This window comes from Ixodes scapularis, unplaced genomic scaffold (assembly GCF_016920785.2).
Source record: "Ixodes scapularis isolate PalLabHiFi unplaced genomic scaffold, ASM1692078v2 PGA_scaffold6__148_contigs__length_123643588, whole genome shotgun sequence".
NCBI classification, from domain to species: domain Eukaryota; kingdom Metazoa; phylum Arthropoda; class Arachnida; order Ixodida; family Ixodidae; genus Ixodes; species Ixodes scapularis.
This window is the reverse complement of record NW_024609881.1, coordinates 110745813-110817229: the sequence shown is the minus strand read 5'-3', so window position 1 is coordinate 110817229 and position 71417 is coordinate 110745813. Positions and strand designations below refer to the sequence as shown.

Here is a 71417-nt window from a genome sequence, read left to right as displayed (position 1 = left end):
GAACCCAGATCCTCCACGCGACAGCCAAGCGCGGTAAGCATTCGGCCATGTTCGCGCACGCTGAGTGACGCGCGTGGCAATATCAGTAATGGTGCCTGGATCGCGTCTCTGACAAGTGTTTTCAGCGTCCTATCCCGCCCATACATCAAAAGTGGTCCCTAGGTGGCAACAAATGCCGACACAGAAGCCGGAGTGTCATGCTGTTGCCTGTCGCGATCCAGGCGGTTGGGCGTAAGAATGCTGGCGAAAGCACGAGCGAACGCGAGTGTCGCTATCGTCACGGTGTCCCAGGCGTCCCAGCTTCCGGCTGCTGAACCTTCCGTGGACTGTCACAGTGGAGAGCGACCTACTGCAGAACAAGCGCCTGCCATATACACCACAACTGTTGGGACGCCGCCAGGATCGCGACCGGCGACAGCATGACACTTGTATGACGTTATCAGACGGACATCAAGGGACCACTTTTTTTTTGGGCGAGGTAAACACACCAGTCGGAGACGCATTCCTGGCACCATAGTATAAGTACATCTAGAAAATGGCCGCCGAAAAAACGCGGTGTTTTGTCGCTTTCTCCTGTTCGTACTGTGAAGCGAGACTAATGCATTATGGGAGCAACGGTCATTGTCTCGTCGGTTTCGGATTCGGATAAGCCGAGGTGGTGACGGTTGGGTCCGCTGGTTTTGGTTCGTCTGAAGGGAGTCGCTGTGGCGCGTCTCCTCTTTGTTATTTAATTCAGCAGGTTAGGTACCAAGTTTGAAAACGTCACTTTGCTTCGAAGAGACAAAATGGACGCCGTTTTCCCATATGAATGCGCAGGAGCACCGCAAAATAGACTGGTTGCTGTCTGCTTCAATTTGCCTCCCGGACGTCGCGCCATTTGAACCTCTCGCGTGCATTATAATAACTCTATATGATATGAACGACGCAAGCCCGTTTCCGGCTGAGCTGGACCCTCCTTATGACATGTTTGATGCTTTTTGTGTTTTTTTTTCTTACTAAAGGTTGTGTTGTATCGTTTCACACGCGTGGAAACTCGGCAAATTTTAAGTCGAACGCTTCCATGATCTTAGTGATGTGGTTTGTAGAACCTTTGGTCCTACATATTTTTGTCTCGCACAATCCATAGCTTTCATAAAACGTTGAATCTTGATAGGAGCTGGAGGCTCATTAAGAAACGACTGATCTCCAACCTTTAATAGACTAATCAATCGATAAATCTGTTAACTCATTCTTGTCCAGTCATATTACAAGGCGTTAAAACTACACATTGTTTTACTATTTTCACTATCTCATAAATGGCAACCGACCCTTCCCCGTGACTACAGTGCTTGGTGCTTGGGACAATCCACACAAAGAAGCCAAGGCCACAAAAGCACTAGTTAGATCCCTAAAAACAACACGCCTGGACTTCTGTTTATAGAAGATGACCTTCATTGTTAGTGAATAGCGCAGTGTTAGTGTTCAAACTTTGTAGTTCTTAATCTTTTTTTTTACTTTCTGTTCTTTCTTCTCTCTTTTAATCCTCACACCCCTCTCCCCCAAAACAAAATAGCAAACCGGGACAAAATACCCCAGGTTAACTTCTTTGTCTTCCTCTCTGCCCTTTCTTCCTTCCTTCCCTTTTCAAACTTCACGTTGTGGCCCGTACATAACACCGGCAGCTTTTTTAAAAGGTGAAGTCCTTTTCCGTTTATTATTTAAACAGTATACTCCCCCTGGTTGACAATCACAAGCATGCTGGAGTGATTTACCGTGGAAGCCTACGCCCTAAAAGATATAAAGATATCAAGAATGTTAAAGCAGACATTTTTTTACTTGTTTGCTTGTTTGTTTTGTTTTGTCTTTTTCCAACACAAGGCTCCCATTGCCGGATAAAAAAATTATTGCATTGAACGCATCACTTTAATAATCTGAAGGTTAATTGATTAATTCTCTAGTCCTGATATGCGCAAGGTTAGGGCGGAGGGTTATCAGAACGTCTGATGAGAGCCGCTAGCCCCCTATCAGTAAAACAGTGTCGCTGCAGCCGACGCTGCCAGTGTCGTGGCGCGGGTCATTTACTGGAGTCACAGAGCCTACGACGTTTGAATAGGAAAGGATGTAGTCAGAACTTTATAACATTAATCTGTTAAAACCGATGGCCCTCCCCGAGAAAATCAAAGCGGGTGAACCCACACCAGACTTCTGCCTATCTCAAATGCTCTATTCAAGATACTGCATTTCAAATACTTGAAGTATCTTGTTACCTTGCAAATACTTTTGATCGAGAGTATTTGATACTGTATTTTAATTACATTTCTGAGTATCGTTTACTCATTATTTCAAAAGCATTTTTGATATTCCGCCGTTTTCTGAGTTTTTCCGTATGAAGTGGCGTGGGCTGGCACGAGCAAAATTAAACATTTTTCCGAGCAACCAAATCCTGCTGCTAGCTCCGATAAGCTGCGATGGCTTAGAATGAGCTCGTAAAAAAAATCACTTCTGTGCCGGTTGTGACTCATATTTCACACCAAATTTCCTATAGACCTTTTCTGTGTACTCTCGTTCCCAGCCACCTAATAGGCGTATCCGGTATGGGCGACGAAAAATAATCCAACGTTTCAACCTGCAAATAGTAAAAAAAATAAAGGGGAGGCAAAACGAGAAAATGTGACGGTTACGCTTATATCCTAAACGCCTTCTATTGGCGTGGCAATGGTAAAACAATGTTTTCGCCCATACTGGAAGTGACGTCAATTCAAGATGGCGGCGCACTTGCAGAAAAGGTATATAGTGAAGGTTTTCCCCATTGCCTCCGCAAAGGCGCCTTTTGTTCAAACTAAAGGGGTGCTTTTGCGAAAGTAAAATTTGCCACATTGAGGGGCAACGCAGAACGGGAAACGACTCACGAAAGCAATGCAGTCTTCAGTGTCAAGAAAATACAAATAGAAAATGAGAAGTGGACACAGAAAGACGACACTATTTTTTTGCTTGTTACATATCTGACCCCGCTACGGCAAAACGTGGTGTTTTTTTCTTGTTTTTTTTTGTTAGTTTGGAACTTATTGTTCTCGCGAACACTCTCTGTAAGCGAACATTTATAAGCAGAGAACAGGACAGGAAACGAACTACGAGCGGGATGACCTCTCGAAATGCTAACAAAGTGTTCCCCAAAGTTGAGTGCCTTTCTGAAGGCAACCTACTTGAAAAATTGCGAGCAGTGTCGTGGCTTGTACGTGGGCCCTCTTTTTTATCCATTCCTTAATTTCCGTATTCCAGGTTCGTTTATAGTGAACTCCCCAAATAGGGAGTGGATTACAGTTCAACGATGAGTCTAAGACGCGCCACAGGACGTGATATTCAGCGATGTCATTCTAACTGAAGTGTCTTTTTTTTTTAGAAATGTTTTCTAACATGTATCAGTGATATCCTGCTCCTTATAGTTGGACTGCATAGAATAGTCCTACGATTTTTTTTTGTGCTGTTGCGTGCTAATTAACCATTCTGGCAAACCAGATTTGTGCAAGTGTATAATTGTGTTTGTCACAGACGTCGATGCAAATTACGTAATGCGGAAGTATCTTAAAGAGTAATTGATTTACATTTCTAGGTATTTGTACTCTACTCAAGATACTTTGCAGGTGAAAGCAACTTGGGTAGTATTTTAAATACTTTATTAAGCAGGTATATAGTAACTTCACTTAAGAACTTTTATCGAATATTTTTGTCTGACACTGACCCACACTACCGAGAAGAGAATATAATAACAGTAGCAAGCACGCCGCTGCATTGTTCGATTGCACTGGTTTATTCCACTCGCGGCAGATATATTGCAACAGTTTGTGTCGCTTGTCTCAGTTGTCATGCCACCGAACAGTTTGCGAATCGTAATGAGTAGAGACACTGGGAGTTTTAGCGGGTCGTGTCCACACAAACGGTTCGTCCTCGAACGCATGGGCGACGCCACTGCGCATGCGCGCGTGATTAGTTGCTGGCTTCGGGAGGCTCTTCTCGTTCGTTTCTCCCACTCCGGCCGCTGGAGTCGTCACCGGAACGCAGTCAGTACCTTTCACGACTCGCGTAAAAAAAAATGGCGGTCGGTTTGTCCGCCGCCCCAGCCGTGCGTTAGGCTTAGCACAGTGGGAGGCAATGGACCATCCATGTTAGTCTGCTTCATTCGAGATGTTAAACCAAATCCTCTCGAGGACGGCTCACAGTGGTAAGCAATCGGGAATGTTGTAAACTACGCATGCTAGTAATTTTTTTTGCGATCTCCGGGCTGACTATCTGTGGTGGCGACCGCAATCAGACAAAATGACTTGGTTCGACGGCACAGAACGTGAACGATCGTTCACCTTCAAGATGACGGAGACACACCATCTACCTTTCCGGTCGTTCAGACACTTTTTACTCTATCTAGCTTCGCAGGTCATGAAATTTCGGCCGGTAAATGTCACGTCGGCCGTCTTGTTTACATCAGTCGCTCGCCGAAAACACGAGCCGCCACGGTTTCGCATGATGCGGAATGTTTCATAAGTTTACTAGAAGATGGCGCTGCGGGTCGAACACAATCATCATCATCGTTTACACGGTTGCGTCAGTTTTACGATTCGATAAAATGCGTTAACTTTCACGTACGGTTTGACAGGACGGACCACCTGCACCGTTCATAATTTCGGAACCGTGTGCTCCAAAAACGACTCGCTAAAACGTTTTCCTCATCGCAACGCAGTAGAATTGTTCCGAGTGAAAAGTGACACATTAAAGGGAAACATAGGCTGCACCGGAACTTCCTTACGCTTAGAAGCTAGCAATATAGCACTGTAATCTCCAGTACAGCACTAACTTCTGTCAATGCGCAATATTTATATTACTGCAAAAGCTATACGTTACATGAAAAAAAAATGCACACGACCCGCGATTTTACAGCCCACATTACTAATATCATGTAAGTACCCTTCATGTAATTCCTCCTATCGTTGCATTTCCACACTAATGAATCAACACATCTATTTAGAAAGAAACAAGTATTTACCACAAATACTGTAGTTCTTCCGTAACCAGGCATCCACCGCGGTGATCCATGCTTCCCAACGCCTGCCTAGAGAACACGACGGATCCACATTCAGGTTCTCAGGACCTCAGAATCAGGTGTGCTCAGGTTCCTCTACAAACACCACTCGAGGCAGTAGCAGTTCGCGTTCTCCTTGACCGACTCATCACCCTCGTCTCTCTCTACTTGCCACCCAACGTTCCACTGCAGCTCCACGAGCTACAACGACTCATAGATCAGCTGCCTAAGCCTTTTTTAATTCTAGGTGACTTTAACGCCCTTTGTGGGTAGTTTTCGTCAGGATTCCCGTGGTGGAGTTACAGAACGACTTTTATTATCGTCCGGGCTCTGTCTTCTGAATAAAAAGGACCCAGCGTTTTTTAGTGCTGCTCATAACACCTTTACAACAATAGACCTTTCCATATCATCACCAGCTCCACTTCCGAGCTTTGCATGGAATGTTTTAAAAAATCCATTTGGCAGCGATCATTTCCACATAATTTTAGAAAGCTCAATACACCTTCCTTTGCTTTCGACCCTCATTCCAAAGTGGAACTTAGAGAAGGCTGACTGGGCTCTTTTTGGTTTAAATGCTGTAGTCGATCCATCGCTCTTTCGTAGTATGTCCCCAGAGGAGGCGACAGTGATTGCCACTGAATGTCTAATTAATGCTGCTGCGTCTTTTATTCCGCAAACTTCCGGCGTCCTACCCCGGAGATGCAAATCCTGGTGGAATGAGGACTGCACAGTCACTCGCAGGAATCAGAACCAGGCATGGGGTATATTTCGCCTTTATCCCACTACTTTTAGCCTGATCGAATTTAACAAATGTAGGGCCAAGGCACGTTGGACACGGAAACAGGCAAAGAGGACATCATGGAAAAAATATGTATATTCTCTGAATAGCTTTGTTCCAGCTAAAGAAGTGTGGGATCGCCTGCGGAAAGTTCGAGGAGATTACCAACCTTCCCAAACTCCTGTGTTTTTTTCCCTTTTCTGTATTGCTACAAGATCATGCAAATGTTCTCGGGGAGCATTTCCAACTAATTAGTAGCTCCTCTAATTTTAGCGAAAAATTCAAGAAGTTCTAGTCGATTTGAAAACCAGCCCATCTCGATGTCGGAGGGTGGTTGATATTTTTACAATAGACCATTCACAATGTGTGAACTCAAGGTCGCTCTTGGTGCAAAGAAGTAGTCTGCACCAGGGCAAGACAGACTCCACTACGAAATGTTGAGGAAACTGTCCCCTGAATCTGCGAACGGTCTGCTTACTTTTTTTTAAATTACCTATGACAAGCTGCTGCCTTTCCTCGTGGCTGGAAACATGCCCACATAATCCCTTTTTTGAAACCTAGGAAATACCCGTCCGTTTCTATGAGCTATCGTCCAATCGCACTCACAAGTTGCTTAGGGAAGACTTATGAGCAGCTTGTGAATCGTCGTCTTGTCCGTTTCTTAGAGACGGAGATTTTTTTTGGATGTAAACCAGTGCGGCTTTCGGGAGGAACAAGCGACCACAGATCATTTGGTTCGCCTGGAGACTGCTATACGTGAGGCATTTATACACCGGCAGCATTGTGTCTGAGTGTTTTTTTTATTCACAAAAAGCATATACGATACCACATGGAGCTACGGAATACTTCGTGATTTGTACAACTGTGGTGTGCGGGGCCGCATGCTTCAGGGCATACAGAGATTTCTGAGCGAAAGAACTTTTCAAGTCCGATTGGGCTCCACACTGTCAGATGTTTTCTCTCAAGAAAATGGTGTTCCACAAAGAGGAGTGCTGAGCGTTACCCTCTTTGCTGTTTTAGATTAACAGTCTAGCAAAGGTTATGCCACCATCACTATCTTACTCTCCATATGTGGATGATGTGCAAATATCTGTGTCTTCCTGTAACCTCTCCAGTTGTGAACGACAGTTGCAACTTATAATCAATAGAATATGTAGGTGGGCAGACGAAAATGGCTTCACATTTTCTCCTCAGAAAACAGTCTGCGTTCCCTTTTCGTTGCGCCGGGGATTGTCTCTTGATCCTTCCTTGAATCTTAATATCATTGAAATATCGGTCCAACAAGAACACAAATTTTTGGGTGTGGTCTTTGACAAGAAACTTACCTTTGTGCCCCATCTGAAAAATTTAATACGGAAGTGCTTGATGTCATCAAGCATCCTAAAGGTTCTGTCGCATATGTCGTGGGGTTCTGATGGCCGCTGTTTCCTACGACTGTATAACTCCTTAGTTCAATCCCGCCTAAACTATGGTGCAGTAGGATATGGGTCGGCGCGGTCATCTTCTCTTCAAATGCTTGACTCAATACACGACCTTGGACTATGGCTTGCTACAGGTGCATTTTGCACATTGCCTGTGAACAGTTTGTATGCTGATACGCATCAGATGTCCCTCGAGAAACGGAGGCAGTACCTCGGCGTCTCTTACGCTTACAAAGTATTTTCAAATCCAAAACATCCCTCCTATAATGCCATTCACACTTGCAGAAGTTCACATCTGTTGGAAAACAAGTCGACCATTGTTAAGACCATTAAGCCCCCGTTTGCAAAGTACTTGTCAATCTCTTAATATCCCCCTCCATAAGATTCCCTTGCTTAAAAACACTCATAGGGTTGCTCCTTGGGATGCTCTGCGCTTTTCTGTGACTGGTCACTCGCAAAATACAGTAAGAGGGTCATTTTACCACAAATCCTCCGACAGGAGTTCCTCTCTTTGCAACAAAAATATACAGACTACTTGGAATCTTATACAGATGGGTCCAAATCGTCGTCTTTTGTAGGGCGTGCTCTATATTCCGCCTCATACAGCAAAGCCACACAAGTTGTCTGTAGGGCAAGCATTTTCACCGCAGAGCTTTATGCTATTTTAGTAGCGGTCGAACATATACTCAACAATAGTCATCACCAACCCCCCCCCCCCCCCCCCCCCCCCTTAAAAAAATGGAGAGACGACAGAGAGACGGCGAGGAAAGTTGTTCTGTTTGCGTGGCTGATGTACAAACTGAAAACGGACGCTCGCGCCACAACTTTCACGTCTTTTGAGAGAAACGCAAGCTTTTTTTTTTTTTTTTGTTCCGCGAGTATTCGCTGTGTCTTGTTTTGGCATCACTTTAAAGGGGTTATTTCACAAAAATTAAACGGATAGATTATTGTTGAAATTGAATGCTCTTAGGCGACTTAGTATACATACCAGGTTACGCGATTTTTAGAGCTCTGGTGATTGCAATAATCAATTTACGAATTTTTGTCATTTTCATCTGGCGACCAGGCAATACTGCCCAAGTTAATCACACCATGATGTTCATAAACCACGTTATCATGGACGCTCTTTCATTCTATGCGCCGCCATGATCTCCCAAGCTCTCCTCGCCGCGGTACGATCAAAACCGTTCACGCAACTCGGCAACCCGAACGCTAATCTCGCTCTCGCCCCCGGCCTGTTGACCTTCCATGCACCTGCGAGGTATTCCCGGAGGACGGTCGGTGACCACGGCGAGTTCGTCCGTAACTCGCCATAGCTGGAGCTGGTTGCCAGCGGGTCGTATTCTTCGTTTGTTTTTTAATGCCAAAGCATTAACTTGGAGCGAGCCGACGTCATCAGCTTCAAATGGCCCGTTAAGTCCTTTCTCCAAGTGCAGCAGGCTCCCAGCTATGAAATCACACGAAAAGCCTGACAACGGCAACTAGTTTCCCCGATCCCAAAGGAGCGGAGCAAAGCTGATGGATTTGGGCTTTGGTCCCATTGGCTGGCGCGCGTCGACGAGGCTGCCATACACCGCTGCGCGTCAGTTGCAACGACCGCTCACACGATGGCGCTGCGTGTCTGTCAGCGCGCCGTTAACACGGAGCGTCCAAGGTCAGCGCGCCGAGGAGAGCGCGCACGCTGACCGGCGACGAAAAGTACGCAGCAGACGAAATAAGAGAGCGGACGAGCGGCTTGCATGCTTTCGCATTCACAACTCATAAGAAGTGCTTAGGTGTACTTCGAGCCTTTTTCTGCTCGGTTGTGGGAAAAGTTCCATCCTATCTCACACACCTGCGAGAAAGCCTGACTTGCGCGAGTGGCAGAAGCGCAAATTTGGTTTCGTAGCGGTTAGTCACATACATAGTCTCGCTTCTTCATTTCTTTTTCATTTTTTTTCAATTTGCGTTTATGGAAGAATATTTGTCTCTTAACTTACATACCAGTGTTAAGGGAGCGAAGTTTGAATATTGTATGGCATACACTATACCATGTTTTCCTCTCCACTCTATAGCATACCTCGGCAAATTCATTCATGAACTCGCTCATTCACCTTCATTCACATTCACGGCGTGAATCTGAATGGCTGTGAATGAATTCTTGAATTTGGAAAAAAATCATGATGTGATGGTGAATGACTTTGTGAATTTGAATGAATTCGTGATGTGATGGTGAATGACTTCGTGAATTTAAATGAATTCGTGATGTGATGGTGAATGAATTCCGGAATTTGAATGAATTCGTGATGTGATGGTGAATGAAGTCGTGATGTGATGGTAATCACCGTGAATTTGAATGAATTCGTGATGTGATGGTGAATGAAGTCGTGATGTGATGGTGAATGACTTTGTGAATTTGAATGAATTCGGGATGTGATGTTGAATGAAATCGTGATGTGATGGTGAATGACTTCGTGAATTTGAATGAACTCATGATGTGCTGTGATTGTGAAGGACTTTGTCAGCTGAATAGAATTCATTGTGATGTGAATGACTCAATGAATTTGTGATGTGATGGTGAATGGCTCGTGAACACGATGAATTTGTGATGTGCGTGGCTCGTGAACTTGATACGTTCGTGATGGAAAGTACTACCGTGAACTAAGTTCTCGACGTGATTTTGAATACTCTTATGAATTCAGAATAGGTGGAAAACATGTTACACAGGTGCTTGCTTGCTTGCTGGTTGCTTTCATCCTTCACCGCAAACCGCAGGAACCCATTTGACATTAGCGGTTTGGGCATCAGTCTCGCTGTGTAGCCGTGCGCGCCTCAGCGTGGTGGCCCTTTGTCGAGCACTTTCGTAGTAACAGCTGTTTATAAAGGAAGTGCGGTGGCAGTGGCAATAAAGGGGAGGAGGGGGGGGGGATAGTCGTTTTCTTTGGCACTGGACATTTAATTTTTCCGTTGTTCTGAGCGGTTCCTCGTGAATCAATTGAGCTCCTTGCCGACCTTGTCCTTACGTGTGTCGGGGCATATGGTCCGGAAGCCCTAAAGGCTCTCGCTGTGCCATTTCGCTCGTGGGTCGTGCGTGGCGCAGCTGCGCTGTCCGCAAGCACTAGAAGCAGCAGGCGTCGCTTCGTCTATGCGGCGCAGCCAAATATCGTTTCAAACGAGACGAAGCCGGTGTCACGAGCAGCCGCACCTAATCTGGCGCCGAGACCATATCACGTGACCTGCCGGTTCCGCGCAGCGGCGCGCGGAGCACATTCACGTGACACGATCGCAGCGCGGTATTGGCTGGGTTGGCGCTCTATCAATGTGGTCTGTGTTTCGCGCACTTGAAATACCCCACTTCGTTGGCGGAGTCAGGTCCTGGTTTCAAGTGGCTGACACAAAAATACGACACAGTCCTATTCCGCAAGAACTGCGAACTCGTGAAGGGCTACCAGCCGTGAAGTCGAATTTAGTAAGAATGAACCTGAATGACTTCGTGAATTATGCGGAACTCATTATGTGATGGTGGATTCCGGTGAATTCGTGTTGACGGTGATGGTGAATAACTTCGTGAAGTGATGGTGAATTCGGATGAATTCATGATGTGACGGTGAATTCGGATGAATTTGTGATGTGATGGTGAATTCGGATGAATTCATGATGTGATGGTGAATTCCGATGAATTTGTGGTGATGGAGAATGACTTCGGAATTGGTGATGTGATGGTGAATGACTCCATGAATTCGGAGGCGGCGGTGATGTGAAGGGAATGAATTCTCGGCAGAGTTTGAAAGCCGTAATGTGAAGGGGATGAAGTTTTGGCGCGGTTGAACGCCGGGATGTGAAGGGGCGTGACTTTGGGAGGTCGGAGTAGCTTGTGACGTGAATGTGAATGAATTTGGGGGCGTGATTTTGTTTGTGATGTGATGGTGAATGAAGGGGCTCTAAAATGCCGACCTATGCTCTATAGTGTCAAAATTATTTTAAATATTTTTTTCAACAGCTGTATATTTTGCAGACCTTTACATACCTAGTTTTTTTTTGGTGTTAAAACATCGTTTTTTTGTGTAACCTGCATTCACAACAGCGAGCATTTCTCAACTTCTGCATACTCAGCTAAAGCTTATAAACCAGGAAATGTCCGAACTGATTTTATCTGGTGAGCATGCATCATATAAAAATAAACACCAAGACCAGCAAAATAAATGGAGCCTCAGCTGTGGTCTTCATTGAACAGCAGTCCCACTTAAAGAAATGTGTTTGCTGTGACATGTGACACAAGTCACACATTCCTCTTTTGCATCACTCCCCTCTCCCCCCCCCCCCCCCCCCCCCCCCCCCTTCCTCCTTGAGTCAAACGATCCCATTCTGTGAACAGAGAAGCGCGGCTCGGAGTCAGGAACACAAAGTGTTTCTCTTTGCATGTGTTGTGACGCACGTAGCAAACCAGCATTCCCTTTGTTTCCGCCATATTTGTCAGCGTTATAGGTCTTGTGTCTCTTCAGCACAGCTAACAGCCACAAGATGTATCGCTTCACACATAACGTAAAATAAGCAGATATAGTCCCACCAACGCGCCCCATGCCGGTATCGTTAAACGCTATCTGACCGGCCTCCTGACTTCTCTGTGACTGATAGCGCCACCCCTTGTCCCTGCGGCAGAAGTGGAATACATGACCATCAGCTCCATGAAGAGGCCGATGCGGTCGGCACGCCTCCCAGTTCTATTTCACCTTAACACCTTAACGTGGTCGGCGTGGTGGAAGCTCATCATCCCGCGTAAAGCGCTGTCCATGACTGTAAATTCTCGTCATGTGTTGCGCTGGTAACTCAGCACGCCCTAGAAGGGAAGATCCCCCTACTAGTGTGGCGATGTTATGGCGGCGCCCTCAAGATAACGGAAACGCTGGTGCAGTCATCTTTACTTACTTCGACTACCCCCCAGTGGTGCTTTCTTAGCGTTTCTCTCCTCGAACATCGCCCTGAGTTTTTATTTTGGTGTGCTGAAGTTCAACATATTACTTGTGTGTACTGTATCTAGAGGCGCATACGTAGGATGCGAAATTTGACACGTTTTCATCACCCGTGAAAAGTAATTAGTGTTGGCATTTCTGTACGCTCGCGAGGTCTATGTGATCCCGAAATCATATTCCCACGTTCCTATATCGCTGCTAAGATTGCATCGTATTTGGTAATCTTAGAAAAGGCGTGTGGCCAGATTTGTACAATCGGTAAAGCCGTGTGTTGAAGTCGTGATTGTCTGAGAATGTATATTTTTCTTGTCTTTTTTTTTGTCATCCAGTCTGTACTGAGTGCCTATCCTGGAAAAGTAAAAATTGATAAAGCTTGAGGCTGTAGAGAACTGTCTGTCGATTTTTTGTTCCGGCAGTGTTACCCAGCGGCGCAGAGCGGTTGTTCCGATCGCTCAGGCCACAATGGAGGCAGTCGTAGCTAACGCGCTCGTTACAGATGTCTTAGCCAGCCGTGTGCTTCACTCAGTGTTGAAACGAAATGGCGTTCCAAGGAACGACGTTCTTGGAATATGTTTCTTGAGGGGGTACAGAGGAACGCCGATGTTCCATCTTGCACCGGGAGAATTTGAACGGGAACGAAGTCGGTACGTCTTAAAATAAACATAGAGCAGAAATTCGTTCCGTATTTCAACCTCCGACTTTAAAGGATAAGGAATGCCATAAGAAATAGCCGAAAAAAGAAAAAACATACTGGAACAAGCATGATGGTGGCGACTCGAGATTTCAATGTGGATGTTTTTACTTGCTTGCTTTATTTTTTCTACGGATTATCCACCACAACCATTTATTGAAATGCGCAAATGTAATACCAAAGTACGACACGTTTCAATCTCATAAACGTAATGGGAACATGTTCCTTTTGAACCACTCAGGGAACACAGAGGGAATAAAAAAGAACATGTCCAGAATGAAGCGCGCCAAGCCGTTTGTGGCGTGTGCCTCAGGCGCTAAGGAAAAGCTTTCCTTTGACGCGCGGCAGCACCTACGTTGGGCAAACGGGATGCTGCCTAAACCAGGCACGTAGTCAGAGAAAGGGGGAGGGGGGGCATAGGCCCCCCCCCCCCCCCCCCCCCCCCCTTGCCCCGAAACGAAATCCTGGCAATTCACTGGAAATTTCTTCACTGTTTCTGGCGAGGACAGGAGTTTTGAGGACGAGGACGCATTGGGCTAAATTTCAGGAGACAGACACATTATGTGCCGCATGCCTTAATGAGAGCGAGACACTAGAGTGCACTTGGTTTTGAAGTGCACAGGGCTTCGCCCTGCCCTCCCTGAATGGGTAAAGGATTTGGCCGGGGCCCTGGGTTTTGCTGGAGACGATGGAAGGAAGAACGAGAAAACGATTACAGTAACAAAGAGACGAGTAGAAGATTGGTCGAATTGATCTAAGGAAACTGAATAATGCATATCTAGCACAGATGGGGACAGGTGGGACAGGGGAAAATTGGGACTCCTTCCCGCGTGGTTTCGGCCCAAAGTCTCAACCCTGTCTCCGAGCGGGTCCGGTGCTTGGGATGAAACTTGTAACGCGAACTCGTTCCAAGATTAAGAAGGAACAAAGAACGAGCTTTCGCTCCTGTTTTGGAGGAATGTGTGCTAAACCGGGTTTCACTGCACCACCGTTTGAGCGATTTGTGAGATGATGAGAGGTGCGTTGTTTACACTCGACCCCGGTCAGCATTGTCCCTGAGACGTCGCGCAACAACTCAGAAATGTTCGTCGTCCCTTGTCCCGAGTTTTTTTATTGTTCTTTTTCTGTTGCCAGCCACACAAAATAAACGTCGCGAATTTTTCTTTTCTCGCCCAGGTACCACATTAAGACGCCGCCTTACAGCCCGAGGTATCTGCCTCTGTCGTACTGCTCCAGGCTAATTTTCTCCTCGCTCGCCCTCTTCGATAACGTTACAACGATGCCGAAGAGAAGCGGGCTGCACACAGAATACCTGAGGGAGCTAGACCGGATGAAGCATTTCCGCGATTCCCTGAAGCACCGCTCCAAGGAGGTGCCCATCTACGTCACCGTGGGCGGCGACCTCGCGGACTCTGCCAACATCTCGAAAGCACTCGGCAGCCAATATGGTCGCAACCTTTTCGCTCACCTCATCGAACATCCAACCGAGCGGCTTTTCAAAGTAAGTGAGACCAACGTCCTTAATGCCCGTTCACACACTTGCGTTTGCTTATAGGACCGAGTTCCTTTCATCTCTACCGACGAGAGAACGCACTCAGATTCGAACAGACTGACACGTTGGCGCCATTATAATAGTGACACTGGAACGCCATTTTAGCAGAGCGAATTGGTCTTGCGTTATTTGGCAGATCAAATCCACGTACCATCTCGATAAATTGGGTGGTTTGTACCGCTGTCAAAACCAGCTAAGAAACAAAGAAGGATGCAGAAACAAAATAGGTAATATACGGAGATGTAAAGAGTACCCCAGCTGAACGATAGAGGGCGCTAGGGCTTTTCCTCGTTGTGAGAGATTTTAAGGAGTTTGAAGGCACACGGTCGTTAATAGCCGCAAGTGCGTGAGCCAACGCAGAGCCGTGTATGTAGAGAGTTTGGCCATTCGTTCGGAAATATAGGAGACAAATGAGGAGGCGCCATTGGCCGAAAGCGGGCTGGGCGTGTTCCAGGGCGTCTTCACAAATTCGAATGTGGCCAACTAGAAGCCGGAAATAATACCCTGGCGGTAGTCGCGAGAAACAAACCTGATAAGCGCATCGGAGTAACTCTCGGTGACTGAAAATATGGTGCACGTGATGTTTCAATCACGGTCATCCAAAATCATGGTGGAAGAGTGAGACTAGTTGAACGATTGAGATAATCCGTACTTTAAGCGCCGAGGGACAAGAATCTGCCTTCCGAGCGGTCACACCCTGTGCGAGCGAAACAGAGGTGAGGGGCGCATTCGCTTTTACATCTCTCTGCATGATCATGATCAAAATATCACGTGCACCCTATTTTCAACCATAAAGGGTTACTACGTTTAACTTTTACGCGCTTCTTAAAACGACGATATATGTTTCTCGCTACCACCGCTAGGGGAATCTTTTCGGCTTCTAGTTAACCAAGAGTAGTGATGAAACGAATCTTTATCCGAATGGAGATTCGGAAAGATTCAGAAGAGTAGCCGAATCTCGAGCGATTCGGAAACGTTCGGAAAGATTCGGAGCGTTGCCATGGTTGCAAGATCACGTTGATGAGTGTTTCAACTTTTCGTGATATTAAATTTACTAAATTGTACAAAGTGCACAAAATAATGTAGCAATATAATATCATAGTAATAAATAAAATTTTCCGCTTTGTTTATATTATTTTGGATGCTTGTCGAGAACGGTATCGCGAGAAAATTGGTTTCGGTTCCGGATTACGACCAAACTAGGCATGCTTTGGTGCACGTGGAAATACACGCGCATGTTTTCATCGCCTCGAGAGATCGATGCCGTACGTGCTCTTCGGTACAGACACATTTCGTGTCCATAATTACGGTCGTAGTGGCACACACCACACAAGTGAGTATGTCCGATTCGATTATCTCCAACGTGTGTCCACTGAGATATATTGTTATCGGAAGACGGGATACAATCTGAAACTCCTTGCGCCGTACGATTACAGTCTCCTGTACTGCATTTGTACCTTCTGGTTAATGATATCCGATTTAGTTACAGTGTTTGTTTCCGAGCAATGAAGTCGCGTTGGACACGTCTGTGTTGTTTATTTTTCATCAAATGCAAGGCGTAACGTTTACGGCCGTCTTGCCGCCGAGAACGGGGAGACGCCAGCTGTGCCGGTACGCGGTCGAAGTTGTGACGAGCAACATTCATCTCGCTCTCAGGTACAGACATACGCAGCCCCAGAGAAGGAGACGAATCATTTAATTATCAGAATTTATTTATTGTGCGTTGCGCCATGTATAATACACAGCATTTCGCTACATTTTACCGATCACCGCGAAACCGCACTGAAACCGAGACCGTGCATTGGTTAGGCCAACGTCAACCACACTGATCAGCTCAGCTGGACCTGGGCACTTTAGAATGACAGTACAGTACATACAATTCGTTGAAATAAACAAGAGTAAATCTGGCTATATGCGGTAATTGTATGTACCTACAAGAAAACACAACTGACCGCATTCCCGAGGTTTACGACAAGGTTCACGCTGCCGTCGACAACCAGCGACGGATCTTCCGAATCTGCCGAATATTCGTCACGGGACGTTCGGAAATTTACGAATCTGTCCGAATCCAAATCTGCGGTGATTCGTCCCATCACTAGCCAAGAGCACTTTCTGCGTCAATGGGAGGCGTGGGCTCTGCCCACGCCTCCCATTGACCAAACTCTCATTATACACGGCTCTGAGCCAAAGTTCCGACATCTATCAGTTGACAAGCTCCACGGAATAGCTTCGGTCGAAGACGGTTCCTGTCTGCTACCTGCACGCGAGTGGTGCAGTCGAATACGTTCCTAGCGACACCTGCGGCAGCGCCTCCACGGTAAACGGAGAAGGACCGCTTTGAAACGACGCCCGGTTTGCACAAACTTCATGTAGGTCATAATAAATACAATAAAATCACTTTTCTAGAACTGGGCATTGATTGAAAACTTTAACCCTATTACTCGGCACCTTTAAATCAATTAATCGATCGCGTTAATGCCTGGCATAAGAGCGTCAAAGAGGCGAGAATAAAATTTTCCTCGTGTTTTTTCGTGATAAAGGCCGGAATGCGCATTTTCAGCTGGGGATTAGCATGTGCAGTTTAGTACAGCGAAATATATACTCACAAATTTTAATTCCTCCGGCAAACTCATAGAAGGAGTTTTCTGCTGTTCTTTGACATGACTGTGAGTGATCGAGTTTCTTGCTTCTTCGCGGTTCTCTTTGCTGTATATCGGCTTGAGAGACGTCGAAGCAGGCGAGACATCCTTTCCTAACGTCCGACATTACTTCAGAGCCGAGGAAGCCCTCCACTGCAGTTCGGCGTTTCTCACGTCGAATGTGGAACGATAGAAAGAGGCACCCAGGCGTTTCCGCCAGCCAGTCAACACCATGGCCCGCCGCACCTGGGCGGCTCGACGGGCGGCTGGCCCATTCTGAAAGTCGGGTGCTTTGAGAGGATTGACAGCGTCGGTAGACCGACTGCAACGACGGATTATGAAAAGTCAATTTCAAATCATCACCTTGAGCGCCTCCGAGTTGCGGCCGTCGACGCCACAGGAGCGAGGGAAGAAGCACCAAACACACAACTGATGTGCCACTGATCTGGGTGCGCAGGCGTATTAGTGAAGCCCGAAGCTGCGGGACTTTGTCCCTTTTGGGGAATCCATGGCTGCCGGCAACATGCTATCCTCGAGGGCGCCTTCTCTACGCTGGCCTAGCTAGACGACCCCCTCCTGTGTGTTTGTGAGTCTCCTGCCCACAAACAGGATAGTGTCTGCGTCCAAAAAATCCGAAAACGCGGCAATAAAATTAAGAAAAAATATATACATTGTTTTTTGTTGTTTTATGGTTTACAGGTTTTCGGTTCAAGGGATTAACAAGTTAATGAATGGAACCACTATTAAAGCAGTATTTTATGAAATCGGAAGGTTAATCTATCAATCACCCAGCCCTAGTTTTCACCGCAGGCAATGCGCGTCCAATGTTCTACCTGTTCCGCCGCTTCTTTCCATATTGCGGCTTTATAGCGTAGCGAGCGACAGAGAGTTGACGCGGCACGAAAAATTGCCGCAGGCGTTCTAAGAGGCTTGTCAACTGAACGTAACCAGTAACGTTACCACGAACAAAGCCCATCTATAAGGCGTCCCGTGAACACCTCTCAAGGGTCATTAGATAAGAACTCACCCGAGCAGGCCATATTTATGTAGCTTTCACGTTTTTTTTCCTCGTTTTTAAGTTTGAAATTACAAGATAAAGTAAACACTTTGCATACCGGGTGTTTCTGCAAATGCTTTCAAAGATCCCTAAAACTATAGGTGTGGTGGCAGTTTCGGATGCTGCCACCACAGCTCTACTCCATCGACGCATAAGGTCGGCATGTTATCTTTGGAGAGCCAAATCTTTCCTCCCGGATGTCGCTGGTTTCGCGCGAACGGAGTTATCGCTGCGCTTCCGTTTTACGTTGTCGCGTACGTTGCGCCACCACCACGGCCGCTCGATCCCCTTCTCTCCCGCTGCGCGTCACTGGAAGCAGTACCTTCTAGATAAGAAAACCTACTTGCTGAATTCGCCTGCGTGACTCAAAGAGACGACCGTTGGACGCAGATTGGACAGGACCGCGGCGTCATCCTTCGGCTGGCACTCTGGTTCTCGTTGATTGGACACGATTTTCGGCCGAACGCTGACGTAGCACTCGTGTTCAACCCTGCCCTGCGGTGGCCTCTTTGAGTGACGCGAACCACGCCGTGGCCTCACGAAATTAGTCCAGTCCAAACCAAACCACGGCCGTCCAAACGAAAGACGGCTGCATGCACCAAAACAATAAATGCTAACGAAAAACCTTGGGGAACGCTTAAGCTTCGCCTTGAAGAATGGAGTGCGGTAGCGTTAGCAGGCCGCGTTCGCAAAGCCTTCTCATTCGAACCCGCGCTCGAAAACCAAGCCGTGCAAACATGTGTGCGTGGTCTAGTCGGTAGCGTCACGTGTCACGTGACGCGTGACGTCACACGTGGCTGCAACGTCACGACCCTATCGACCGGCTAGATTTATAAGAAAGCTTTCCGTTAAATTTGGCGGAAACGTTTTTAGTTATATTTGGCAGGTAAAAATTCCGCTAAACTTGGGGGAAAATTTTCCGCTACATTTAGCGGAAAATTTTCTCGCGAAATTTAGCGGGTCGACAGGAACAGCCACGTGTGACGTCACACGTGGCTGCGCGCGTTGTATTGTGGGATTTTTCGGTCCCACCGACGGCGGATTTTCTGCGACATGAGCTCCTAAACGCTATCGCGTTGTAAACTACGTTCGGGAACAAACTATCAGCCACAGTGGGTATCATATAATGCAGAAAGAGACTAGTTGGCAAAGTATTGACCTAAAATGAACCAACTTTTTATGTAGTGAAAATAAACATACTTTCGCGTTAATGCCGACGGTGAAGCTAGAGGAACTCAAAGAGTTCCTTAATTAATAAAATTAAGAACAAGGTGCTTACACAAGCGGCGGGCCGCTCTCCTGACTCTTTGCAGGAACATCCGTAATTCAAGAGCTCATTGGGCGAGGTGCGAGCTTCGCGTAAAACCTGAATCCAAGTAACATTTCGGGACAAGCGGGGGGGGGGGGGGGGGGGGGGGGGGAGGGGGCGATTGCTTTCCACCCCCCCCCCCCCCCCCCCTTGTCCCAAGACATATTGTGGTAATGGCTGCGCGCGAGCACGACAGTTGGCAAATTTCCCGAAGTGCCGGGTTTTAAGATAAATTGCGGGGGAAAAAATTTCCGAGTTTGTGGGACATGCTAAATATTCATGACCATTGAATTAATTATTCGAGGCCTCAATTATTTTTAGTTCTTTTAAAATCACGAAATTCGCGGAAATTAGGTCCTCGCGAAAATGAACGCTTTTCATGATTTCCGGCTTGAAAATACATGGCTAGAAAACGAGCGCTTTTTGGCCGCAAGTGGCGCGTCAGTGACATGCCATTGACTCATTGAGTTGCAGTGACCTCGATAGTGGGGTCCCAAAAGTCACCTTTTTCCCGCTGTGGATTACCTTTCGCTCCGAGATCAGCACAAACAAGCGCTCTACTCTCTCTATTCAACATGCGCGAAGTGAGATAGGGAAACAGAACTATTTACTGTCCAAGCCATATTTCAGAATAAGGTATAATGGAGCCGTTTTGTAGGAAAGTGAGTCAGTCGACTAAAGCTAAAAACTGCTGAACTTAAAAGGAAGTTAGGATCGCACGCCGCTGGGTTTCACCTGGAAAGTCTTTCAGCTGCTGTCGAACAAGAAGGGCACCGAGACCTGCGGAGCTGGTATCGGTATGCACTGTTGTTTCAGCGCTGTCATCGTTGTGGAGAAGACGCGGGGGAGACTTTATGCAGGTACTGTTGAAGCTCCCTGAATGCATCTATTTGCTTTTGTTCCCAGGAGAACAGAACGTCATCATATATCAAGCGCATGATAGGGGCTCAGCAAGCTGAGAAAATACCTTAACAAAACGCCTATAATAAGCACAGATTCCGAGAAACCTGCGATCGGGCTTCTTGTCGGCTGACTATTTCCCGTTTTACAGTTTTCCCCCAATCAGGATGAATGCCACTTCCACTCACGATCTGTCCGGAAAATTTTAGTTTCTTCTAAGCGGAGCGGCACTTCTCCATCGTAATTGTAAGTCGTGATGACTTAATTGCCTCGAGTGCCGTCTCCAGTATTCGTAAGTGCTCATTGAAATTCGTGGAGAACACGACAACGTCGTCGAGATAAACGAGACAGGTCAGGCATTTCAGGTAGAGTCCATAACCTTGTGAAACATAGACGGCGCTGGCCGGAGGCGTAAGGGCATAAACTCACAGTCCGTCCACGCATGTGAAAGCTGTTTTCTCCTGATCCCTCTCGTCGACTTCGATCTGCCAAAATCTGGTCTTGACGTTCTTCGAGGAGAAATACTTGGCATGACAAAGTCGGTCTAACGTGTCGTGAGGCCCTGGCACACTGACACGCGTCACGCGCTGGCTCATGCACGCAGTGCAACAAAGGATGTCATCACCCTGAGAGAGGCAGATATGCAGGCACTCTAGCTCAGGGATTTACTGATTGAAAGTATGCGTTTATTTTCACTCTGTAAAAGGTGGGTTAGTTTTAAGTAATTTAACTAATCATTATGTTTCCTGCAATCCCCGTCTTCCACCGTGGCTGGCAATTCACTCCCGTAAAGAGTTTTTTTTTTTTTCTCCGCCACCTTGCTATTACGAAATTTTTGAATGTTTTCGCTAAAACACCCGGTATATTGTTCAGTGCGAGGTGGTGGCACCCGCCGTACACGACGGACCGCGTCCGCAGGGCCTGCACCTGGACTGGGACCATCCCGGCGGGCGCTGCGGGGACCCCAACGATACGGCCAACCTGCAGGCCCTCGTCTTGAACCTAAATTTTAACGTGGAGTTGATGCTGAGCGTGCCGCCGTCGCCTGCCCTGGTGTCCCTGTACAACCTGAGTGGCATCATTCACAGGCTTAAGCTGGTCATCGTGAAGACGCACACCATCCGGCACGACAACTTACTGGCCTGCACGGGAGACAGGGCAGACGCACACGCGGCATTTATGGCCATCCGCGCAAGCGTGCCTGAAAGCTACCGCAACAAGCTGGCCTACACCATCCAGGTACACGTTCAGTGTCGTTTGACGATGCGTATACGCTAGGGATAGGCTAGAAGGGGGCGATCGCGCGAGCAAGAGCAATCCCGCAGTTCGAGCCTGAAGAGTGCGAGGCATCATCTGTATACGCGAGAACAAATCGGAGATTCATCAAACACAAATTTGGGGCCGAAGTTTACGGAGCGAGCCGACTCGACCCTCGCGATGTGATGACGACGGACTTTTCTTTCGCCGAAATCCAATCGGCTCGATAGCAGGCTGAAGTTGAGGTAGTTGGTACACAATGCAAAAGCTCCAATCGGCTCGCTCCGCGAACTTTCGGCTCCCTGACGTGTTTCACGAGTCTGGAGAACTAGCTCAAACGACTACTTTACTTCAGGCCCCAGAGGTTTGGTCTTGGATCGTCATTCTTGGTGGTCGTTACGAATTTCTGGTTGGACGCAAGGAGACCAGAAATTTGGTCGGGCTTCCCCTGAGAATTTGGTATATTATAGGTTCGCGTGTTTTGCGGGGGTTGCTAGACTCAGCCTGGGGCGAGTTAAGGGGTGTGTATGGACCGTTCCATTAGGGTCATAGCAGAGAGGGTAATAAAGAAAAAAAAAACGCCCGAATAATGCTAAAAAAAGAAACCTCACGCCGAACGCTGAAGAGGACGTGCCCAAACAATGGTGCACTCGGATAATTGAAGTAGCATCAACTAGAGGGGCGCGCCCTTTTTTGAAAATGGTCTATAGGGGGTATTCACTGGACCCCATATTTGTATTGCTCAGGGCGCATGCTCGGAATGGCCTCACATTAACAGGCTGCTAAGTCCGGCAATCTTGATAGTGTGAAATTCACGTTTCTGAAAAACTGTGGGAGCTCGCCATTAGTACGCGCTCTTCGCGCACACAGCTACGGCCGCCAGTGAATACCCCCTACTGGGCCCAGCAAGATGCGATGACGTTCGCCTGAAGGTTATGTGTGCACCAACTCGCTGTCTACATACAGTCTCGCGCTTGCCCACACCAGATGTTGGCAGTGTGGTATGTGGGCAGATGTGGGCAAACCTGCAGGGCATCGCCCAGGAAAGTTTGAGGCCGGCTTCATCACCTGATGGCCCTCCCTGGCCTGGGCTTCTGTCTCGCAGGTCGGCGTGGACAAGTTTGAGCCCAACAGCGCAGTACCGGCGGTCACCGACCCCACGAGCGGACACCCCGGTCACACCACGTACAGACGGGTGTGCTCCCAGTACCCGGATGTCGAGGCACCCGTGGACGTCGAGTGTCGCCTGGGGACCTTAGTCGAGCACGGCAAAGAGTACCAGGTGGCCTTCGCCGGCCCGCGGGAACTGAAGGCGCGCATGCGCAACACCTACGCCGACAGCATGGGCTCTGTGCCCGTCGTCGTGTACGGCCTCGACCTCGACGACTTCATGGGCAGGTGCCCCGGTGGCGTTATGTCGCCCCTGGTACGCGCCGTCGCCACGGGAGGGCCCTGAGCTGGAAGAGCGCGTGGCGGGCCGCTCCTTGTTTTTGTTCGAGCGGCCGTGGAATTACGAAGAGCCTGAATTGACAAGAGTCAACTGCACGGACGTATAATATTTTTTTAATTTGTTTCGAACTTTTATTATGCTTTATTTGAATGCAAGCTTGATTCTATGAGTCTCTCATTCTTTCATCTGTAAATATTCTATAGTTCGTTGCATGGCTACATTCATGCTTTTCTGCATCTTCTGGATAATGGTTTTCTAGAACTGTACTCCTCATTTTCTGATGAATCGGCAGGCCGCAGAGGAAGAGAGATGTATGGGCCGCGGTGGAACAATGACACAGGGGATGGGTTACTTTTAGGCATTGTAAAAATAAAGGTAACGAGCTTCGTTTCCTGTTGTTTTTTTTTTTTCCCGAAGAGAGCGAGAAGTGTACACTTAAATGTGCGCTCACACGGGGATGCTTTCGGGGACGGATGCGCGTGACGTCAGTGATCGGCGTGACCGACGGGACTCCTTCCCCTACGTCAGCATTCACATGAATGGCGGGGAGCCGAGCGCGATGTGGATGTTAGGTGTGCTAGAAGGGGGAGGTGTAACGATCGAGCTTGCGAAAGTGACTCAGTGAATCAGCATGTGGAGCGGAGAGCCATCGACAAGTATGAAGCCCCTTGATGTTTTAAAAGTGGCACAAGGCGCGTCGATGCAAGAGGCACGTGCAACGTGTAACTCGTTGGGAGGATCCTGGCGGCAGAGCGCAGCACTGCGCTAGATTTCAGACGCCATGTTCTTCCCAGAAGTGGCGCGCGGCACGTGTGTCGAGCATTTCCACAACAGGCTATAGGGTGCCTAGATGTATGGATGTCTCAGGGTAAAGACACCCATTGTTGTCCTGAATGTGCGAGCGCGTGACGCTTTCGCGCCCTCGGTGCGTGACTTGGGCGGTAAAATGGCGTCCACACTTTAGCCAAAGCTACGCGCTCGAGCTGAGTGACATCGGAATGCGCGCACTTCAAAATGCATAAGAAACGATTGGGCAGAAAAATGGCTGAGATGTCTCAAGTCTTACTTAAGCAAAGGAGCGTCTGTGTATGAACTATGATAAGCGGAAAGCAGCGCCACCCGGCACTGTAGGGAATAGAAGGTGAAAGAAGAACTACATCGAGGGGCTTTTTCACAAGCCAAACTTAAGCTTCACTGCAGTCTGTGTTAATTGCATCGAGCTCAATGTTCCGTGACCAATTTCGTTATGACTAACAGGCAGCGACAAAAACAGTGTTGAGTCCTGCAAGCTGCAACACTGGGTGCGTCTCTTCAAGGTCAGAAGGCAAAAAGGAGACGTTGTTTGCTGTTCCGAAAGAACTCTAAAGATTCCGAACATAGGAGCGGGCTATATTTGATGCCGACAAGTGCTTAGAAAAGAGCTCAGCAGTAAGCGAGCTGAATTTCCAGGAAAGATTCATTGTGCGACACTTCACGATTCTGATTAACGATTAAGACATTTTCTTCTGCTTTCCTGTCCACAGTGCGGCGGAGTGCCGTTGTGGCGCTGCTGCGGGCCTATCGATGGTAACGCTGCGCGCTGAACATCCTTGCCATTTTCTCCTGCTTGACAAAGCGAGCGACTCTTACACCTGCCCTTCTGTCAGCAGCTCTAGCGGTTTCACTCTCGACAACAGGGTTCGCTGTTCGCAGACGAGAGTATAGGGAGTATTCACTGGCGGCCATAGCTGTGTGCGCGAATGCTGAGCACGTGCTGATGGCGAGCTTCCACAGTTCTTTTGCAACGTGCATTCCGCACCATCAAGAGTGCCGGTCTTGGCAGCCTATTGATGTGAGCTCGTTTTGAGCATGTGCTCTAAACAGTACCCACACATATAGCGTCCAGTAAATTTTCTCTATAAAAATGAAGCCGTACATGAAACTGCGATGCGCAGTTATGGCAGCAGCGCTATAGCTGTTAGGTGCAGATGACGACAGACGGCTTCATGCTAAAAAAAAAAAACAAAGTGAAATTGGCCTTTTGAAGGGGTGAATGCAACATAAAGAACACGAAATCCAAACCGAGTTGTATGAAGAGCGGATTGAGGACGGCTTTCATGAATATCGAAGATGCCTCGGACGACATGAGCAACAGCGCAAGCCACAACAAGTTCAGTGATCCCAATGATCCAGCCTGAGCAAAAGTTCCCCATCATATCCCCCTGGAATGTCTACGTCAGCGCGGCTCCACGCAAAAGCGTTGTTACCACGTGATGCGCATCCCGGGGAACAAAGGGGGATGGATGTCTCCCCGTTTTCTCGAAACGAGTCAATGTAAAAGTGGTTAATTTTTTTTAAATACTTTTTTCATCCTTTACTTTGGACACTGCGAGTTTTGCCTCAATCATACTATTTTAAACAACTATCATCCAATCTTTTTTTTTTTTTTTTCGAGGGGGGGGGGGGGGGGATGGTATGGCAGAAACATATCAGGGTTTATCGGCGAGGCATCGTCGTGTTCTTGGTTTGGAAACCATCAATAAAATTTTGTGGCTGGTTCTATTTTAGTTTTTTTTTTACGGTTTTTTAATTGGCGACGGGTTAGAATTGCAGTAAACGGCCAGCCTCCACAGTGAGCTCGTTGGCTTTCGGTGGGCTTGGTCTTCGCGTGCGCCGAAAGGTCACCGGAGGCAGAATTTTCATGCTGGCGGCAAAGATATTAGCACATGTTTAACCTGTGACGAGTGATACATACTGCAAACGACTTATTTTTCGCGTGCTGATTATTTCGCGATTTAGGTCAAAGCTAAAGTGTTAGAATAATTCGCGGGTTGTAATTTTTACGACGCCGCTGGGGCTCTCAATATAGATTCCAATGTGTTTACATTATACCAGAATTGTCCGCGGGACTTATTTTTTGCGAATAGTAGGCCATTCGCGAAATTTGCGAAAATTAGATCCTCTCGAATATTAAGTAGATTACAGTGTACGTTTTGAGCTCGCGGTGTCTGTAATTTGCTGTAATACGTGCCGAAAGTTGTCCCATTTAACGGGGACGGGGCCACAATAGGATTGGACAGGTAGCGCCATCTCACGCGGAAATTTAGCAACTGTGAGACAGCCCGTCACTCAGTGGCCGTAAAACTTCAACCTGTGTGTCTATGCTGGGGTGCCAACTAGATTGTGGAGGTAACTCAATCGGCCCCTGATTGACCGCCCTCTTGGACACGTGAGGCAGAAATGACGCAGTTGGCGGTGCCGTCAAAGTGTCGTCACGATTCAGTTTGGCGATGGAGATAACTTTGTAGTCGTCAGGCAGCCGGAGTTGCTGAAGTCAATGAAGATGGCGACGTTCACGCACGAGGACGGGGTCGAGCCAAAGCAAGCTTTCGCGGACAATTGCTACGTTTTCTATATGTTCGGTTCAATGCTCTTCAAGGACATCATCGGAGAGTAATATTTGACACTCGTTGGCTCTGACAGTTGCTTTGGAAGCTTTGGCGACGTCGCGAGGGGACCCCTGTGCTGCAGGGGTCCCCCTTTCAGCTTCTACGTTGCTGGCGGCACATTTTGTTGTGACGAAGACATCACTATGCATCGGTGCGCTGTGAGTCGCGTCATGCTGGATGTTACAAAGGCGATAGTCGATCCCCCGTGTCTCAAGGTGGGTGGGCTTCGCGCAAAGGAAAGATGGAGAGGACAACCAAGACGTTCAGCGATGCGAATTCAGGGGTGTGCTGTGCTCAAGTACAGTCTGAATAGAACAGGGCGGAAGGGATCGGTGGCCGAGTGGGCTAGCGCACATCAGCTCGGAGCACGTGAAGCGAATGCTCGCGCTGCAGAACCCAGGATACTGGGTTCAATAGACCAATCTCACCAGCCAGTTTGACTACGCCACCGCTGCCGCAATGCATCGGGGGAACTTTAGTCTTTCTGCACTTGCGACAACCCCGCTGGTGCTCTGCACGGGTGGAGCACGAGCCCGCGCGTGCGCGGCGTCTGCCTCCTGCGAACTAAAGTTATGGCGGCGACACGCATGCACCGAACGCTTAGTGAGATCTGTCTATCCCATCCCTGCCCGTTTCGATCTGGATGGGCATCGCACCGGCGTGCGGTCGCGTATCACTACTGCGTGGTGCACGTTACAAAAAAACCTGGCCAGCGGTTGTAGTGCACTGACTAAATTTCTCATCTACAGCTGGGAGACTCGTCGCCCGTTGAGGCAGACTGAGTTCTAGGCTGTATTAGCGATGTACGTGGCCAAAAGCGTCGCTGTGGTCAGCTTTCCACGATTGACCAAAGCATGGGCATATGAGCACTGTCAGATTGTCAACTTTGACGGTGTTAGTTTCGGATTGCGATGGCTCCTAGCTTCTACTGTGCTTTTTAAACACACTATGGAACTCGTCGTCGCCCCCGATGGTAAGTAGCCAGACTAACAACTGGTTACGTCACGGCGAGGCAAATCCCAGTCGTGACGTCACGGAGGGAAACCATAAAAGGGCGCCACCGAAACATCTCGGCGCTAAGAAACATACGCACACCCCAATTTATTTTCTGAATAGAACATTTTCTTAATGCGCTTGCACGAAAGCCCTTAGAAGGAAACGGGCGCCTCACCCAACGTGCCAACATCGGGAAATTGTGCAGCTACAGCACGCTGTGTGCTTTTTCACTTTAAACTTTTCAAACTCTGTTTGTATGAACAGATTATCATACATAATTTTGATTGCCTGATCTTTGTACTAAACCGTTATAGTCACTCGGCTGACGCTTTGCAAGCCAAGTAAGACACCTCCACATTCTTTTCTTTTTTTTCATGTATAGAGCTTTTTTATTGCATGCTTTCTGGAATGTTATGAAAACCTATATGCTTTGCTCCTTCTAGAGGCTGCATTAGTATAAAAAGCTTCTATCCAGTTTTGAAGTGCTTTTGGGCAACTGAAAAGGTTATGAAACATTCATGTCGGATAGCGTCTGACCGTTGTGCGCAGGTGACAGCGACCAACCGCTGAACCCATGGTTGCACACCGATTCCTCGTAACCCCACTGGACGACGTGCTGTCCCGAGGCCAAGCTTAACAAAAAGCATTACTTAAGATTCTATTGTAGAGCAGTGAGTAGGTATGCTCAAGAGCAGGTTCCAGAGGCTGCAAAGGTACCGGGTACAGCAACATAGTTTGCCTTTCTACAGAAAGCAGGTTCGTATATCACTATTTTGGTGCCCCCCCCCCCCCCCTCCCCCTCTCCCCCTGATAAACCCCTTCTGAAGAATCCGAGACCGAGGACGGTGTGAGGTTTGACGGCAGGGGACAAGCTGTGCAGCGCGTTGAAATTCTGAGCGGTAGCCACCTCTGCACCCCAAATATGTGCTGCCTACCAGGGTCGCCGTGCTCAAGCTTGAAGTCTGCCAACTGTCGAGCCCGTTACGATGGTTTGTCCTTCAGCTCGTCACATCTGTGAAGAAAACTTGTGTGCATCCGCTTGCAATTTTGTTTCATACTTTTTAGCTTGACCGATCTAGTGGACACGGCAATTCCTTTCGGACAGCAGAGTGGCCTCAGTTCAAGCGGCATTCGATTTTGTCGAGTCCTTTTATCGACTACCCATTATGAATAAAGATACCGTTTGATACGAGCACATTTTTTTATTTTGTCAGGAGTAATTGAATAGACATCAAAAAATCTTACCACATGTTCATGGCGGGCAACTCTGGTATCTCAGAAAATGCTGTATTATGTTAGAAGAGAAAGATAAACCTGACAAGTACATTTTTTTTGTGACGTATCTGGGCAGAAAAAACACCACACCAAGCATGTGTTGTCAAAAAGATTTTTGGTATGTCAGAGCAAACTTTTTTGTTTGTGACAAGTCGCTGCTTTTGACAAGATGTTTAACACATAATATGTTTTTGGCAAGGGTTACCTGGCAAAAATGCAAACCGGAACAGTGAGACGCCGAAGCGTTACGACTAATAGAAGAAAAGCACAGCCCTCTCACGGGTGGCATCTCGTTTTCCATTGACTGCGAAAGCATTCAAGCCCGAACAGTATCGTAGAGGAAGAACATGTGAAGGATTAAGTGTAATCGCTGATATCTGGATGTTAGAAGACCCACCGCCGTACCACCGTTTGTTTTGCAATTCCTGGTTCCTTGTATATGAAATACCTATTGACATCAGCAGTCGAGGCAGGCACGTAGCCAGGATTTTGTTTCGGGAAAGGGGGGGGGGGGGGGGGGGAAGGGGGGAAGGAGGGGCCGCCTATGATGAAATGCTGTATGAGGGGGAGGGGGAGAGGAGGCCCCAGCGAAATGGAAGATTTCGGGGGAGGGGGGGCCATGCCCCCCTACCCTGACTACGTGCCTGAGTCGAGGTACGAGTTTCGGTAATAAACAAGTGCACCGAGATTTACTGAGCCAAAAATTGTTTTCTGTGTATGCCGATTTTGTCGGGTATGACCGAGGCACTGCTACAAATTTTTTTTTCATGCTGTACTGCAATCATGAAAGAAGCAAATTAGTGCCTGGGAGTATGTTTTATTGTCGATGAAAATTCTGCACCCCCATGAGGTGCGGCACGAAGGGGGTCAGTGAAGATGACTGCTGGGCATGTGCAGCTGCTTGTCCCTCACAGCCTGCAGACAAAGTACACGAAAGGAGCTAATGCTTATAAAAACAGTAATTTTTAACAGAATGTCAAAGAAGTTACATAGAGAAAGGTAATCCCAGTGGTGTTGTGAGCGGTAGCGTATGGCAGACCTCTGCTTTTACCTTCTCTCATAACTCTCATGCACTACTGAAAATAGCAAGAATGCGATACTTTGGAAAGACATTTAGTTTAGTCGAGCACCATCCTAACCAAGGAAGTGCTCAGACAAGCACACTCATGCTGTGGGTTTTCCAGTACAGCACGGAACCTATGAGACAGGCAGTCGTCAGCAATGTGCATCTAGCTCGACATAATTACTTTGGAGTAAACAGGCGTGCTTTGCCAATCGCATAAAAAATGGAAAAGGACAGGCTGGTGGAAATCAGTCACTTTGAAACTCAACACAGGGTCAGAAAATAAAAAAGGAGGGAGAACACAAGAGTTCGGCGTTCACTTTTCTTTTCATTTTTTGTTCTGATGTCTCGTGTTTCATATGTTTTTAACTGCAGCAAATGGCTTGTTTACCGATGTGCTCTTTCACACTTCCTGGAAAGACGAGAGCTCGACGTGCTTTGCAGGGATGCATGCGGTAGAACCTACTTCCAAAAATAGCAACTTAGGCTCGGAGCCTTTATGGCTTGCTTACACAGCTATAACTCTCTGTCATGGCTAATTTCCAGTAGCAAGTTAACTGTTGTTCCCATCAATGCTTTTGGCGCTGTGGAAGTCCAGTTCTTCCTCATTGCGTTGAGCAAGCAACAGAGGCTGTGAGCACGAGCTGCTCTAGATGCAATTAAATAAAAGAAGGATGAAGAAACTCGGCCTGAAATAACTCATTAGTGCCATTTTGCACAGGTTTTCTTTCCACGGTTTTCTAAACAGTGCTTGCCATCCAATTTTGTACCTTGACTGCACCTCTGTACAACTAGAGCAATCTTGCTGCACTGTTGGGTGCCAAGCACCATGTGCAGTGCAGTTAGCTGCTCCTGCTGAGTGGGCGAGAGGTCCTAAATAGTGCAGTTCGGGGAAGTTCAGGCCCTCACCATCCAGGGTGGTAGTGTACCTGATGCCTGGTGCACGGATGACAACATGCATCAATTGCAACAGCACGCCTACATGGTTTGCACGTGGTGTCATGTCAGTATAAGAGACACGGCTTTGGGCATTTCCAACGGCGCCGTGCCGTGCTGGTGGCCAGCACTCGGCACATGTCACATGCGGTTAATGGCAAAAGCTGCTTATATGTGCTACTGGGGGCACTTTGGCTGCTGCAAGCACTTGGGCTGCTATCTTTGTTTTGTTGTAGCAAAGCAGAAATTTAGACCGACAAGTGATCACTGCAAAGTTTGCCCGTGTCTGTCCAGTTTAGTACTCAGAAAACATTATCCTGTGTGGTGGCAAGAACCATCTGCTACTGACTCTTAATTGCACCGTAACAGACTGTGATTTCTAGCCGAAGGTGGAGGACTTAGATTCCCGAGTGCAGAAAATTAAGAGAAATACGCAGAAGTGCACGGCAACGATTTTGCCGAGTTCAACAGGCAATGCCCAGCTGGATGCGTCCTGCTTCCACAGCCCTTTGCACCGAATATTTTTAGAAGTAGACATTCTATATAAATTGCAGACCTCCATTTTGGAATCGTTGAGCCATATTTGTCTTAGCATCATTCCCTTGTCGATTTCAGAGTGGTGGGTGGTGGTGTTGCCGGAAATGATTGCTGGGAGCTGGCCGCTGTTGGGAAAGAGAACTGCAGACAGCCTTTTTGCGAACTAAAACTGGGTCTCATTATTTATATCTGCTGTCTTGTTCGACACAAAACTCAACTCTGCACGTGCGGATTGCCTCTGCGCCATATGTACACTTAGGTTTTTGTGAGTATCGCTGAGATTGCACTTTGCTAGACACATCAACACAGTCGGACCTAGAACAACCACTTCGGGAGCTACCGACCAGGCAAAATAATGTTTACGACAACTTCTTAGACCTTCTTCATAATTGTGCACAGTGCAGATAGCGTTCACAGTTTTATGCGATTGCTGAGATGTTCAGAAAGGCTGTCACTTTGGGCCACTGGAGCCAGCAAAGTTCACCATGATCACAGCATAGCGAAACTGCAACCACGGACCATTAATGGACACCAGCATGACACTACCGACGGCACTCATATGTAATACACGTCAATAAGGAGACATGGGTGCGAGCCATGTATAGGGTGTCCACTGTCAGCGGGCTCGATCTAAAATGGACCTTAAAAATCGACGCCTGCATGTAGAAATCTAAACTTTTGTCAAAAGTGTATTTCACAGGTCGTTTTTTTTTGTAAAATTAAAAAGCAAAGCTTCCTTTCTGTAAAAAAAAAAAAAAAAAATAGGGCCAAAACACTTGCTGAGGTCAACGGCGAGCGGCGACGCAGACGACCGAATCGAGTGGCGGGGTGTGTTTGGCGCACGTATTGACAGATGACGTCGGGAGCACCGTCCGAAGGTGTAGCCCACCAGCGGCGAACGAAAGCAGACGACACGCAGACGAAATCCGTTGGCAGCAAAAGCGCCGTCGCTATGCAAACGGCAGACGCGTCCGTCTTAGCGTCGCCGCGTGCAGCGTCGCGCTCCTTTGTGAGACGCTGCGTGAAGCGCTGGCTGCGATGCTGACGAAAGATACGAGGAGCGTAAGTTTGTCTGCTTCTTGCACAGGGGTTGCGACGATCTCAGGACTCCGAGCTTTCATTGGCTGATTAAAAAAAACAGTGAGTATACCTCAAGGCATCTAGCGTGGAGGTCTACCCACTATCCTTTCTATCGAAGCCAATCAGAGATCGTCGTTGTGACGTCACCGCAACTTCTGCGCAAGCAGCAGACGACTTGCTCTCCGCATAGGTGGCGCTACGTGCATCCCTTAGTGGAGGCGTTTGGAGGGTAGAAGGCCTTGTGGTTCTATAGACCTTTTCCACAAGGGCGCCGCCATCTTGAATTGTCGTCACTTCCAGTATGGGCGACGACAAAATAGTAAAACGTTTCAACCTGTAACTAGTAAAAAAATAGAGGCGAGCCAAAACGAGAATGTGTGACGGTTAGGCTTATATCTTAAATGTCTTCTATTGGTGTGGTGACGGCAAAGTAATGTTTTCGCCCATACTGGAAGTGACGACAATCCAAGATGGCGGCGCCCTTGTGGAAAAGGTCTATAGGCGGTCGCTCCGCTTGCTCTATAGTTGAGGAGTGTGTGCAGTGCCTTGGATGTCGCCACGGTTCATTTGCTAGACGCGGCAAGGAACAAGCGGAGAAAACGCGTTTTTTTTTCCTTGGTCTTTTTGTTTAGTGGGACAGTTGTTCATGATGAGAATTCCTAAGATCAAGTGGAAAACAAGGCACAGCAGGACACACAAAACTTGAGTTTGCTGTCCTTTCAGGTGAGCACAACTGACACCGTCGTACATTGTTGATGCGAGTCTTTATTCCCACGGTTTCCCTTCCTCTTCATTATAAACACTCCAAACTTTCTGCAAAAAAAAAAAAAAAAAAATGTTGGGAAGAACGGGTTTTGAGCCGAAAATTTGGGGCGAAATCGCTACGCGTCCTTCAAACCCCAAAAAGCACAAACAAACTCCACACCGTTCACAAAAAAAAAAAAAAAAAAAAAATCAATTATACGTGCGCACACAAACACGTATGCGCTTTTTGCGTGAATTCCCGCAAAGTGCGTATACGTGTTTGTTCCCCTGGCCCTATTGACCTTTTTCACAAGGGCGCCGCCATCTTGAAATATCGTCACTTCCAGTATGGGTGAAAAGATAGTTTGGCCGCCGTCACTCCAATATAACACACTTCGGACATAAGCGCAACCGTCATCCATTCTCATTTTGTCTCGATTTATTTTTCTACTATTGGGACGTTGAAATGTTTTATATTTTTTTCGTCGCCCATACAGGAATGCCTACCAGGTGGCTGGGGACGAGAGTAAGAAAAAAAAAAGGCCTATATAGAACTTTGGAAGGGGGCATGGCGTTTGGTATGGAAGTCCAGGCATACCGTAGTCGCCGACAGAGTGAGAACGGCAGGACGTGTTTTTCGACGCAGCCAAAACGCGGTCCGTATACCTTTGGCTGTGCACGCGTGCTCGAGAAGCACTAGACGCCGAAACGTCATCCCTACCGTTCTCGCCTCGCGAGTGAGCGTAACACGCACAACTCCGTGGGGCACGCATAAAAGCCGGATGCGCAATTCAGCTCCCGTTTTCGTTTCGATCAATTCGTCCATTCGTCTTTATTTACTCGAGTTCGGAGAAGGAAACAGGTAGAAAAAAGTCTGCACTGCGTAGCTTGACGAGTTCCTAGCTGCGTACCATACAGACTTGGGCAGATAAGTGAGCACTTGCAGAAACATTAGGTGACATCATCAATCATGAAAAAAGAAAACGGCACACAGACCGTGACACAGTTTTTGATATCATGAACAGAACAGCGGTATATGCAGCGAACATGGAGTGGGTGTGCACCTGTGAAGAAAATGCATAGGGGACGGACCATCGCCGTTCATCGATCTATGCGTATAGATAGTTCATAATGCTCAGGATACGGCGCGTGTTACAGCAAATTACGGACATCGCGGAATAGGGAGCTCGAAACATATACTGTAAGGGGTTTGAAATTTCGCGAGGACCTTATTTTCGCGAATCTCACAAATCGCCTATACAATTCGCGAAAAATAATTCCCGCGGACAATTCCAGTGTAATATAAACACATTGGAATCTATATTGAGACCCCCAGCGTGTCGTGAAAATTACAACCCGCGAATTATTCCAACACTTCAGCTTTGACCTAAATCGCGAAATATTCAGCACGTGAAAAATAAGTCGTTTACAGTATGTACCATTGGTTACAGGTTAAAAATGTGGCAAATTCTTTGCCGCCAGCATGAAAATTCTGCCTCTGGTGACTTTTCGGCGCACGCGAAGAACAAGCCCGCTTAAAGCCAACAAGCTCACTGTGGAGGCTGGCCGTTTACTGCAATTTTAACCCGTCGCCACTTATAAAACCGTAAAACAAAAAAAAAAAAAACAAGAAAACTAAAATAAAACCAGCCACAAAACTTTATTGATGGTTTCGAATCCACGAACAGGACGATGCCTCGCCGCCTTAGCGGCGAGGCATCGTCCTGCCGCTAAGGCGTTCCCAGCCTTAGCGTTTCTTTTTTTTATTTATTTTTTTTCTCTGCGGGATTTTGCGGCAGTGGCATTGGGATCACTAAACTTGTTGTGGCTTGCACTGTTGCTCATGTCGTCCGAGGCATCTTCGATATTCATGAAAGCCATCCTCAATCCGCTCTTCATACAACTCGGTTTGGATTTTGTGTTCTTTATGTTGCATTCACCCCTTCAAAAGGCAAATTTCACTTCTTTGTTTTTTGGCATGAAGCAGTCTGTCGTCGTCTGCACCAAACAGCGCTGTTGCCATAACTGCACATTGCCGTCACATGTCCGGCTTCATTTATATACTCCCGTCTGCGAGCAGCGAACCCTGTTGTCGAGAGTGAAACTGCTAGAGGTGTTTGACAGAAGGGCAGGTGTAAGAGTCGCTCGCTTCGTCCAGCTGGAGAAAATGGCAAGGATGATCAGCACGCAGCGTTAGCATCGACATGCCATCAGCAGCGCCACAACGGCACTCCGCCGCACTGTGAACACTAAAGCAAAAGAAAATGTCTTCACCGCTTATCAGAATCGTGAGGTGTCGCACCATGAGTCTTTCCTGGAAATGCAGCTCGCTTACTGCTGACCTTTTTCGTAAGCATTTGTCGGTGTAAAAAATAGCCCGCTCCGATGTTCGGCATCTTTAGAGTTCTTTCGGAACAGCAAACAACGTCTCCTTTTTGCCTTCTGACCTTGACGACACGCACCCAGTGTTGCAGCCTGCAGGACTCAACAGTGTTTTTGTCGCTGCTTGTTAGCCATAACGAAATTGGTCGCGGAGCATTGAGCTCGATGCAATGAACACAGACTGCAGCGAGGCTTAAGTGGGCTTGTGAAAAAGCCCCTCGATGCAGTTCTTCTTTCACCTCTTATTCCCTGCAGTGCCGGGTGGCGCTGCTTGCCACTTATCGATAATAGTTCATACACAGACGCTCTTTTGCTTGAGTAAGACTTGAGACATCTCAGCCATTTTTCTGCCCAATCGTTTTTTATGCGTTTCGAAGTGCGCGCATTCCGATGTCACTCAGCTCGAGCGCGTAGCTTTGGCTAAAAGTGTGGACGCCATTTTACCGCCCGAGTCACGCACCGAGTGCGCGAAAGCGTCAGGCGCTGGCACATTCAGGGCAACAATGGATGTCTTCACCCTCAGACAGAAAAACATGTAGGCACTCTAGCCTCTGGTGAAAATGCTGGAGACACGTGCCGCGCGCCACTTCTGGGAAGAACACGGCGTCTGAAATCTAGCGCAGTGCTGCGCTGTGCCGCCAGGATCTTCCCAACGGGCTGCATGTTGTACGTGCCTCTTGCATCGACGCGCCTTGCGCTACTTTTAAAACACCAAGGGGCTTCATACTTGCCGATGACTGTCCGCTTCACATGCTGATTCACTGAGCCACTTTCGCAAGCCCGATCATCACACCTCCCCAGTACACCTCACATCCTCATCGCCCTCGGCTCCCGCCATTCGTGTGAATGCTGAAGTAGGGGAAGGAGTCCCGTCGGTCACGTCGATCACTGACGTCACGCACATCCCTCCCCGAAAGCATCCCCGTGTGAACGCACATTTAAGTGTACACTCCTCGCACTCTTCGGGGAAAAAAGACAACAACAAGAAACGAAGTTCGTTACCTTTATTTTTACGATGCCTAAAAGTAACGCATCCCGTGTTATTGTTCCACCACGGCCTGTAGCCCACTCCTCCTCTGCGGCCTGCCGATTCATCAGAAGATGCAAAGTACAATTCTAGAAAACCATTATCCAGAAGATGCAGAAAAGCAAGGATGTAGCCATGCAACTAACAATAGAATATTTGCAGATGAAAGAATGAGACTCATAGGATGAAGGTTGCATTCAAATAAAGCATAATAAAAGTTCGAAACAAAAAAAAAAATATCTATATATATATCTATATATACGTTCCTACAGTTGACTCTTGTCAATTTGGGCGCCTCGTAGTTCCACGGCAGCTCGACCAAAAACGAGGTACGGCCCGCCACGTCGCGCCATCGTATCCACAGGCGAAGGCGAGATTGATAAGCTTACACTACTGCCCGCGTTGGCAGTAGTCGTGTTCGCTCCTCACAATTCGGGGGTTTACCATGGGACAAACCAATTCACGCCGGTGATGGACCGTCCCTGTCAGTGACCGGTAGCGCCGCGGTGGTCGCCCGAAGTACAAGGCGCGTCTCACCCATGGCGCCCGAGATCCCGAAGCGCTTCGGGATCTCGGAGGCCATGGTCTCGCCGTTCGCGGCGCATCAGGCGGGCCGCACTTCTGCGTTTCAGATCGAGTAGCTGTGGTAGAGTACTCCCGTCCCACGCACCCCAGGCGCCTTCCAGACTGTCTTCACTCGCAAATCTTGTCGTCGCCTGGTCGACCATGGGTTAGAACTCCCACGAAGCTGAAGTATACGAGGGCAGTGAAAGCTGCAAACATGAATCGCTTCTGGAAGTGTTTCTCCTAAGGTCCAGATGTTCTTGCGCTTGTGCCCCTCCTCGCTTCAGTAGCAGACAAAAATCGGCGAGGTGTTCTGTGCTCCGTTCACCACGAGGTTGACAATGCCGTGGAAGCTATACGCCCTCGTTGGACCAGTCATGCGCCTATCCGCTAGACTTCATCCCCGTCATCATGCTCCCGCCTATGCACACGCGCAAGGAGAGAGGGGTCAGGTAGTGAAAGGGAGGCGGTGGACTGGACCGGCGAGCGCGACCTACCGCGCCCAAGGATGGTTTACACATTGGCGTTCGACGTATCCAGTGTGTTATGACCTCTGGCAACCGCTGACGCACTGGCGTCACCTATCGGGTAGTTATGGAACATCTCTAGCCTGCGTGCGTGCGTGCGTGCGTGTGTGCGTGTGTATGTATGTATGTATGTATGTATGTATGCTTAGGGCTAAAGGCTGGTTCACTCAGCACCATTTTCTTGCGCTGCGTACCCTTGCGTCGAGATACGACCGGATGTGCCGGCGGTGTGACCGGGGTGTACGCTCGAGAGGTCAGTGACTGCCGGCACCGCGCTGTTGGGCTGGAGCGCGCCCATACCTAATCAAGCTGTTTTTTAACAGCTTTTTGTATGGGCTTTCCCACCAGAGTTTCTGGAAATAAACTTGATTTGACTTGCGGTCGTGTCTCAGCTTCGTAGCGCAAGAAAACGGTGCTGCGTTAACCAGCCTCAAGACTTGAAATAACTCTGGCCATGTTATGAGCGGCTATTCCTCATAAATTGTGCGGAAATTTGCCCTCGCAAATATGGCGAGGGCTACCGGCCCGAAAGATGGCGCCAGTTTGCCAGCGATTTGCCAGCCAGGAACCCTGATTCTATTCACTAATAAAAGGTTCACTGATTGACTGACTGACTGAAATCACGACACGCACGGTACACTCGGAACAGTCGAGCATAAATGTGTGAAACAGCCTTTACGGGTAGACGGAGTTCAGAGGACGAGGTGCTCTTGCTCAGGGCCCTCCCGTGGCGACGGCGCGTACCAGGGGCGACATAACGCCACCGGAGCACCTGCCCAAGAAGTCGTCGAGGTCGAGGCCGTACACGACGACGGGCACAGAGCCCATGCCGTCGGCGTAGCTGTTGCGCATGCGCGCCTTCAGTTCCCGCGGTCCGGCGAAGGCCACCTGGTACTCTTTGCCGTGCTCGACGAAGGTCCCCAGGCGACACTCGACGCCCACGGGTGCCTCGACATCCGGGTACTGGGCGCACACCCGTCTGTACGTGGTGCGACCGGGGTGTCCGCTTGTGAGGTCAGTGACCGCCGGTACCGCGCTGTTGGGCTCAAACTTGTCCACGCCGACCTGCGAGACAGAAGCCCAGGCCAGGGAGGGCCATCAGGTTATGAAGCCGGCCTCAAACTTGCTGGGCGACGCCCAGCAGGTTTGCCCACATCTGCCCACATCCCACACTGCCAACATCTGGTGTGGGCAAGGGCGAGATTGTTTGTAGACAGCGAGTTGGTGTACACATAACCTTCAGGTGAACGTCATCGCATCTTGCTGGGCCCAGTAGTGGTATGCACTGGCGGCCATAGCTATGTGCGCGAAGAGCGCGTGCTAACGGCGAGCTTCAACAGTTCTTTAGAATCGTGAATTTCACACTATCAGGATTGCCGGTCTTAGCAGCCTGTTAATGTGAGCCCGTTCCGAGCCTGCGCCCTAAACAACACAAATACCCGCATCAACACGGGTTTCGAAGCAATCTTTCCACTGTTACGCAGCTAATCGAAACTATTCACGATTTTTCGTTAGCAATAAACGACCAGAGGCAGATAGATGTTATTTGTATAGACTTCGCAAAAGCTTTTGATAAGGTTTCTCATAATAAACTACTCTTCAAACTTGGACAAATCGGTATTAGCTCTACAATATTAGAATGGATTGAGGCTTATTTGATCAATCGCAGGCAGGTGGTGCGTGTTGACGATTGTATGTCTTGTTCGTTGGAGGTGTTTTCTGGTGTCCCACAAGGATCTGTGTTGGGACCCTTATTATTTTTGTTGTACATCAACGATATTGCTAGCATTGTACAGCCAGACGTAGAAATGAAGCTTTTTGCCGACGATTGTTTACTTTATTCGGTAGTCACAAATGTGAATGAGCAAATTAAAATCAATCGTAGCCTTCAGGCTTTGAACATGTGGTGTGAAAAGTAGGACAAGGGAATTATCTATACTAAATCCACATTTACTCATATAACTAAAAAAAAGAGTGCACTTTGTTTTAGGTATAACATTGGAAATAACTTCTTGAACAATGTAAATAGTTTTAAATATTTAGGAGTGACCATAACCCATGATCTAAACTGGCGAAAACATGTGGAAAACGTGTGCTCTAAGGCTTCAAAGAAATTGTACTTCTTAAGGAAAAAATTGCACAACGCAACAAAGAACGTTAAGTTAATTGCCTACAAAACATTCGTGAGGTCAGTTCTAGAATATGCATCGGCTGTCTGGAGTCCACATCAGAAAGTCTTGAAGTCCAAATTAGAGAGAATTCAAAGATTAGCTGTCCGCTTTGTTTGTGCTAAATATAAATGGACAGATTCGGTTACATCAATGTTAGACTCATGCGACTTAGAGCTACTGGAGACAAGGAGACAAAAACATCGACTGATATTCTTTTTTCAACTCATCCATGGACAAATTAAGATTAATAAGGACAGCTATGTAAAACTACCATGTAAACGAAGTGACCGATTAAATCACAACCTAGCCATTGAGCCGTTCAATGCCCGTGTTGATGTTTTTCGATACTCATTTTTTCCTGATGTGATTGAATCCTGGAATACATTGCCTAGTTATATTGTTAACAGGGAAAATGTTCGTGAATTTGAGAGCCTACTTGACGTGTACTATTGTTGTGAAAGATGTTAGGTAATGTGTTTTGTTGTTTTTCCCTCTCTGTAATGACCCTGGCAAGGGTTAACAGTATTTATAAATAAATAAATAAATAAAATATGGGGTACAGTGAATCCCCCGTATAAACCCTTTTCAAAAAAGGGCGCGCCATCTAGTTTATGCTACTTCAATTATCCGAGTGCACCATTGTTTGGGCACGTCCTCTTTAGCGGTCAGAGTGAGCACGGCTCACCTCGTTTCTAAAACGATTACTGAGTGAGCAATCGGCCAGGACTCTCAAATAAAGGCGACCGCCAACGTCGGTTGGTGATTTTTTAAAGGGGTACGGAAACCAAATTCTAGAGCCCGTCTCTTTGCTTGAACATAAAGAGGGTTAAAATAGGACTTCACCAATACCAATATTCCGTAGGATAACGCGAGAAAACGAATTTTAAACTGAATAAAACAATAACCAAAAACCACCACGTGGATGTCTGTGAAGCTTCGATGGAATGTCGTGACGACAACATGCCCGTAAGAGCAGCGCCACAACGGGAAGTACGGTCACTCCTAGGCATTACTTAGGCCTGAACGTAGTACCGAGGCACTTTGGTGAAGAAAGCAACAGCAGAGTTGGCCACCGTTCGTTTTAGTATCGGGTGGTCTTTCCGGCAACACTTCTTTGGGCTGGTTTGGAGATTGTGTACGTGCGATGTAATATTCACGCTACGAAATGCCTGTTTAAAACTGGCCCGCATGCCCACCTTTCCTGATTACGAGATAGCTGCCTTCGTCGACCTCAACTGATAACGAACTCGATTGCTAAGAAGTCAACACAACTACCAGCGTTGCTAAAAGGAGACGGCCCGTACGGCTCTGCAAAGCGGCGCGCATGTAAACAAATCCCTGCGGCGATCTTCGGGGATGCGGGAGAGAGCCAACGTCCAGGAAGATACGTTTGGAGTAAAAGAGTGTCAGCGTCCTTGGTAGCTGCTTCGGGAACGGTCTTTTACAACCGATTTTATGAACCGCTGAGCCTCTAGACAATCGCAACTCGATGCTGACGAGACGCTCGGCAGAGAAAGATTGGACCGGCATTGAGTCGCTCCCAAGAACTGCTCTAACTCGACATGTGTTGGCGTATCATGTCGAAATAAAATGGACATCTAAACAAAAGTGTACGTACCCATGTTGCGAAGGCAATTCATATGGCGTTTATTTGAGCTCTATAACACACACACAAAAAAGGAGATAGAATTTATAGGAGTGTCTCCTTTTTCGACCAAACGTTGGTCACCGCTGCATCTGAAAACAAGCTAGGGACGACGGGGGGAAAGACTGACCTTCTTACCCCAAATTAGAGGTCAAAGATCAAACTATTCATACGAGGAGGGTCCACAAAGGTCGCGTGGGCCTATTCCATTCATCAAGCCAGCCGGTCGTGTGCAGATGGTCTTGCCCCGGATCGTCGAAGTGTTTTGCTAAGCCTAGCGTCTTCGGTGGTCGCTTGGTCGGTGGGTCCTTGTCGTTGCTTTTTCAGGTATCCGTGGTTCTTGCGTTTGTCTCCGCCGCGGCATTCAGTTTCAATTACTTTTTTTTCTTCTTTTCTCTCGTTGGGACGCGCACAGAGAGCACATGGAAATGCATGTTGGTCGTCGCGACGACGTAAGCGTGCGATGTGGCTGGCGATGTAAATTTGATCACAAAAAGTGCGTAAAGCTTTGTAGCTGTCGTAGGCGTGGTCGTAGGATCTCATCGTAGCGTGCGAAAAAACTTGCGATAATTTCGCTTCGTGAATACGGTACTTTTCTTAGGTTTTGCTGTAAGATCGTTTTGTGAATAAGCTCTGTTACCTGTTGCGGACGATGAAGACAAGACAGATGGGTCGTACCAATACGACTCTAGGCAGAATCGCTTCTCGGCCATCATGGCCTGGTGATGTAGCGGCGTGGCGGCATCTTCGTCCTTATTAATGTCATCTACCCACCGCTCTCGTCGCGTTGGTAGGCGACCATTCCCTTGAAGCCGCGCCGCCGGCTCCGCAATATGCTACTACAGCCCTCGGGTACTTCGACTATGCGAGATTGTAACACGCTGACGCCACCAAGTGGCAAGACTCATAACTACGGTACGCTTGGCCCTCCGAGACATGATGACGTCAAGACCGCGCCGGATCTCCCAACATGCATCGCGCTCTTCGACGGCTGATTTTGAAGCGCTCGCCGAAATCCAGGCATTTAGAACGAAAAATACAGCCATCCGCTTGAAATATGACCATGTGATTATCAATTACAGGTTTATCTGATTCCATTTGACTTATCTCTAGGTGTTTCCTGTATATCTTAAGTTTCGATTCAGTATCCCTTTAAGGGTTTATTTAAACTTGCTCTTGCCGAGAAAATTTAATTCAATGGTACTAAACAACACAAGAACCACGGCCTGAAAACATCGACTTTTTCTTCCATAAAACGTCATCGCATGTCGGATGGCGCCAACTTTATTTAGCAATTGGACCCGAGCCCGATGGCGAGCGTCTTTCGACGCGTTCATTGGTCACGAAGCTCAGCCGAAAGCTGACGCGGCACTCGTCTCCAATCTGTGCCTTCGCTCCATCTCGCTGTGATGACGTCGAAGTCCTAGTGCAGAGGCTTTCATCATTCTGTACTCCTAATCGCATCAAGAAACGTAGTAAAAAAAAGTTTGGCTTCTCGCGAAATGGTACAAATTTCCCCTTTTACGTGTTTAATTAAGATATATGCAAGTACATCTATAGATTAGCTTTCTGTTAATTTTATCAAAACGTACACGCCTGAAACGCCAAAGTCACCGTATATTTCTTCGACAACCAAATCACCACTTCGTGCAGCGCGTAAACAATGCTAAAAAAACAACTTTTTTTTCTGATGTGAGGTCAAGCATAGGTGGTATTAATTGCCAAGCAAGCAAGGCTATCACAATGGCCGCCGACGTGGCGTCAAGGCATCGATGGATGGCTGAGTGAAGGGTAATGGTTGTACTTTTTATAATGGTCGGTAGCTTGCGCCACCTAGTCTACCATCCATGGTGCAGTGTTGCCAGCTTAGCGGGGAGAACTTGTCGTTTTGCTGTTGGCGAGATTTCGTAGCGGCTTTCGAGTCGTGTTGGCGTGTTTTCTCGCGGTCTAAAACGTCCTCCAGTTCACATTTATCAACCGTAAATGGCTTAATTTCTATGATACGTTAGGGTCATGGGGCCGCCATTTTAGCTTACTGGGTGATTCCACGAGAGCTCGAAACAGCAAGTCCACTCAACATTTTCATTTTTTCTTTATATATGTGATGTGCACAGAAATGAATCGCACGAAACGGAACTTTTTTTTTATGGAAACGGCGTTTTAACTACTAGAAAAAAAAAATGTTTCAAGATTCCGCGACGGCCCCGACTTTGCGGTCTGTGAAAGGCAGGCGAAGAGTGGTACGCCAAAGATGTTTCCTGCTTAATGTAACATACCAAAGTTTAAGTCAACTGCATGAAAATATTGTGCCTTTATGAGTGAAAAAAAATATATAAAAAATTCCTAACTTTTGACCAGGTGCAACAAACAAATTAACTTTGACGCCTTCTACCTCGATCTGTATGGCAATAACGAGTTCGAAAGCTACACATCATATAGGCCATGGCATCTAAATTATTCGTGAAAATTTTGAGCTTCTGATAAAAATATAAACACAACAAAAATTATTTTGAAAAAAACACATTTTTAAGAAAATACCCTTATTGAAAAAAGAAAATAAAAGAACCCGGTCTCGATTTTATTAAAACTCTGGGGTACAACTCTTCTTAGGCCAGGCAGAAAGAAAGTGCAAAAACATGTTGCATCACTTGCTTTGTACAAAAATTGTAACCGGTCAAAGTGGCAATTGCAAAGCGTCTTGACACCGGCTTTTTTTTTTTTGTTTGTTTTTGTTTCTCCCCGCTGATAACTTTTGGTTTTTCTTCTAAAAAAATTCAACTTTTTTTGTCAGAAATAAGAAATTTATGTCTTGTTGCTTGCCGCCAGAGAAGATATCTTTCCAAATTTTCTTTTGCTTGTGGCTGTCTACGGGCACTCATGAAAGTTTACGATGGATGATTCCACGAGAGATCGAACCTGCATGTCCACCACGGTGTAAGATAATACTCTTCAGGTGAGGACAGCGCGCTCCCCGCGACGTGCCCTATAAAGTTCGCTCCTCACTATCTCTCACTATGGTTTCAAGCGGCGCCGGCAGGTGACTCGTCGACCCGTGGGCACGTACAAGACGGCTTGTGCCGCCTCATGCTCCACACGCGCAGAGCTCCAGCGAGGTTGTCGCAAGTGCAGAAAGACCACGGACGGTGTACCGGGTGTCATGGCAATGAGAATTTTTTTCGCTCTCACACGGTTTCGCCGTTTGGCCGCCGGCGACACTGTGAGCCGCGGGCACGGTGGCCGCGGAATAATGCATCCTTTCGGAAGCCCGTCGAACGAACGCTATCTGAATCCTCGCGCCGCGCATTCAGCCCCGCCGTGTCCTCACCTTGAGAGTGTATCTTCCACCGTGATGTCCACTTGACATTTTTTTTTTTTATATGCGATGTACACAGAAATGAATCACACAAAACTCAAATCTGTTTACCGAAAAAGCGTTTTCACTTCGAGAAAAAAAAAAAAGCTTTATGATTGCGCGACGGCCCTGCTTCCACCATGGACTGTAATAGTTGCCAACTTTGCGGTCCTGTGGACGGCAGGTTAAAAATGGGGCGACAAAAATGCTTTGGTTTCTTACAATGCATCAAAGTTTAAATCAACGGCATACAATTATTATGTTTTCTATAAAATAAAACTAATATATACAAAATGCATAACTTATACTAGGCGAAAGAAATACACTAAATTTGTGGCCCACTACCCCAAAATGTATGACGTTAACGAATTTCAAAAATATACACAATACAGGCCAGGGTATCCAAAATATACTTACAAAATAGGATTTTTCGGTGAAAATATAAACATTAAAAAAATCTTTATCAAACAACACATTTAAAGAAAATACCCATAGTCAAAGAAAAGAAAAAAAGAACCCGGTTCCCAGTTTATTAAAACTTTGTGGTAACTCTCCTTAGGTCAGGCAAAAAAGCGTACAAAACATTGGACCACTTGCTTAGTACAAAAGTTCTAACCGGTCAAAGTGGCGGTTGCGAAGCGTCTTGACACTGGCGATTTCGTTTCTCCCCGCCGCTGGCCTGTCTCTCTTTGCACTTTATGAAAAAGTTCACTTCTTTTACCGCTCTATACAAGAAGTTCAGTCAGGTAGTATGCATTTGCACGAAACACCACAGCAGTTAGCGATGCTTCTGTCGCTCAGAACGGGCACACATAAAATTGAATTGTTGTTGGCCTTCCTCGCTGCCTTACGAGTTCGAGCCAATGTCAAGATGGCACATTCGCTATAATCAGATATAAAAAGGTTTAATTCCAATGAGCTCGGTTGCAGCAGTTCCCACTACCAAGAGAACATGACCGCACTTCTCATCTTGTGTGCAGATCCACACATGCCACGATTGTATGCCTGGCACACGTGGTAAACATTTCCAGTCGTCCGTCTTCTGTCTACGAAACTGCTCGACGGCTGCAACAGGCGCATGAACCGATGACACGTTCTTCAGCGTATCTGTCAGCTCGGCAATCACTTCAGGTACGGACTGGATGAGGTCCGTGTTTCCTGACCTCAAGTTGTGCAGAAAAGCGTGATGCTTGATGACCCCACCCACACCGTCACAAGCGTTCTTCCCATGCGCTCTGGCAGTGAACAGCCATTTGGCGGATGTATAGTTGGCACGGCACAGCTCATACAACTGAAACCTATTCTTGAAATGGCTCGCTGCACCATCGCTAACGTAGGTTACGTGCGTGTAGACGGGCGATGTTTCCTTCAAGAGCTCGTGCACCTTTCCTATGGCACACGCACGTAGCCAGGATTTTGTTTCGGGGGGGAGGGGGAGCTCGCCCATGACAAAATGCTGTATGAGGGGGAGGGGGGAGAGGAAGTCCCAGCAAAATGAAAGATTTCGAGGGGGGCGGCCCCCCCCCCCCCCCCCTTGGCTACGTGCCTGCTAGGCATATCAGGCGTGGGATGTATCATGATGCAAGTCATCGCTAATAACGGCAAAGCTCTTAGTTGACTTTCTTCTCGTGACGCCGCAGGTAAAGATAGAAACTTGCTTTTTGTGCCAATGGTAGGACTGTGTTTCATTCGTGAGGAGAACTGTCCATTTATCTGCAAAATCAAAATGCAGAAAAGTGCTCTCTTTCTGTTCACGTTCCTTCGACTCATGGACAGCCGCGGCTTGAGTGAGACGCACATAATCATGAAAAATCCATCTGGTCACCGATATGCCAAGCTCTTTCACAAAGCTGGTTGGGGACACTGTCTTTCTGAATAGGTCGCCGCGTTCCCACAAAGCAAATGTGACCTCATCTTCGTCGGTCACTCCCAAACTATCCACGGTAAGGCCAGTCACCCATTGGGCAGCGCTCACGATGGTCCAAGAAACATTTTGTGGACGACGAGCTGCAAAGGCAAAGCGCTTTCAAGCTTTCTATTGGTTTCTCGCTACCCGTTGTGTTTTCGAGTGCGGAAACACACGGCATTGGCGCAATAGGTGCAGACGCAGACGTTTTGCTGAGGGGCGTGCAGTACCCATATTGGGCGCAAAGTGTAGAACTTTGACAGACCAACTGAACTGCGAGGGTGAGCTTCGTGGAATATTTGAAATGTTTCCCGTACTGAGCGTGTCATAAATCTCTTCGTGACATACTGTCTTTTGCCGTCGATGACAACAGAACAGGAATGCTCGCGTCAAAACCCGAACAAAAAAGACGTACCGTCTTTTTTGTTTGGGCTCTGCCGCGAGCATCCCAGTTCATCTTTTGTGAAGTAGTCTAGTGCAACATGCACATCTTATGGGCTCAATCTTGACCTCGTGTAGGGATCCGAAACTGACCACACTCCGCTCTTCTCGCGCCAGCTTTGAGACTTCCCTAGCATGTATTTTGTGACAGCTGGAACTTCCTCCTGTAGTCGTTTTTTAGGTAGTTCAAGTGGAAGTAAGATTAAGAGACGAAGACGCTCTTGGTAGGATGTTGAAGCCTCATAAGCTTGTTTACAATTCTTTAGCCAACCAGTGCCTACGCCACATCCCTCCTCTGCCTGTGCAGAGGTACTGGTGCTTCCATATGGTGATACTTAAACTTGAGCGTATTTTTCCAGCATTTCCTCTTCAATCTCTGCCTGTTTTCTCTCTCTATAAGATTTTTTGAGCCGTTTCCGAATAGAAGATGCTGGCTTCAACGGAGAAACTTTGGAAAATTTGACGTACCTGGTGAGGTCACTGACTGTTTATTCTTCCTGAAGAAATGTCTCGTCGGTTTCTTCAGGTGTGTCGGCAGATGAGGATATTAGCTCCTCTTCCTGACGAAGTGTCTCGTTCGTTTCTTCAGGAGTGTGCCGGCAGATGAAGATAGGAGCGCATTCAGGCGCCGAAAGCAGTGGTGGCAAACCTGGTCTGTATCCTTCAGATTACAGCATCCTGGCAGCAGGTTCCGCAGTGACTCAACATTTAGGAGCTTGACACTGCGAAAATTTCTCTTGGAATGAATCTTCTTCTTGTGAACGCTGAGGTAATCGGCGCAAGAAACTCTGAGTGAGCTATGAGCTGCGTACATGTCGTGCACAACGGCGACGTCTGTCGCTTCTCCCGTTGCTTCGTCTGCGCCGCCAAACCGACTGAAACCCGAAGGTTTCGCAATGCTGTTGCGACCGAGGAGTTCCCCCACTGACGACCACCGGGGGGGGAGGGGGGGGCCCCCCCTCCCCCCCGGTGGTCGCCTCCTGCCCCCTCTCCCCCTCATACAACATTTTATCATGGGCGGGCCCCCCCCCCCCGAAATCTTCCTTTTTGCTGGGGCCTCCTTCCCCCTCTCCCCCTCATACAACATTTTGTCATGGCCCGACCCCCCCCCCGAAATCTTCCATTTTGCTGGGGCCTCCTCTCCCCCCCATACAACATTTTGTCATGGGCGGCCCCCCCTGAAATCTTACATTTTGCTGCGGCCTCCTTCCCCCTCTCCCCCTCATACAACATTTTGTCATGGGCGGCCCCCCCCTTCCGAAATCTTCCATTTTGCTGGGGCCTCCTCTCCCCTCTCCCCCTCATACAACATTTGTCATGGGCGGGCCCCCCCCCCGAAATCTTCCTTTTTGCTGGGGCCTCCTTTTCCCTCTCCCCCTCATACAACATTTTGTCATGGGTGCCCCCCCCCCCGAAATCTTCATTTTTCTGGGGCCTCCTCTCCCCTCTCCTCTTCATACAACATTTTGTGATGACCCGGGCCCCCCAAAAATCTTCCTTTTTGCTGGGGCCTCCTTCCCCCTCTTCCCCTCATACAACATTTTGTCATGGGCGGCACCCCCACGAAAATCTTCCATTTTGCTGGGGCCTCCTCTCCCCTCTCCCCCTCATACAACATTTTGTCATGGGCTGGCCCTCCCCCCGAAATCTTCCTTTTTGCTGGGGCCTCCTTCCCCCTCTCCCCCTCATACAACATTTTGTCATGGCCCGGGCCCCCCCCCCCCGAAATCTTCCATTTTGCTGGGGCCTCCTTCCCCCTCTCCCCCTCATACAACATTTTGTCATGGGCGGGCCCCCCCCCCCGAAACCTTCCTTTTTGCTGGGGCATCCTTCCCCCTCTCCCCCTCATACAACATTTTGTCATGGCCCGGGCCCCCCCGAAATCTTCCATTTTGCTGGGGCCTCCTCTCCCCCTCATACAACATTTTGTCATGGGCGGCCCCCCCTGAAATCTTCCATTTTGCTGGGGCCTCCTTCCCCCTCTCCCCCTCATACATTTTGTCATGGGCGGGCCCCCCCCGAAATCTTCCTTTTTGCTGGGCCTCCTTCCCCCTCTCCCCCTCATACAACATTTTGTCATGGCCCGGGACCCCCCCCCCCCGAAATCTTCCATTTTGCTGGGGCCTCCTCTCCCCCTCATACAACATTTTGTCATGGGCGCCCCCCCCCCGAAAATCTTCCATTTTCCTGGGGCCTCCTTCCCCCTCTCCCCCTCATACAACATTTTGTCATGGGCGGCCCCCCCGAAAATCTTCCATTTTGCTGGGGCCTCCTCTCCCCTCTCCCCCTCATACAACATTTTGTCATGGGCGGGAGCCCCCCCGAAATCTTCCATTTTGCTGGGGCCTCCTCTCCCCTGTCCCCCTCATACAACATTTCGTCATGGGTGGGCCCGCCCCCCCCCCCCGAAATCTTTCATTTTGTTGGGGCCTCCTCTCCCCCTCATACAACATTTTGTCATGGGCGGCCCCCCCTGAAATCTTCCATTTTGCTGGGGCCTCCTCTCCCCTCTGCCCCTCATACAACATTTTGTCATGGGCGGCCCGCCCCCCGAAATCTTCCATTTTGAAGGGCCTCCTCTCCCCCTCATACAACATTTTGTCATGGGCGGCCCCCCCTGAAATCTTCCATTTTGCTGGGGCCTCCTCTCCCCTCTGCCCCTCATACAACATTTTGTCATGGGCGCCCCACCCCCGAAAATCTTCCATTTTGCTGGGGCCTCCTCTCCTCTCTCCCCCTCATACAACATCTTGTCATGGGCGGGCCCCCCCGAAATCTTCCTTTTTGCTGGGGCCTCCTTCCCCCTCTCCCCCTCATACAACATTTTGTCATGGCCCGGGCCCCCCCGAAATCTACCATTTTGCTGGGGCCTCCTCTCCCCCTCATACAACATTTTGTCGTGGGCGGCCCCCCCTGAAATCTTCCATTTGCTGGGGCCTCCTTCCCCCTCTCCCCCTCATACAACATTTTGTCATGGGCGGGCCCACCCCCCCGAAATCTTCCTTTTTGCTGGGGCCTCCTTCCCCCTCTCCCCCTCAAACAACATTTTGTCATAGCCCGGGCCCCCCCCGAAATCTTCCATTTTGCTGGGGCCTCCTCTCCCCCTCATACAATATTTTGTCATGGGCGGCCCCCCCTGAAATCTTCCATTTTGCCGTGGCCTCCTTCCCCCTCATACAACATTTTGTCGTGGGTGGCCCCCCTGAAATCTTCCATTTGCTGGGGCCTCCTTCCCCCTCTCCCCCTCATACAACATTTTGCCATGGGCGGCCCCCCCCCTGAAATCTTCCATTTTGCTGGGGCCTCCTTCCCCCTCTCCCCCTCATACAACATTTTGTCATGGACGGGCCGCACCCCGAAATCTTCCTTTTTGCTGGGGCCTCCTTCCCCCTCATACAACATTTTGTCATGGCCCGGGCCCCCCCCCCGAAATCTTCCATTTTGCTGGGGCCTCCTCTCCCCCTCATACAACATTTTGTCATGGGCGGACCCCCCACGAAATCTTCCATTTTGCTGGGGCCTCCTCTCCCCTCTCCCCCTCATACAACATTTTGTCATGGGCGGGCCCGCCCCCCCCGAAAGCTTCCATTTTGCTGGGGCCTCCTCTCCCCCTCATACAACATTTTGACATGAGCGGCCCCCCCTGAAATCTTCCATTTTGCTGGGCCTCCTCTCCCCTCTCCCTCTCGTACAACATTTTGTCATGGGCGGCCCCCCGGAATCTTCCATTTTGCTGGGGCCTCCTCTCCCCTCTCCCCCTCATACAACATTTTGTCATGGCCGGGCCCCCCCCCCCCCGAAATCTTCCATTTTGCTGGGGCCTCCTCTACCCTCATGCAACATTTTGTCATGGGCGGCCCCCCCCCGAAAATCTTCCATTTTGCTGGGGCCTCCTTCCCCCTCTCCCCCTCATACAACAATTTGTCATGGGCGGCCCCCCCGAAAATCTTCCATTTTGCTGGGGCCTCCTCTCCCCTCTCCCCCTCATCCATCATTCTGTCATGGGCGGCCCCGCCCCCGAAATCTTCCATTTTGCTGGGGCCTCCTCCCCCCTCATGCCAACATTTTGTCATGGGCGGCCTCCCCTGAAATCTTCCATTTTACTGGGGCCTCCTCTCCCCCTCATACAACATTTTGTCATGGGCGGCCCCCCCCGGAATCTTCCATTTTGCCGGGGCCTTCTCTCCCCTCTCCCCCTCATACAACATTTTGTCATGGTCGGCCCCCCCCCGAAATCGTCCATTTTGCTGGGGCCTCCTCTCCCCTCTCCCCCTCATACAACATTTTGTCATGGGCGGGCCCCCCCAAATCTTCTATTTTGCTGGGGCCTCCTTCCCCCTCATACGACATTTTGTCATGGGCCGCCCCCCCCCCCCCCCGAAATCTTCCATTTTGCTGGGGCCTCCTTTCCCCTCTCCCCCTCATACAACATTTTGTCATGGGCGCCCCCCCCCGAAATCTTCCATTTTGCTGGGGCCTCCTCTCCCCTCTCCCCTCATACAACATTCTGTCATGGGCGGGCCCCCCCCGAAACCTTCCATTTTGCTGGGGCCTCCTCTCCCCCTCATACAACATTTTGTCATGGGCGGGCCCCCCAAATCTTCTATTTTGCTGGGGCCTCCTCTCCCCCTCATACAACGTTTTGTCATGGGCCGGCCCCCCCCCCCCCCGAAATCTTCCATTTTGCTGGGGCCTCCTTTCCCCTCTCCCCCTCATACAACATTTCGTCATGGGCGCCCCCCCCCCCGAAATCTTCCATTTTGCTGGGGCCTCCTCTCCCCTCTCCCCCTCATACAACATTCTGTCATGGGCGGCCCCCCCCCCCCCCGAAACCTTCCATTTTGCTGGGGCCTCCTCTCCCCTCTCCCCCTCATACAACATTTTGTCATGGCCGGGCCCCCCCGAAATCTTCCATTTTGCTGGGGCCTCCTCTCCCCTCTCCCCCTCATACATTTCGTCATGGGCGCCCCCCCCCCGAAATCTTCCATTTTGCTGGGGCCTCCTCTCCCCCTCATACAAAATTTTGTCATGACCCCCCCCCCCCCCCGAAACAAAATTCTTGCTACGTGCCTGGTGCACATCACATATAAAAAAAATAGAAAAAATAAAAATGTTGAGTGGACTTGCTGGTTCGAACTCTCGTGGAATCACCCTACTCTTAATACATTTGTTTTCAGTGGGAATGACGCTCGCGACGCCACTGAGATATTAAAGCGCAAACATTGCAAGCCATGGTGTTAACACAGTCATTATTAACCTGCCCCTTAACTTAAGCGTTTTTTTTTTAGCAATATTGGGGCGAGGTTTTAATTTTTGAGTTGACAACACTGGTGTGGTGAGCCAGAAAAGGAGGTGAGGCGGTGGGTTGCTTCTCTCAGCTGCCGAGAGCGGTACCACTCTTCGTGGCTCATTGTGTGTCACTACCATCGTCTGTAAGTTGGCAGCAGCGTCACAATCACAATTACCGGTTAATTCTTTGGGAGTTCGGTGCTAAATGAAACTGACCATGCATGAACTATTAAATACCTATAAAGGGCCATGGACGCTCCCATTTGCGGGGGAAAAATAGGCCCTTATTAAAAGTCTGCGCCATCGCCATTGCTTGATAACATACTCTGAGCATGTATTAGACACGAGGGCTGCGTCGCCGAAGTTTCGGATCAAATTACGCTCTTCGTGCCCAAGTAATGACGACCATTAGTGTTACTTCATGGACCTTTGAAAATTGTCTGTATACCTAGGTAACAAAATGCTCAATTCGGCAATTTCCTTTGGTCAACTTCTTAGCCCTGAAGTTCAAGGTGGCGCTGCTTACAGGGATTTGTATACACACCCCTTAACTCGCCCCGGGCTGAGTCTAGCAACCCCCGCAAAACACACAAACCTAAAATATACCAAATGTTCAGGGGAAGCCCAACCGATTTTTTGGTCCCCTTGCGTCGAACCAAACATTCGTAACGACTCCCGAGACTGACGATCCAAGACCAAACCTCTGGGGCATGAAGTAAAGTAGTCATTTGAGCTAGTTCTCCAGACTCGTGAAACACGTCAGGGAGCCGACAGTTCGTGGAGCGAGCCGATTGGAGCTTTTGCATTGTATACCAACTAGCTCAACTTCAGCCTGCCATTGAGCCGATTGGATTTCGGCGAAAGAGAAGTCTATCGTCATCATATCGCGAGGGTCCAGTCGGCTCGCTCCGTAAACTTCGGCCCCAAATTTGTGTTTGATGAATCTCGGATTTCTTCTCGCGTATACAGATGATGCCCCGCGCTCTTCAGGCTCGTTCTGCGGGACTGCTCTTGCTCGCGCGATTGCCCCCTTCTAGCCTATCCCTAACGTATACGCATCGTCATGCGACACTGAACGTGTACCTGGATGGTGTAGGCCAGCTTGTTGCGGTAACTTTCAGGCACGCTTGCGCGGATGGCCATAAATGCCGCGTGCGCGTCTGCCCTGTCTCCCGTGCAGGAGAGTAAGTTGTCCTGCCGGATGGTGTGCGTCTTCACGATGACCAGCTTAAGCCTGTGAATGATGCCACTCAGGTTGTACAGGGACACCAGGGCAGGCGACGGCGGCACGCTCAGCATTAACTCCACGGTCCCGTTTAGGTTGAGGACGAGGGCCTGCAGGTTGGCCGTATCGTTGGGGTCCCCGCAGCGCCCGCCTGGATGGTCCCAGTCCAGGTGCAGGCCCTGCGGACGCGGTCGGTCGTATGCGACGGGTGCCACCACCTCGCACTGAACAACATACCGGGTGCTTCAGCGAAAACAATCAAAAATTTCGTAATAGTATGGTGGCGGAGAAAGCGAAAACTCTTTACGGGAGTGATCGCCGGCCACAGTGGACGACGGGGATTGCAGAAAACATAATGATTAGTTAAATTACTTAAAACTAACCCACCTTTTACAGAGTGAAAATAAACGCATACTTTCAGTCAGTAAATCCCTGAGCTAGAGTGCCTGCATATCTGCCTGTCTCAGGGTGATGACATCCTTGGTTGCACTGCGTGCATGAGCCAGCGCGTGACGCGTGTCAGTGTGCCAGGGCGTCACGACACGCTAGACCGACTTTGTCATGCCAAGTATTTCTCCTCGAAGAACGTCAAGACCAGATTTTGGCAGATCGAAGTCGACGAGAGGGATCAGGAGAAAACAGCTTTCACAAGCCTCGGCGGACTGTGAGTTTAAAGGAGCGATGCAACAATTTTTGTACTTTGCGCAAATACCGCTTAAAACGGATCCCTAACGTTAATGACCTATGAAACACGCGTTCGTTTTTCACCCCACGCAATAGAAGTCCCAGAAAAAATTAAAGAAAAACGAGCAGCGTTCACCCCCTCAACTCGCAGCCAGAACAAGCGGCCACGTGATCTGGAGCCGATTATATGCCGCCAGTGTTGATCATAGCCACGCGCTGGGGTTGGCCAAGCGCAGGACACGCGCAGAGTTCCAGACATTGTTATGGCTCGGTTGTTGTCGTTGTTGCAGAGATTGGACACGGGTCACAACCCGAATGCTTTTCGAGCTAGCAATTATCACGAGCCCACGTAATGCTCGGGTCCAATCTATGAACCGCATTTAAATATCGTCACTAGGGTGTACTGCTATTCCCACGTTACGTCATCAAATTTCGCAAAGGAGGGATTGAATGAAAATGATCGCTTTTGTCCTTGAAATTACACCGCAACAAAGGAGTTTCTTGGCCAGTGGCGTTGCGTGCGAGTATCCTTGAGTCCCAGGTGTGCCAGTGAGCTCGTGTCAAGTGAAAAATATTCCAATTGAATATCGTTGCATTAAGGTCGTGCCCTTACGCCTCTGACCAGCGCCATCTACGTTTCACAAGGACAAAAACACTGTTTGCAGACCTGAAATGACCGACCTGTCTCGTTTATCTCGACGACGTTGTCGTGTTCTCCACGAATTTCAATGAGCACTTACGAATACTGGAGACGGTACTCGAGGCAATTAAGTCATCAGGACTTACACTTACGACGGAGAAGTGCCGCTCCGCTTAGAAGAAATTAAAATTTTCCGGACAGATTGTGAGTGGAAGCGGCATTCATCCTGATTGCGGGAAAACTGTAAAACGGGAAATAGTCAGCCGACAAGAAGCCCGATCGCAGGTTTTTCGGCATCTGTGCTTATTATAGGCGTTTTGTTAAGGCATTTTCTCAACTTGCTGAGCCCCTATCATGCGCTTGATGTATAATGACGTCCCGTCCTCCTGGGAACAAGAGCAAATAGATGCAATCAGGGAGCTTCAACAGCACCTGCATGAAGTCTCCCCCGCGTCTTCCCCACAACGATGACAGCGCCGAAACAACAGTGCATACCGATACCAGCTCCGCAGGTCTCGGTGCCCTTCCTGTTCGACGGCAGCTGAAAGGCTTTCCAGGTGAAAACCCGCAGCGTGCGATCCTAACTTCCTTTTAAGTTCTGCAGTTTTTAGCTTTAGTCGATTGACTCACTTCCCTACAAAACGGCTTCATAATACCTTTTTCTGAAATATGGCTTGGACAGTAAATAGATCTGTTTCCCTATCTCTTTTCGCGCATGTTGTATAGAGAGAGTAGAGCGCTTGTTTGTGCTGACCTCGGAGCGAAAGTTAATTCAGAGTGGGAAAAGGTGACTTTTTGGGCCCCACTATCGAGGTCTGTGCAATTCAACGCGTGAACAGTATGTCACTGACGTGCTACTTGCAGCCAAAAAGCGCTCGTTTTCTAGCCATGCATTTTCAAGCCAAAAATAACGAAAAGGGTCCCCTTTCGCGAGGACCTAATTTTCGCGAATTTCGTTATTTTAAAAGGACTCAAAATAATTGCGGCCTCAAATAATTTACTCAATTGTCATGAATATTTAGCGTGTCCAACAGAATCTGAAAAAAATTTTCCCAGCAAATTATCTTGAAAACCGGCACTTTGGGAAATATGCAAACTGTCGTGCTCGCGAGTAGCCATTACTACAAAATGTCTTGGGGGAAGGGGGGGGGGGGAGGCGATCGCCTGCCCCCCCCTCCCCTTTGTTCCGACGCCACTGCTTGAGACCGGCATTTTTAGACGTTGGCATTCTCGGCAAGTTCATGCGTGTGAGTACATGGGTAGCAAGGCTTGGCCAATAGTAGAATATCTTTATAATTATAATGCAATTAAATGCAAAGGTGCAAGCGAGCTTGACAAGAATGACGAAAGTAATCCCTGGAGAAGGGGAACAAGAGGGACAAAGGACAAACATCAATCTCCAAACACAGGTAGGTGACTGGTGAGCGACCGAAAAAATCCGCCTGGTCCGGGTATTGAACCCGGGACCTCTCCATTACAAGTAGAGCACTGCACTTGTAATGGAGAGGTCCCGGGTTCAATACCCGCACCAGGCGGATTTTTTCGGTCGCTCACCAGTCACCTAGCTAGCTGTGTTTGGAGATTTATGTTTGTCCTTTTTCCCTCTTGTTCCCCTTCTCCAGGGATTACTTTCGTCATTAGAATATCTTGAATCCTTCTTAGGGCACGTGTAAATCCTTGACATCCCGTTGCTGCTTCGTCGTGTGCTGATTGAAGGACTTTGTCGCAGAGGGCAGACGGGGCCACGAGCAGGATATATCGCCGCGCGCGAATAGCTGAGTCAACAGCGTGGTCGACTCCCATGCCGCTGGCTGGGGTTTGATCCCCGCCAGCGCTTCTCCTCTTCCTCTCTGTTTTGTTTGCATGAATGGAATGTTCCAGATGACTCGCGAATCTTGTTTGCTCGAGCTCGGACACTTCTAGATACCCATGTGCTTACAAAAGGAGCTTTACGTGCCTGCTTGAGTCAGTCGTCCTTCCGTCGCCGTCAAAGTAGGTGCGGCCTTTGTTATTGCTTCTCGGCAGAAGTTCGCCGCATTAAACGCTCATTTTAAGTTTTATTAATCAAGTTTATGTTTTTGTTCGTGACAAAATGTGCCTTGCTAGTTGAGAAATTATTATTTACGTCGTTTCTAACAGAAAATTTGGTTAGGTCGAGCTTGTAGGCTCTCGGAACTCTGATGCTTTTTGTCGTCAAGGTAATCGATGAGGTTGTTTAGGTCTGGATCAGCTCGCTGTTGTTGAGCGAAAGTTCTAACACCGATCTCACCCAGGAAGCCATCTTCCTTGTCCGTATCCCCTGGAGGCAAGTCAACAAGTGCACACGAAAGGCAGTCGGTGTCCGAGCGCTTTCATCGTGATTTGTGCGTAACCATGAAGTCCCTGTATTCTCCGCCTCCAGTGTGCGAAGCGTCCAAAAGAGTGCTCTAAATATGTGAGCCGACATAATGCGCGATGATCACTGATTACCTTAAACAACTTGCCGCATAGGTATATGGGCAAAATATGGAAATGGCACATATAATGTAGTAGATTTTTCTGCCTTGGACAAGAAACGACCTGCGCGCCATTATTGACCGAGCGGCTAAACAAGACTCTCGCAGACATGAAGTCGATGAACGTTGAAGTACAATATCAAAAGTGGGATGCCATCTGGCCTACGTAACGTTTGCGTACATTCCAGCGGAGGAGAAGACAGGAATGACGCCATTCAGTTTCGTATACGGGAGGAAAGACACAAGTACACTAGACGCATGTTGCTGTACGTTTAAGACGACGACCTCTCAGAAGACGTGGACTGCGCTACTCCAACGCGCGGAAGGGGCACGCTAATTAGCGAAGATTCAAATCCAAGTGCAGCAACAGGACGCCCGACACTACAGCACTCGAAGAAATGACACAGAGTACAAACCAAGGTACCATGTGTGGGAGTGTGCACCGCCCGTCCGCCAACGAGGTCGTAGCGAGAAACTCTTCTGTTGCTGCTTTGGCCCGTACGAGCTCCTACGCCATCTTGAAAAATTGACCGGCAAGGTTACCTGACGAAACCCAGCCGTCACAGCGATGCTGTTTGCGACCAGAAGTGAGCAATGTCGTCCATCTCAAGCCATACCAGGTCAGATAGAATATCAAAGCAGAACGTTTAGCACATACTTTCGCGTAACCTTCTATTTGAGCATCGGGTAGATGCTTTTACAGCGGAGCTCTTAAAGGCTAGTTTCCCCAGTATTGTGCCATCAGACAAACGAATGTCGACACAAAACTCCAGACAGCTACCGCCATCTATGAGCGACGGCGAAAACCAGACAAGCGGCTTGCCGCTTCTCTGGTTGCCGCCGACGCTCATAGATGGCGGAAACTTTTTACTCGGGTTTTCACCAGAGTGGAAAAGCAGATTTTCTTTAGGCGTCGGCCTAGAAGTCGCCCTCAAGGCGCGGAAGGCGCACGCCCGACACTACTTGAGAACGACGCCTAGAGGACGACGTCCTCTAGGCTTCGTTCTTGAGTTTGTCCTAGAGGTTGTTCTTGATGTCGTCTGAGACGTCGTCCTTCAGGTCGTCCTAGAAGTAATCCTTGAGGCCCTCCTAGACGTTGTCTTCGAGGTTGTCCTGGAAGTCGTTCTTAAGGTCGTCCTAGACGCCGCTCTTAAGGTCGTCCTAGAAGTTGTCCTAGACGCCGTTCTTAAGGTCGTCCTAGACATCGTCCTCTAGGCGTCATTCTTGAGGTTGTCCATGAAGTCATCCTTGAGGTCGAGCCAGACGTTGTCCTCTAGGCATCGTCCTAGGACCTAGACGACGTAAAGGTAAAAACTTCGCCCGTGATCCATCTTCCCGTAAAGTGGAAGGGCTCTACATTTTTTTTTTTTTTTAAGAGGGAATAATGCCGCAGGATTGTTGTGGTTGCTGGAGCGTGCTGGCGAACTGTTACCCGGATTCAGGTTTTACGAGAAGCTCGCACCTCGCCCAATGAGCTCTCGCATTACGGATGTTCCTGAAAAGAGCCAGGAAAACGGCCCGCCGCTTGTGTAAGCACCTTGTTCTTAATTTTATTAAAGAACTCTTTCAGTTCTTCTAGCTTCACCGTCGGCTTTAACGCGAAAGTAATCCGCCGTCGGTGGAACCGAAAACCCCATAATGCAACGCGGGCAGCCACGTGTGACGTCACACGTGGCTGCTTCTGTCGACCCACTAAATTTCGCTAGAAAATTTTCCGCTAAATGTAGCGGAAAAATTTTCCCCAAGTTTGGCGGAATTTTTTCCTGCAAAATTCAACGAAAAAGTTTCCGCCAAATTTAACGGAACGTTTTCTGATAAATCTAGCCGGTCGATAGGGTCGTGCTGTCGCAGCCACGTGTGACGTCACGCGTCAGGTTACACGTGACGCTACCGACTAGACCACGCACACACGTTTGCACGGCTTGGGTTTGAGCGCGGGTTCAGATGAGAAGGCTTTGCGAACGCGGCCCGATAACGCTACCGCGTTCCGTTCTTAAAGGCGAAGCTTAAGCGTTCCCAAGTTTTTTCATCAGCACTTATTGTTTTGGTGCATGCAGCCGTCTTTCGTATGGACGGCCGTTGTTTGGTTTGAACTGGACTAATTTGGTGAGGCCATGGCGTGCTTCGCGCCGTGCTCTTTCGCTCCCATCGCTCTCTTGTTACGTCCACTTTCCCTCTTACAACAAAGAAAGAGTCTTTGGCACGCTTCAAACATAGGACAAATAAAGCCTTAATTCTGAATTTTACTTCGTCACTCAAAGAGGCCACCGCAGGGCAGGATTGAACACGAGTCCCAAGCAGCGCTGCACAGAGTTGGCCAGTCATCGGCCAATGGCTGGAAATGGTCCTTGGCCAAGTGGCCAGACAGTGGCCAGAAACTGGCCGGTGACTGGCCTTTATTTGGCTACTGGCCAATGACCACTGGCCATCAGCCATCGGCCAAGCATTGGCCATTGAATGGCCACTCTCTGGCCACCGGCCAAAAGACCATCGCCGGACATTGGCCATTGGTTGGCCAAAATCCGTGCTGCTTGGGGTACTACTTCAGCGTTCGGCCGTAAATCGTGTTCAATCAACGAGAACCCGAGTGCCATCCAAACGATGACGCCGCGGTCGATTCCAATCTGCGTCCAACAGTCGTCTCTTTGAGTCACGCAAGAGAATTCAGCAAGTAGGTTTTCTTATCTAGAAGGTGGTGCTTCCAGTGATGCGCAGCGGGAGAGAAGGGGATCGAGCGGCCGTGGTGGTGGCGCAACGTACGCGACAACGTAAAACGGAAGCGCAGCGACGACTCCGCACGAAACCAGCAACATCCGGGAGGAAAGATTTGGCTCTCCAAAGACAACATGCAGACCTTATGCGTCGATGGAGTGAAACTCTGGTGGCAGCATCCGAAACTGCCACCGCAGCTATAGTATTAGGGATGTTTCAAAGCATTTGCAGAAACACCCGGTATGCAAAGTGTTTACTTTATCTTGTAATTTGAAACTTAAAAACGAGAAAAAAAAAAGTGAAAGCTACAGTAATATGGTCTGCTCTGGTGAATTCTTATCTAATGACCCTTAAAAGGTGTTCACGGGACGCCTTATAGATGGACTTTGTTCGTGGTAACGTTACTGGTTACGCTCAGTTGACAAGCTTCTTCGAACGCCTGCGGGAATTTTTCGTGGCGCGTCAACTTTCTGGCGCTCGCTACGCTATCAGTCCGCAATATGGAAAGAAGCGGCGGAACAGGTAGAACATTGGATGCGCAATGCCTGCGGTGGAAACTAGGGCTGGGCGATTGATAGATTAACGTTCCGATTTTATAAAATACTGCTTTAATAGCGATTCCATTCATTAACTTGTTAATTCCTTGAACCAAAAACCTGTGAACCATAAAACAACAATATAAAAAAAAATTGGGTTGTGTGGTATGTTTATACAGCCTAGAACCTGGTCTGCCTCACAGGGGCGAGGAGTCTCCCAGCTGTAGATGAGCAATTTAGCCAGTGCAGTACAACCGCTAGCCTGGGGTCTTTAACGTGCACCACACAGTAGTGATACACGACCGCACGCCGGTACGATGCCCATCCAGATCGAAACGGGCAGGGGTGGGGCTCGAAGCCAGGATGCCTGGGTTCTGCAGCGCGAGCTTTCGCTCCACGTGCTCCGGGCTGGCGTGCGCTAGCCCACTCGGCCACCGATCCCCCAACAATATATATATATATATATATATATATATCCTTTTTTTTAATTTTATTGCCGCGTTTTTGAACTTTTTGGACAAAGACACCATCCTGTTTGTCGGCAGGAGACTCACAAACACACCGGAAGAGGTCGTCTAGCTAGGCCAGTGTAGAGAAGGCGCCCTCGAGGATAGCAGGTTGCCTGCAGGCATGGATTTCCCAAGTGGGACAAAGTCCCGCAGCTTCGGGCTTCACTAATACGCCTGAGCACCCAGATCAGTGGCATATCAATCCGGTATTTAGTACTTCTTCCCTCGCTCCTGTGGCGTCGAGGGCCGCGACTCGGAGGCGCTCAAGGTGATGATTTGTTATACATTTTTCATAATCCGTCGTTGGTCTATACCGACGTTGTCAATCCTCTCAAAGCAGCCGACTTTCAGAATGGCCAGCCGCCCGTCGTGTCGCCCTGGTGCGACGGGCCATGGTGTCGACTGGCTGGCGGAAATGCCTGGGTCCTCTTTCTATCGTTCCACATCCGACATGAGAAAGCCGAATTGCAGTGGAGGGCTTCCTCGGCTCTGAAGTAATGTCGGACGTTAGGAAAGGATGTCTCGCCTGCTTCGACGTCTCTCGAGCCGATATACAGCAAGGATAACCGCGAAGAAGCAAGAAACTCGATCACTCACAGTGATGTCAAAGAATAGCAGAAAACTCCTTCTATGAGTTCGCCGGAGGAATTATAATTTGTTAGTATATATTGCACTGTACTAAACTGCACATTTTAATCTCCAGCTGAAAATGCGCGTTGCGACCTTTATCACGAAAAAACACGAGGAAACTTTTATTCTCGCCTCTTTGACGCTCTTACGCTAGGCATTAACGCGATCGATTAATTGATTTAAGGGTGCCGATTACTAGGGATAAAGTTTTTAATCAATGCCGAGTTCTAGCAAAGTGGTTTTATTGTATTTCATATGACCTACATGAAATTTGTGCAACCGAGCGTCGTTTCAAAGCGGTCTTTCTCCGTTTACCGTGGAGGCGTTGCCGCTGGTGTCGCTAGGAACGCTATTCGACTGTACCACTCTCGTGCATGTAGCAGACAGGAACCGTCTTCGACAGAAGCTATTGCGTGGAGCCTGTCAACTGATAGATGTAAGCACTTTGGCTTAGAGCCGTGCATACAGAGAGTTTGGCCAATGGGAGGCGCGGGCAGAGCCAGGGCATGCACCAGACGCAGAAAGTTTGCTTGGCAGAAAGTGGGTTTGACAACGCTATTCGACTGTACCACTCAGGTGCAGGAAGCAAACAAGAACCGTCTTCGACCGAAGCTACTCCGTGGAGCTTGTCAACTGGTAGATGTAAGAACTTTGGCTCAGAGCCGTGTATAATGAGAGTTTGGTCAATGGGAGGCGTGGGCAGAGCCAGGGCGTTTCAGACACAGAAAGTGCTCTTTTTGGCCAACTAGAAGCCGAAAAGAATCCCCTAATGGTGGAAGCAAGAAATAGATCTCGCTGTTTTAATAAGCGCGTAAAAGTTAAACGTAGTATCCCTTTATGGGTGAAAATATGGTGCACGTGATGTTTTGATTATGATCATGCAGAAAGATGTAAAAACGAATGCGCCGCTCAACTCTATTTTGCTCGCACAGGGTATGATCGCTCGGTAGGCAGATTCCCGCCCCTCAGCGCTTGGCGTACGGATTATGTCGATCGTTCCGCTAGTCTCACTGTTTCACCATGATTTTGGATGACCGTGATTGAAATATCACGTGCACCACATTTTCAGTCACCGAGAGTTACTCCGATGCACTTATCAGCTTTGTTTCTCGCGACTACCACCAGGGTATTATTTCCGGCTTCTGGTTGGCCACATTCGAATTTGTGAAGACAACCTGGAACACGCCCAGCCCGCTTCCGGCCAATGGCACCTCCTCATTTGTCTCCTATATTTCCGAACGAATGGCCAAACTCTCTACATACACGGCTCTGCGTTGGCTCACGCACTTGCGGCTATTTACGACCGTGTGCCTCCAAACCCCTTAAAATCTCTCACAACGAGGAAAAGCCCTGGCGCCCTCTATCGGTCAGCTGGGGTACTTTTTACATCTCCGTATATTACCTATTTTGTTTGTGCATCCTTCTTTGTTTCTTGGCTGGAAAAACTTTTGACAGTGGTACAAACGACCCAATTTATCGAAATGGTACGTGGATTTGATCTCTCCAATAACGCAAGACCGATTCGTCTGGTAAAATGGCATTACTGCGTCACCGTATAGATGGCGCCAACGTGTCAGCGTGTTCAGATCTAAGTGTGTTCTCTCGTCGGTAGAGATCAAAGGAACTCGGTCCTATAAGCAAACGTAAGTGTGTGAACGGGCATTAAGGTCGACGTTGGTCTCACTTACTTTGAAAAAGCCGCCGGTAATATATTTGATGAGGTAAGCGAAACTGTTGCGACTATTCTGGCTGCTGAGTGCTTTCGAGATGTTGGCAGAGTCCGCGAGGTCGCCGCCCAGGGTAATGTAGACGGGCACCTCCTTGGAGCGGTGCTTCAGCGAATCAGAGATTCGCCGCATCTGGAATAGCTCCCCCAGGTACCCTGTGTGCAGCTCGCTTCTCTTCGGCTTCACTGTAGCTTTATCGACGACGGCGAGCGAGGAGAAAAGTAGCGTGGAGCAGTAGGACAGAGGCAAATACTTCGGGCTGTAAGGCGGTGTCTTAATGTGGTACCTGGGCGAGAAAAGAAAAATTCGCGATGTTTATTTTGTGTGGCTGGCAACAGAAAAAAAGATCAGTACAAGGGACGACGAACATTTATGAGTTGTTGCGCGATGTCTCAGGGAAGAAGCTGACCATGGCCGAGTGTGAACAACGCACCTCTCATCATATCGCAAATCGCTCGAACGGTGGTGCAGTGAAACCCGGTGTTGTACACATTCCTCCAAAACAGGAACGAAAGCTCGTTCCTTGTTCCTTCTTAACCTTGGAACGAGTTCGCGTTACAAGTTTCATCCCAAGTACCGGACCCGCTGGGAGACAGGGTTGAGACTTTGGGCCGAAGCCACGCGGGAAGGAGTCCCAATTTTCCCCTGTCTCACCTGTCCCCATCTGTGCTAGCTATGCATTATTCAATTTCCTTAGATAAATTCGACCAATCTTCTACTCGTCTCTTTGTTACTGTAATCGTTTTCTCTTTCTTCCTTCCATCGTCTCCACCAAAAAGCAGAGCCCCGGCCAAATCCGTTACCCATTCAGGGAGGGCAGGGCGAAGCCTTGTGCACTTCCAAGCCAAGTGCACTCTAGTGTCTCGCTCTCATTAAGGCAGGCGGCACATAATGTGTCTGTCTCCTCAAATTTAGCCCAATGCGTCCTCGTCCTGAAAACACCCGTCCTCGCCTGAAACAGTAAAGAATTTTCCAGTGAATTGTCGAGCACATGTTCCTTTCTTTATTCCTGTTTTTGTGACCTTATAGCTGATTTTTCCGGAATTTTTCCCTCACAGATTTCTCTTTCTGCCTCTTTCACTCCCTTTTCCACTGAAGTAGTCTGCTCAACCCCATCACTAGTTTGTAGATAGTTAATAGTATAATAAGTTTGAGGAGCTAGGCTAGTTGGTAGTGGTTAAACATGATGAGATAAAACAGCGCAACAAGGTACAAACCGGACAGGACAGAGCGCTGACTCACAACTATGCATTTTTACTGACAGACACGGAGAAAGAAAACACGTTGTTCCACGCGTTCCCACACACATCGTCTGCCCATGATATCTACGCATTACGGCACGCACTGGACCTTCAATGTCAGTTTCAAGAATTCCAGCTCCTTACTAGACAACGCCACTGACGGTGCTCTAATGCAGTTTCTCCTACCGCTGTGGCTGTAGAATGCCTCAAGCACCTCACGTGTCCCTTTTTCTTTATGCCTTCCCAAAATTGTGGTGATATTGAAAGTCGGTTCGCACAGACACTCTTTAGAGTGAACTGAAGGTGCCCTCCCACTGCGGCCCTCGCGGAACGTATCGTTTAAGCCACGCACGTAGCCAGGATTTCGTTTGGGGGGGGGGGGGGGGGGGGGGGGGCGCCCATGACAAAATGCTGTATGAGAGGGAGGGGGGAGAGGAGGTCCCAGCAAAATGAAGTATTCCCGGGGGGGGGGGGACGATACCCGGAGGCCCCCCCCCCCCCCCCCCCCCCTTCCCCCTCTCTGGCTACGGGCCTGGTCCAGGCAGCATCCCGTTCGCTCAACGTACGTGCGGCCGCGTGAGAAGAGAAATGCTGTACACAACGCCTGAGGCACACGCCACAAACGGCTTGGCGCGCTTCATTCTGGACATGTTCTTTTTGATTCCCTCTGTGTTCCCTGAGTGGTTCAAAAGGAACGTGTTCCCATTACGTTTATGAGATTGAAAAGTGTCGTACTTTAACATTACATTTGCGCATTTCAATAAATGGTTGTGCTGGATAATCCGTAGAAAAAATAAAGCAAGCAAGTAAAAACATCCACATCGAAATCTCGAGTCGCCACCATCATGCTTGTTCTAGTATGTTTTTCTTTTTTCGGCTATTTCTTGAGCATTCCTTATCCTTTGAAGTCGGAGGTTGAAATACGAAACGAATTTCTGCTTTATGTTTATTCTAAAACGTAACGACTTTGTTCCCGTTCAAATTCCCCCGATGCAAGATGGAACATCGGCGTTCCTCTGTCCCCCCTCAAGAAAAGTATTCCAAGAACGTCGTTCCTTGGAACGCCGTTTCGTTTCAACACTGAGTGACGCACACGGCTGGCTCAGACATCTATAACGAGCGCGTTAGCTACGACTGCCTCCATTATGGCCTGAGCGACCGGAACAACCGCTCTGCGCCGCTGGGTAACACTGGCGGAACAAAAAATCAACAGGCAGTTCTCTACAGCCTTAAGCTTTATCAATTTTTACTTTTCCAGGATAGGCACGAAGGACAGACTGGATGGATAAAAAGAAAGACAGGAAAAATATACAGTCTCAGACAATCACGACTTCATCACACGACTTTACCGATTGTACAATTCTGGCCACACGCCTTTTCTACGATTAAAAAATACGATGCAATCTTAGCAGCGATATGGGAACGTGGGAATATGATTTCGTGATCACATAGACGTCGCGAGCGTTCGGGAATGCCAACACTAATCACTTTTCTCGGGTGATAAAAACGTGTCAAATTACGCATTCTACGTACGCGTCTTTAAATACAGTACACACCAGTAATATATTGAACTTGAGCACACGCATGGAATGCTCAAAGTAAAAAATCAAGGAAATGTTTGAGGAGACAAACGCTAAAAAAGCACCACTGTAGTCAAAGTAAACAAAGATGGCAGCACCAGCGTTTCTGTTGTCTCGAGGGTGCCGCCACAACATCGCCGCATGAGTAGAGGGATCATCCCTTCTAGGACGTGCTGAGTTATCATCGCAACACACGACGAGAATTCACAGTCATGGACAGCGCTTTACGCGGGATGATGAGCTTTCACCACGCCGACCACGTTAAGGTGTTAAGGTGAAATAGAAGTGGGAGGTGTGCCGACGGCATCGGTCTCTTCATAGGAGCTGATTTTCATGTATTCCACTTCTGCCGTAGGGGCCTGGGGTGGCGCTCTCAATCACAGAGAGCGCAGAAGGCCGGACAGCTAGCGTTTAGCGATACCGGCATGGGCCGCGTTGGTGTGACTATTTCTTCTTATTTTAAGTCGTGTATGAAGCGATACATCTTGTGGTTGTTAGCTGTGCTGAAAAGACACAAGACTCACAACGCTGTCAAATATGGCGGAGAGAAAAAGGGAGTGCTGGTGCAACGTGCCTTACAACACGTGCAAAGAGAAACACTCCGTGTTCCCTGACACCGAGCGGCGCCTTTCTGCTCGCAGAATTGGACCGCCTGACTGCTGTGCTGTGGGGGGGGGGGGGGGGGGGGGGGGGGGGGGGGGGAGGAATGATGCAGGAGAGGAAAGTGTGATTTGTGCCACATGTCACTGGAGACATATTTCTCCAAGTGGAACTGCTCTTGAATAAAGGCAGCAGTTGAAGCTTCATTTATTTTGCGCGCGTCTTTGTGTTTATTTTCCTATAATGCGTGCTGACTAGACAAAATCAGTTCGGACATTTAGTGGTCTAAAAGCTTTGGCTGAGTATGCAGAAGTTCAGAAAAGCTTGCTTTTTGGGAATTCAGGTTATACACGTAAAAAAGATGTTTTAACACAAAAAACAAGGTATGTAAAGGTCTGCCGAATATACAGCTGTTGCAAAAAATATTTAAAAGAACTGACACTATAGAGTGGAGAGGAAAGCATCGTATAGTGTATGCCATACAATATTCAAACTTCGCTCCCTTAACACTGGTATGTAAGTTAAGAGACAAATATTCTTCCATGAACGCAAAATGAAAAAAAAATGAAAAAGAAATGAAGAAGCGAGACTATGTATGTGACTAACCGCTACGAAACCAAATTTCCGCTTTTGCCACTCGCACAAGTCACGCTTTTTCGCAGGTGTGTGAGATAGGATGAAACTTTTCCCGCAACCGAGCAGAAAAAGGCTCGAAGTAAACCTAAGCACTTCTTATGAGTTGTGAATGCGAAAGCATGCAAGCCGCTCGTCCGCTCCCTTATTTCGTCTGCTGCGTACTTTTCGTCGCCTGTCAGCGCGCGCGCTCTCCTCGGCGCGCTGACCTTGGACGCTCCGTGTTAACGGCGCGCTGACGGACACGCAGCGCCATCGTGTGAGCGGTCGTTGCAACTGACGCGCAGCGGTGTATGGCAGCCTCGTCGACGCGCGCCAGCCAATGGGACCAAAGCCCAAATTCATCAGCTTTACTCCGCTCCTTTGGGATCGGGGAAACTAGGTGCCGTTGTCAGGCTTTTCGCGCCGTTTCATAGCTGGGAGCCTGCTGCACTGGGAGAAAGGATTTAAAAGGTAACAGCAAAGAAAAAAAAAAGATTTTTTTTAAACAGCTTAATTGGGACAAGCATGTCAAAAAACAATTTTTCCGCGAGAAAAAAAAATTGTTACAGCAATATTTATTGCGTGAGACTGATTTTAGTTTGCGGCTATTTCGCCCGTTTTAAATCGCGCGCCACGAAGTAGGGATTCCGTGACGTTAATCCCAATCGGCTCTCATTGGCTAAGAGTTTGATTGACAGCTTAGATCTTGGTTGTTAAACCTTTGTTATTTGTTGCAATTTCATTTTGAGCGGCATATTTTTACGTTTAAAGAATAACCCATGTGATGAGAGTTATTATTCTTTACAAAAGGTTTACAAGACGGGCACTTCCGTTTGGATTCATACCATAACAAACAAAAGCTTCGCCATTCTTTCATGGCCGCCGAAGTCTCTGCTCCCGCCTGTCTCGCCTACCTCGACTAATCGTTTCGGCGAAGTGATCAGTGTTTCGTGCTGACCCAGGTGCTTGAGTGAAACTTCTTGAAGTGAAGTAGTGTGTGTTTAGCAGCTGTCGCAGGTGTTAGTGATAGGAAGCGACGCGGGGTTTTGGCTTTCATAGCGCGGTTCTTTCGTTTTCCTCTTTGCTTGCTTAGCGTGCTTTTTTTGTGTTTGTTTTGCTTGTTTGCGCGTGCAAATGCTGACTTTTCGGAGATGTCAGATGCGTGATCCCGACAGTGAGCCTTCCAGCAGCCATGTCGCCCCGAAAGGAATGCTATTTGGCTGGAGGCAATCGGGCGTTCGCGTAGCGACAAACGTGTCCAGTTACGTTCTCGTCATATCGCTCCGGAGGCCATCGAGATTCCTATCCGGGCGCACCTAACGTCCACAACTAGACACACAAAATAAAAAAAGCACCATGTTCACTACGTAAAAAGTGGTCTCAGTTCATGCATCTCTAGACAGGTACGAAATCTTGCCCAAATTTATTCACACCGCACGACGAGCGCAACACGTCGCTGTGCAAACGCAGTCCAACAACACGAAGCATAAAAACGGCAGATTTAGGAGAACAATTCGGAGTCCATTGTTCAATTGAAACGACGTAATTTATTTGAAAACGCCCGCAGCTTTTTACTCACGGTATGCGTCCGGAATCTTCCACATTTTGAAACAGAAGGAAGGAAGATTTAGTTTTAAAAACGCTCGCTGCGTCCTCCCGGGCCAGTTTTACTGGACCAGCTGACGACGACGGGACTGGACCCGTTGTACGTCAACCCCGCATAACACACATAGCACCGCCTTACACACACCACGAAAGTTTCAGCTCTGTCGCATCGCCGTGTTGCACCAAACAGAACGAGACCGCCGAAACCAACGCAGCGCTGTCGTGAACCTTGGCTTGTGGTTGCGCACTCGTGGATTCTGTGACTCCCTTCGCTTTCAAAGCACGCACGACGATTACGAACGATACTTTCCGTCTTCCGGGAACATCACAGGGGCACTTCTCCCAGAGCCGTTTATACACTTCTCCCGGTCACGTCTTCGCTACATGTGCTCGCAAACCGCGTCAAGCCAAAACCCCAAAACCACCAAAACAATACCGGTTCAACTCCGCCAACTCCGCAACGCAAGGAGAGTGAGGGGCGGGGCGTACTCCTCTTCCGCGGGGGTCGAAAGAGCGGGAGTTTCAAATGTGGAGAGGTTCTGACTCTACTAAATTACGTCCTGTGGCGTAAATATTGATAAAAAAAATCATTTTTTTGCGGAACATTTGTTTTGTGACATGTTTGTCCCAATTAGGCTGTTTAAAAAAACTTTTTCTTTCTTTGCAGTTACCCTTTAAGGGGCCGTTTGAAGCTGATGACGTCGGCTCGCTCCATGTGACAGTCAATGCTTTCGCATTAAAAAACGAACAAAAAATACGACCATTCCCACGCCGAATAAAGCATCTCTGCTGCGACCGCGAGGCCTCTGTCAGCCGTCTGATGGCCGCGCTCTGCTCCACAGCGCCCTCAGAGGCGTGCTTGCACATCGCGACACTCACATGGCCGTCGGACGGCACAGGTCCGCATTTTAGTGCACCCTAACCACGTCGACGATCACCAGTGACGCCATGTTTTTCTGCAGACGGCAGGAACCGCGACCGGCATGCAACGCGCGTGGCCGAGCTCCCCTCGACCTGTGATTGGTCTGTCGGCGCGGTCGTTCCAACCGTCGTTTTACCTCGTCGTTCCAACCGGTTGCATTCGGTCGTAAGCGTAGTGGTCGCTCTGAACGCAAGTATGTGAACGGGCCTTAAAGAAGTTATGACATGCCAGAAATAAAATAGGAGATAACTATACTGCTAGAACCCATTGTATGTTCGTATAATCCTGCTAAATTTGTTTTGAAAATGTCGCTATGGTTTCGTGGATAAATCGATTTGTATGCGGGTCGCTCGGATCCGCCCCATTCGAAAAAAAACCGCCGTAGCTGGGAGGCTGTTCACGTAGCCAGCCTCCCGCACGGCGTCCCCTTCCACTCACTCACAGATTTGGGTCTCTTGACGTCTCGAGCTTCAGCTTCCTCGTTTACCTTCCGCGTTTCGAGCATGCGGTCCGTGACGATTACGTCTACGGCATCGCTCGCCTTGTCAAAATGTTCGATATTGATCGCAGCAGCGATGAGAATGATTTCTGTCAAGAAAAGTTGGAAGTTGTTAATTTTGACTGCGACCCGCTGGCAACCAGCTCCAGCTATGGCGACTTACGGACGAACTCGCCTTGACCACCGACCGTCGTCTGGGAATATCTCGCAGGTGCATGGAAGGTCAACGGGCCGGGGGCGAGGGCGAGAATAGCGTTCGGGTTGCCGAGTTGCGTGAACGGTTTTGATCGTACCGCGGCGAGGAGAGCTCTGGACTTCATGGCGGCGCCTCGAATGAAAGAGCGTCCATGATAACGTGGTTTATGAACATCATGGTGTGATTAGCTTGGACAGTGTTGCCTGGTCGCCAGATGAAAATTACAAAAATTCGTAAATTGATTATTGCAATCACCAGAGCTCTAAAAATTGCGTAACTTGGTATGTATACTAAGTCGCCTATGAGCATTCAATTTCAACAATAATCCATCCGTTTAATTTTCGTGTAATAACCTTGTTAAAGTGATGCCGAAACAAGACACTGCGGATACTCGCGGAACAAAAACATGCGCTTCTCTCAAAAGACGTGAAAGTTGTGGCGCGAGCGTCCGTTTTCAGTTTGTACATCAGCCGCACAAACAGAACGGCTTTCCTCCTCGCCCTCGCTCTGTCGTCTCTCCATTTTTTTAAGGGGGGGGGGGGGGGGCGTTGATGATGACTCTTGTTGAGTATATGTTCGACCGCT

At 48.6% G+C, this 71417-nt stretch overlaps 2 protein-coding genes and 1 pseudogene across 3 annotated transcripts; 2 read left to right on the top strand and 1 right to left on the bottom strand.

Moving 5' to 3' along the window:
* LOC115320955 overlaps window positions 1-19507 on the top strand; it is a 45127-nt pseudogene extending 25620 nt beyond the window's left edge.
* Window positions 19508-20120: 613 nt separating this feature from the next.
* Window positions 20121-23356, top strand: LOC115320960. 2 transcript variants are annotated; one of them, XM_029981199.2, is made up of 3 exons: window positions 20121-20237; window positions 21265-21585; window positions 22709-23356. In XM_029981199.2, exons 2-3 carry the CDS (start codon window positions 21370-21372, stop codon window positions 23057-23059), a joined length of 567 nt encoding a protein of 188 aa, XP_029837059.2. In that variant the 5' UTR covers window positions 20121-20237; window positions 21265-21369; the 3' UTR covers window positions 23060-23356. The 2 variants fall into 2 exon arrangements, with proteins under 2 accessions (XP_029837059.2, XP_040072791.1); XM_040216857.1 differs by lacking the exon at window positions 20121-20237 and having other exon boundaries at window positions 21154-21585.
* A 14389-nt stretch (window positions 23357-37745) lies between these two features.
* LOC121047767 lies at window positions 37746-64067 on the bottom strand. The gene is made up of 4 exons (XM_040503299.2): window positions 64036-64067; window positions 63536-63860; window positions 53500-53820; window positions 37746-38677 (listed from the first exon to the last, which is right to left on the bottom strand). The coding sequence occupies exons 1-4, from the start codon at window positions 64065-64067 to the stop codon at window positions 38327-38329; spliced, it is 1029 nt and encodes a 342-aa protein (XP_040359233.2). The 3' UTR covers window positions 37746-38326.
* Between the last annotated feature and the right edge of the window lie 7350 nt (window positions 64068-71417).

Bases quoted from the DNA above. Each gene is read 5' to 3' on its own strand.
- LOC115320960 (XM_029981199.2), top strand. From the start codon at position 21,370: ATGCTGAGCGTGCCGCCGTCGCCTGCCCTGGTGTCCCTGTACAACCTG. The intron at 21,586-22,708 runs GTACACGTTCAG...TCTGTCTCGCAG, and splicing joins AGCTGGCCTACACCATCCAG to GTCGGCGTGGACAAGTTTGA.
- LOC121047767 (XM_040503299.2), bottom strand. From the start codon at position 64,067: ATGTGTACAACACCGGGTTTCACTGCACCACC. The intron at 63,861-64,035 runs GTTCGAGCGATT...TTTCTCGCCCAG, and splicing joins CCGGGTTTCACTGCACCACC to GTACCACATTAAGACACCGC. The intron at 53,821-63,535 runs GTAAGTGAGACC...CCGCGTCCGCAG, and splicing joins TTACCGGCGGCTTTTTCAAA to GGCCTGCACCTGGACTGGGA.